Source organism: Neopelma chrysocephalum, unplaced genomic scaffold, assembly GCF_003984885.1.
Source record: "Neopelma chrysocephalum unplaced genomic scaffold, ASM398488v2 Primary Assembly neopelma1_99, whole genome shotgun sequence".
Taxonomy (NCBI): domain Eukaryota; kingdom Metazoa; phylum Chordata; class Aves; order Passeriformes; family Pipridae; genus Neopelma; species Neopelma chrysocephalum.
Window position 1 is genome coordinate 1,025,847 of NW_020897762.1, and position 71,915 is coordinate 1,097,761.

A 71,915-nucleotide genomic window follows, 5' to 3' on the forward strand; every position below is an offset into this window, starting at 1 on the left:
ACCCTGTGTTTGAAGTTAAAAAAAAAAAAGGTATATACAACAGGAAACAACAGGCCACAGATGGGTGACTCCAGATGTTTCTTTTAGCATCTGTTAATAGGAAAGAAACTACCACCCTAAGAAAATGAAAACCAGCAAAAGCTTTCAGTGCTGAAGGCAGAGGGTTATGCATAACTAACACAATAAAGAAGCCTCTTGCAATTTTGCTTTCACAGGGGTTCACCTGTCTTGTCAGGCTTGGAAAGAAATATGAATAAAAAGCCCTGGAAGAAGTCAAGGCACATAGAGAGCACCTGCACAACATCACTCTTCAGCATTGCACAGGCAGTGCAAGCAACTTCTACACACAGGAGTAAGAAACAATGCACTCTATCAAATAGCGATGCTAATAATGTGGGAAGGGCTCTATAAACATGTGACCTTTATTTATTTTTAATTACTTTCCATACTGCTGAGAGCAGAGTTTCTTATTAGCCAGATCCAAAGTAATTATTGGTTACGGGAACTTTAAGTGGCTTGCAAGCAGGTCTTGCATTGCCAGAAACAGATGGCAATAAGAAAACACTGTGTGCCTCCCTTTCCACTAAAAGTAAAACCAGATAAAGCAGAACTGTATTGCAAGAGAGTAGATTTATCACTTTTCTTAGACTGAAGAGGGTAAATTTTTTTGTCACTGTCCTTTTTGGATTTTTCAGCACTGGCATATATAGGAAGACACAGAGCAGTGCCTTCTTGGAACTGAAGAAACACAGTAGCAGCTCTTGGCTGGTGGTTTTATTTACAAACAGAACTGGAAGTGCTAAATGTTTCAGTATTCAACCTTCATTCCTTGGTGGACTCCAACTCTTGAATGTAGAGGAAAAAATGCTGGTACTCCACAGATGTTGAGGAGGTTACAGCAGCAAACAAATCTGACCTGAGCTGCTTTGCCTTGCCAGTTTTGTGCAGAGCTTACCATTTTAGCATAGAATCATAGAATATGCTGAGCTGGAGGGAGCCATTAGGATCATCAGGACACCCCAAGAATCACACCATGTGCCCTGAGAGCATTGTCCAAATGGTTCTTGAACTCAGACAGGCTTGGTGCTGTGACCATTTCCCTGGGGAGCCTGTTCCAATGATCAACCACCCTCTGGGTGAAGAACCTTTTCCTAGTATCCAACCTAAATCTCACCTGATTCAGTTTCATGCTATTGCCTCAAGTCCTGTCATTGGTCATGAGAGTGAAGAGCTCAGTGCCTGCCCCTCTGCTTCCCCTCATGAGGATGTTGAAGACCACAATGAGGTCTCCCCTCAGCCTCCTCTTCTCCAGGCTGAACAGACCAAGTGCTCTCAGCTGCTCCTCATAAAGCTTCTCCTCCAGACCCTTCCCCATCCTCATGGCCTCCTTTGGATGCTCTCTAATAGTTTAGTGTCTTTTTTATATTGTGGTGCCCAAGGTGAGGCTGCGCCAGTGCAGAGTAGAGCAGGACAATCCAAAAGGGCCAAATGCCAGGGATGGGTGAATGACCACTAGCTACATAAAGTCTGATTTGGCCTGTTTTGGAGTGCTTTACCAAAATGTATACGTACCAGGTATTAAGTGATGCCCTGTGGGGGAATGGGACAGAAACCATTGGTTGAGCTCAGTCTCAGATCATGTACGTGAGCCTGCTCACCCTCCCACAAGGCCAGAGCCTTTACAAAGGATGGGGAATGGGCAGAGCGCCCGAAAACGGAAAGGGAACAGTCCTGTGGCTCTGCACAGAGACAACACTCCTCCAGCTGTTTACTTAGCTGCAGTCAGAATGCATCCTATTTTGTGAATCTGCCAGCACACAGGAAAAAACCATTGGATTGAAACCCCTTGCTCAGCAGATGCAGGACACAGGCTTTTCACTTTCTAAGACAATATTATTTTTATATGCAGTCTTAGCTAAACTCAGGAGTCCTGATGTGTTCTAACTCACTTCAAATTCCTTGTCTACTTTGTCCAGCTAAAGACTGATCAAAGATTTGGGGCTACAGGCTCTAATGGACTGCAGCAACCGAGGGACAATGATATGTTCATTTTGTTAAACCTGAAGACTTCAGGAATACAACGCTTTGCATTCACAGGCATTTTTTATTGCCAGTGGCATTTAGGATTCTGAGGTCTTTGGAGCATAGAGAAAAAGTGCCTGAATATTTTGGGGTTTTTCTACTTATGCCTATTTTACAGTCTCCATATCAGGATAATCCATTTTAATACAATCCAAGGAAACAAGGAGAAAACCCTCAGATTCCTAACTAGGTTAGGGCTATACTAAACTTTTCATGGGCAAACATCAAGGCCAGGGTGATCCTACTCTGCCAGAGTGACAGCACTAAGGATGTAATTTAAAGATAATGGAAGTCAAAGAATGAGATTACAAAGAAGGACTGGGACACAGTTTTCTTGGTTCTAATTGCAGCTGGCTCCTCTGCGGTATCCTCTGGAAGAATCTTACATGGGAGCAGCCCATTAGCTGTAAAAGACCATGCATAAAAGCCTCAGAGAAAACAATCTTCATGCAGACAAGCAATATTAATCATCAAAAAAACAGGCATCTCTTTTTCTTTTTGTCCTTTACAAGAAAAGTGTAAATACATACAGGCAGTCACACATAGATTTATTCCCAATCTTCAGAATTATTTTAATGCCAGTGAGTCCAAAGCCTACATATGTGTGTTAGGTAGATATCACTAGAGCTTGTTGCATTCTACCAACAGAGCAACTTATCACCTACCATCCCTAGGGAGACCCCTCTCTTCTAGCAACCATTGCCTTGGTAAAAACAGTGATTTTGGTCTTTCATAGCTGAGCAATACCAGTGCAATGGGAAGCACAAACAGCACCTTTGTGCACCATGGAAGGTCCTGTGGTGGTCATTTTTCTTTTCTGGGAGCTGAAATGGTTGAATTCAACATCAAGGTGTTAGATCAAAAGGAACTCACAGGAATAAAACTGGTACTCGAAAGTTCACACAAATGCTACATATTTCCCACACACTAGCTGCCACAACTGCAGAGATTGTTTCCTGTTCTTCATGGAATTCACTCATTCAATATCATAATATTTAACTTCCAAGGGGAACCTGGAGACCACTGCAAGGCTTACCTAGGGCCAGCATTAGACTGGGGTCCAACACAGCTCTAATCTATTCCTATCTGCTGCTCAATCTTATCAGTTCCAGTGCAGGGAAAGAAATGGCAAGATGCAGCTCAGGGTGTAACCGTCCAGCCTATCCCACAGAAAACCTGACACTTTTCACACATGAAGGTTTCCCACAGGCAAGAATGAGCCTTGAAAAGCTATACAGATAAGTTTATAATGCAGTGATGACTCCTTCTATACAATCAAGACAGCAAAACACACCACAGACACTTAACTGCAGCAGGCCCTGGGGCATGCTTGTAGCTGTGAGATGCAACCAGAACACATGTTAAAAAACAGAGCAATAACAAAGTAATAATTGTGAAGGGGGAAGAAACCTATCTGATCCACTCTTAAACTGAATTAAAGGCACCACAACAGTGTGCATATAACAGAATCTGACTCAGAGGAAACTGGTAAAAGCGCTGTAAAAGCAAACCAGCTCCAAGGCAAACCCGAGCACGCGGTGACTCTCTGTCATGCTTTGTAGCAGGTTATCGCCCTGGGTTTCTTCTGTGTAGCACAGTGTTGGAGCTCTGTCTGCCTGCATCTCTGTCAGATTGAGAAAGGTGGACTCTCCAGAGAAGTGGCCTAGCTAGTAAGGGTGTACAAATCGTCAGTCAAAAGCAGGGATGTGTAAGTAACAAAGGCCTCTCTGAAGGCACAGCCTGTAGGATAATTTAAGCATGTCTTGATAATGTAGAACTGCAGAGTGGAAAAATCTTCTCAGTGTAACCTGCTGTCAAACTGCATCTGAAGACATTTATACAGAAAGATCAGAAGACTCATGGATCAGCAGCCACGAAGTAGATACACCATCCATCCGTTACTGGCTGGCTACAAGCAAGAGAAGAATAGGTCAGTTTGTGACAACTACCCCAGCAGGTTCAGTCTACATCTTCCTCACTCCTGAAGCAACCCTGTGAAGGGCCATCTGACAGCAATATAGTTCCATCAGCACAGTTCAGATAAAATGATCCCAGAAGGTACAAGAGGACATGCTTGGGGGGGGCAGTCATGTGCTAAAATGCCTATGTTATTTTTGAACAAAAGCTGGTTCACATCCCACCACCTCTTTGAATAAGAAGAACAAGCATTTGACTGGTTGGAGATCTTTGCAGTGCTCCTGGAACTCCCTCCTGCTCCACATGATGATACGCACAGAAGTCTTGGCTCCTCAAAAAACCCAGGCTATTGCCAACAGGTTTTGTATCAAGAATTAGTTGCTGCTCAGAGAACAGTGAAAGATCTCATAAACTGCAACATTTGAGACAGGCTGCCAAGGAGACAGAGGTCTGATTTTGGAAGACAGCTGCATCACTAGCAGGGGTCATGCATCTTGGCCTTTCCACAGAGGAGAACTTGTTGGAGACTCCACCCACTATGATACAGTGGTATATACCCAGTACAAGAACAGTGAGTTACTAAGGATATGCTCTCTGCCCAGGGGATTTCTTGCCAAAGGAGACAAGACCATTTTCAGCAAAATATGGATAAATATGGATAAAATATGGATTGTGGCCAAATTTGGAAATAATTATGTCTGTTCTGCTCTTATAACATTCCACAACTGGGCAATTGGCCTAATGCCATTTCCATGCAAACCAATTGGAGGTTGGCCATCAGTCTTTCATTTAAATCCACTGAACTGCTGACCTACATCCGACTGAGCAGACAGAAAAGACCCTGTGGCCTACATTATAAACAATTCGATAAAGGCAGAGAAATCAAGACAAAAGATTCTCCTTTGAAACATCTGACAATCAGCTTGTGCTGGGAATCAAGGTTCCTTGCAACAAGCCCTAGATGCTATAAAATGAAACATTTATTGTGCTTATTCAACTTTTTTTTAATCTCAGGGGTTAAAAACTGAAAGCTGTGAGACAAATTCATCACTAATGCAGACCCCTCGAGTTCAATAAGCTTAGAGATGGGGCGGCTGCAGCTCACTGCTCCCTGGAAATGCCACAGGCTGCACTTAGACTGTATGGTTGGTGCAGAGATGCAGAGAATGGTGAGGGGAGGCACACCCTGGCAAGGGCTTCTGCAGAGTACATCTGTGACACCATGTAAGTCTGATGGGATCATATTTGCTTTCTAGAACCAAGAAGGTGACTGAGAGACAGCATCCGTTTCCCAGCACTAAAACCCAGTTAGCCATGATGTAGAAAAGAGGGTTTCTTCTCAGGGCCTAATGAATTTAAACAGATTGCTCAGGTACCTGGATTTACCTAATCTCATCTTTCCTAGCTCTCCTCATGGAAACAGAGCTGGTTCAGCTGCTCTCCAGAGATCTCTGACTGATTCTGGATATTGAAGGGGTGGAGGTTGGACTTTTCATCTCCTCATCTGCCCCACTGTCTCTGTGCTTGCCTTTGTCATCCTGCCGTTTCCCTCCCTGACCTGTTCTCCACAGTCCCCTCTGCCTGCTCCTTCCCCCACTCTGCCTGTTCCTGGTACAAAATGTCAGGCGTTCACTCTTACCTCTTTTCTTTCTGCTGGTGAGACAACAGCAGGGGATGACACAGAGATTAACAGATCCCTCCACCTGAGGGGCTCACCCTGACTGCTGGTGCAGCCAAGGGTGGACGCATGCAGGACTCCTGCGGCTGACAGTACTTCTGCCAGCACTCAAACACATTGTAGCTATCTGGAGCACAGTATTTTCTCTCTAGATTCTGTCTTGTTGCTTATGACAACAGCCTTGTCAGGTAGTTTAGGATCAGGTATGGCAAATCTCACATATTTCTTGCATAAGAGCTTTCAAGAAAGCAATGCTGTTTTTCTGAGATCTAGCCTTGTTCTGTGCCTACATCCCAGATGCTTTGCATCTCAATGAACGTAGATCAACAAAGCAAACCTATTGCAGAAAAACATTACAGAGGATAAATTTGGCATATGCGGTACTGAAACAAAGCATCAGATACGAGTCTGAAAGACAATGAGAAGGATTTTGACAAATATCTGTGAAAGGAACCACTTTCCTTGCATATCAGTTGCATTTGAGACAGAAGTTGTCATTAGCTCAGAAAAACCTCACCCATTTACATTTTAAAACCTGGAACTGAATCCTACTTTAATTTATGCTTAATGGACATTTTGTCATTCACTGTAAAGAGAAAAGGACATGATCTTTGTAAAAAAATTCTCAAATTATTTTTATTAATAAGCATCATTGCCAGTCACACAACATTGGTTTGTGAGGAAAACTTGATCGAAACATCTGAATCTGGCACTTGAATTTCACTGACTGTGTTGACATACAGAAGTGAAATGAACTTGTGTGATTACAACAGGATATTGCAAGTCCTCCGAAATATATACAAAAAACCAGCTGTAGAGGTAAGTTTCAGTGTTCCTAAACCTCAAAAAAACCAAACAAACAACATATCCCCAAACTCTAAAATGCCTTAGAAATGAAAATGTCTTAAAATAGATGATAATAGAGATTACAGAACATATATGCTACTACCCTGCACAGCTCAGTGTGCAAGAGACTGCTGTAATAGTGCCTATCACATACACAGAGTAAGTACTTTGGACCTTGGAGTTTCCTATCAGCTGATGGATGTTTGGAGGCTCTTGACTCCCGTCGTCACAGAGAGGAGCTGACGCACAAGGAAGGAGGATGATTATGGAAATCAACTCACCTTTGTCCAATAAATAAATTAGTTCATTAAAACAGAAAAATAGTCTTAACCATTTTGAGGACTTTTCATCTCAAATGTAAAAAGCTCACAAGCCATACCTCTCAAAGGCAAAATGAATAATTTTGATTTCTTTTCTTAATGGCTTTCTACATTTAGAGCCTTTATAAAAAAAAATATTTAGTTGCACTGGAAAGCTTTGCTGAGGGCACTAGAAATCCTGCTTTCCTGCTGACAGCTGAGGTACTCACACAATACCATCTTCTAGGAGAAGCAAGTGTTGTCAGACCTTGGTTTGGCTATTGACTCTGCTGACAAGCCTTACCACCATCAATATGTACACACACTAAAATACACTTTGCACAGGCTGATGATGAGCTATGTATAAAAATAGGTTGAGGCCAAGTATACACATAGTATTGCCACACTGAAGTCATTAAATTCTACCACTTGGAGGATGTGGTCTAGACCATGGCAGGTAAGGTGGGGCTGTTTTGACATTCATGATCTGGTTGATCCACTGGGCAGCCCTCATATGGCAGGAATGTGAGCCTTCATGTTCATGAGACGCTCCAGAGCAGCTGCAAACATGGTCAAGACTCAGAAAGCAGTTCCTTAAAAGAAAAAAACAAGCAAACAAACAAAACCAAGCAAAAAAACCCCAATCAAAACAAACAAAAAAACCCCCTCCCAACAAACACTGTTGAATGGCAACAACCCTATCCTTGCTCAAATAAGCCAAAGCCAAAACACAAAGAACCTATATTCAGATGTAGGAAACTTCTAAAATAACTGCCATTTCATCTGTTTTCTGTAACTACACAGGGTTCTTTGTAGTTAACACATTCAGGCTTGTTTAAGGACAGTTCTGGAATTTTTAATGGCCTGTGAATCACAAGAGAACGGGGCTGCTGATGTAGCAATGCCTTCTCACTTTTGTACTATGACTACATAGTACATAGTACAGGTAGCCAAGGAGATTTGTAAAAGGTAATAACAAACCTGCACTACAAACAGAAGACCTCTTTGTTCCATCTAAAACACACATTACGTTTTATATTTATGCTATTGCAGCTAGTACAGATGGAGACAGCCCTTTCCTTGAGGAGCTGGGAAAAGCTAAAACACCTTTGTTGGATACCCAAAACAAGAGAAACCAGTGCCTGGTCATTCTGCATGCCCAGAGGTCAATGCTAAAGGAGTAGCAATGATGCAGAAGACATGGGATTTGGGATTTTTACTAGAGTATCCCAGGGCCTCTGAAAAGCTTTGAGAGGGACCAGTCCTGCAGGGAAACAGAGACCACCACTTAGGGTGCAGATTTGGGGTGGAGTTCAAGGCACCAACCACTCCTCAAAGAAACAAGCATCCACTGCCCATAGATCTGTTTTAGCATCTTTCAATGCCAAAGGACAGTGTAGTTTAGTAACAGGCTGCTTTAGTAAGTTCACTCTTTGCTCAGCTGCACCTTTGTTTAACTCAGCTAACAGTAACTGCAGGATTTTTCTTTTACTAACTGATGTCCATTTAGAAGCCAGCAGAAAGCACATATTATTCATTCAGCTAGCTTTGACAATGCCCACGTTATGAAACGACGGCCACAAAAAATTTTCATGTAAAGCTTTCGAGGTTCATTGGTGAATTCAGTCAGAAAAGCTCTTTCTGCTTGATAATGCAGTAGTAGGATTATTTCAGCTATACAGGTCTCAGATAAATGCAATTTTACTGAATTAAAAGCATTTCAGAGAAACGTGCCAATTCATTTTCATGTCAGGATGGGAAAAAGTCTAAAAGCTCTGTGAGGATGAATTGCAATGGTTTCATAGAATCACAGAATCACAGACTATGCTGAGACGGAAGGGACCCAACAGGATCATCAAGTCCAGCTCCTGGCCCTGCACAGAGCACCCCAAGCATCACACCATGTGCCTGAGATGTAGTGTTGTCCAAGCACTTCTTGAACTCAGACAGGCTTGGTGATGTGACAACTTCCCTGGGGAGCCTCTTCCAGTGCCCAGCCACCCTCTGGGTGAAAAATCTTTTCCTAATATCCAACCTAAACCTCCCCTGACTCAGCTTCATGCCATTTCCTCGAGTCCTGTCTCTGGTCCACTTCCTCTTGTGAGGATGTTGAAAACCACAATGAGGTCTCCCCTCCGTCTCCTCTTCTCCAGGCTGAACAGACCAAGTGTCCTCAGCCGCTCCTCATACGGTTTCTCCTCCAGAGCCTTCACCATATTTACTGCCCTCCTTTGGATGCTCTCTAACAGCTTAATGTCTTTTTTTATATTGTAGTGCCCAAAACTGCCACAATATTCAAGGTGAGGCCACCCCAGTGCAGAGCAGAGCAGGGCAATCCCCTTCCTCACCCAGCTGGTGATGCTTTGCCTGATGCCTCCCAGGACACGGTTGGCCCTCCTGACTGCCAGGGCACTGCTGACTCATGTTCAATTTGCCTCTGACCAGGACCCCCAGGTCCCTTTCCACGGCGCTGCTTTCCAGCATCTCATTTCTCATTCCCCAGTCTGCCTGTACATCCAGGGCTGCCCCATCCCGGGTGCAGAATCCGACACTTGCCCTTGTTAAACTTCATATGGTTGGTGATTGCCCAGTCCTCTAATTTGTCAACGTCTCCAAAGACGATTTTAAATTCGTTTTATGGATCATTTCAATTCTTTAAATGCCTGATTCGATTGTAAATTAAAAAAAAAAAAGAAAAAGAAAAATCAAGCAGGATAATTTCTTGACTATCTAGTTTCTGCTCAGCAGCATTGCCAGCTACAGCATCGAAGGAAGCAAACTGCTTGAAGTTTGGAGATTTATCTAGTCTTTGATTAGAGCAAATTTCTTCCCCACTGAGTGGGGAAGCCAGAAAAATCTTGCACTGCCAGAAGCCATGTTGTACTGTATGTATTTTTGAAATAAAAAAGAAAAAGAGCTGCACTATCCACTACTAACAGCCCAACATATTTCAGAAGATATTCTGCACCACGCTACACAATATATGGGACAGCTTATAGTATAACTAAAATTTACATTCAGGAACCATGTTGTAAACTTCAAAATGAAAAATTAAAAGCTAAATTGTTTCCCTGTAAATATTACATACTCAATTTTCTTGAGAATTATGAATTATTAAGTTTTACGGAGGACATGGATGTAGACCATAACAAGTTGCCCCTGCCATCCTAAATTCCCAACCCAGGAGGAGTGTCTGAGCCTCCAGACCACGCAGGTTTTTGGGAGAGCCTTTCTGAATCATCTTGACGCACCACAAGACCTTTTTCCATTTGAGACTTCTGGGAAGGCTGCGCCCTCTCCTGACAGTTCAGGACTCAGTAGCAGCGACTGATAAAGCTGCTTTGCTGCAGCCAGCAAGTCAAGGCTTAACCTCGGAGTTATTAAGACCAGTCCCGCTCGATTTAAAACCTCTATTGCACTATGCAGAAGGGCTTCCTTGAGATGAGTTATAGTAAAATTGAGATGGGTCTACTGAAATTACAACTTTTTTTCACCATGCTGTAAGGAAATAAATGGCTTGGAAGTACACGCTTTAAAACACCTCACCCTATGTTTGAAAATGGATAAAATACCACGCTAGAATCATCTCCAAATAAGATACAGTGTTTACAATCTATGCAATTCTGTAAAGGAAAGTTTCATATGTCAAAAATATAACCTTGAAATTAGTGTTGTAACCCATGAATTCCATTTCACAGAACTAATACATAATACAGCTAATGCTATTATAAAGAGTCAGTCTGCCTTCTCAAGCAAATGTAATCTCCCTGAACCAGCAAAGCTTATGCAGGAATGACTAAAGAAATCCCACACATCTTTTCAATCATTCACACTATGTCTAAGTGAATATCACTTTCTTTTTTTTTTATATGAAATGTTTACCTCTCATCTGATCCTGCATTCAAGTTAAACGAATTTTATGTATTCATAACTGCATATTGATTAAAGCTTCAGGTCCCAGAAAATTCTAAATACCACTAAGAAAGAAAGACAAGAAAATTTTCCTCTAGTTAGACTGGCAGGGACCATTTGGAGGGATTTTCTGCCTTTCTTTGTAGCTTAGGATATGAGCCACTTCTCCAAATCATGTGGGAATTTTACTTTAAAAATTTCCTTCTACTCTAGAACCTAATTACTGACACTGTTGATCTTTCTGGCCCTCTTCCTGAGGCATATGATTGTGCTTGTGGTTTTGGACTTTTGCACAAGGGCTTTACTAATTTTTTTTTAGGTGCTAGTGTTGTAAAACGTGGAATATGTGGAATTTTCTTAAGAAAGGATGTTCTTTGATGTTTGATCTTTGTATACTTTCAAGCCTAATCAACAAGAAGGGAGACTTAATCCATTAAACAGATCACAGCTAACAAGTAAGCTCTAAGTGATGTCCAGGTGTTAGAAAAACTAATTACTTGTTGGTAGAATTGCCTTGTTAAGGCTTAGGTTTGGATATGCTTCAACAATCTCAGACCTAGAGGGAGGTTAACAAAGCTTGGGAAGGAGGATGTACCACTGAGAGTAGACACAAAGAACTCAAGATTTGGGGGGCACAAGGACATTTGGCAGAAGTCCCAAGATAAGGAAGAAAATAATAAAGCCAACTCAGCAACTGTGCTGAATCAGCTCTGACTGGGTAAAAGGTAATTCTGGCAGGGGCAGATCATGACCACAACTTGGGAGACCACTGATGCAAGAAACACACCAACCCCAAAAAAGAGAAAGACTGAGCATGTGGACTAACTAGCCTGAGAAGGTAAAGAGTCATTAACCAATAGAAGATAGAGTATTAATTAATAAGAGAACATATATCCAATGAACACTAATTCCTTTTTTTGGTAAAATGTATAAATAGTAAAAAGTTTTGATAGTTGGCGTGCTTGATTTGTGGAACACCAGCAAGCACCCAGGCTTGCACAACTCCAAAATAAATAATCAATGTCTCTGTCTAGTGTGTAATTATTGGCTTTTTGCACACCAGGTAATGAATCTGATTTTTCTGGAAATATGAGGGCTCATGTTGCTGTCTGTGGAGTCTACAGGCAGCGTGTTATTCCGTATGATCATTCAAATGGTTGATACAGCAGCTGTAAAAGAGAAGGTAATTATTATTTTACCTCCTCTAATTATATTGTTTACAATAGGGTGATTAACACCAATTAAACACAGCTGGAATGGAAAATGATTCTTCGTGGGCTAGTGCCACACACTGAGGTATACTTTGGGCCCCTGGAACTTCATGGCTACTGCCAGATATTGGAAAAAAAGATCTAGTTTGTCTGTTGCTTTACAACAAAGTATTTAACTGCTTTTACAGGATCTGCTCTGTACCTTTACAGTTTGTAAAACACATTGTTGTACACTGGTTGAAGGTCAAAGACTGCTAAAGTACCCTCTTTCCTATTCCCGCATGCTTTTCCTTCTGTCCTGCCAGGTCAGCACAAGCTTTACTCTGTGTTTCTGATACTAAGATGGAAAAAAACGGGAACAGCCACCAGGCGGCGAAATAATAGAGAATTAATCACACAGCCTCATTAATAGTCACTCATGAGTATGTTCAGCTATTGTAATAGGATTCCTAACGTCACAGAAACACTGCATTAACGATATAATTCCCCCATGCTTCACAAAAGCCTTCTGCTGCTTATTAAATTATTGCATTAATTATAATTACTCTTAAAGGCATTTTTATTCCACAAACCTATCTCAAACGTGAAAAGTTCTGCAAATGGCCTTGTTTTAAGCCTTCCCTCAGCCAAACTACTGAGTACTTAAATACCTGGGGTGTGTGTGTGTATATAAGGCCTCTGGAGGAAGCAAGGAGGAGGCTCGGGGGTGACCTTATTGTTCTCCACAACGACCTGACAGGAGGTTGTAGCCAGGTGGGGATCGGCCTCTTCTCCCAGGCAACCAGTGACAGGACAAGAGGACACAGTCTTCAGCTGTGCCAAGGGAGGTTTAGGTTGGACATCAAGAAGAATTTCTTCACAGAAAAGGGTGATTAGACATTGGAATAGGCTGCCCAGGGAGGTGGTGGAGTCACCGCCCCTGGAGGTGTTTGAGGAAAGGCTGGACATGTCCCTCAGTGCCATGGTCTAGTTGGCACAGAGGTGTTCTGTCATAGGTTGGACTCGGTGATCTCAGAGGCCTTTTCCCACCTAATCAATTCCGTGATTCTTCAACAAACCTCTGATATTACGCTCCACTCGCTGCTTTATTATCGCGATCCGCCAGCGCGTTGCAACCGCCGCGCGGAGCTCAGTTAACCACTGCCGAGGGATAAATGGCAGCCTTTGCACGTCGGGGTTTTAAATTTTAACACGCGCTTTTGCTCGCGGTCGGAACCAGGCGGCCTTCAAGGTCTGTTTCCACCCAATCCGCTCTGGGGCTCCGCGTCACGCCAAGACAGAGCACACAACAAACACACACGCAACACGCTCGCTCATTTCATTCCTTTATTTGCGGCACCGCCTGCCCGCGGTGTCCCCGCTCGCCGGCCCGGCCGGACGTGACGCGGCGCGGGGGCGGCGGCGCGGGGAGCGCCGGGAGGCCGGGGGGCGGTGGCGGGGCAGGAGGCGGCGGCCGGAGGGGGCCGGGCCGCAGCGACGCGGTTCCTGTCGCCCACAGCGGCTCCCCCTCCATGGCGGTTGCCGCGGGAGGCCGCAGATAACCGGCCGCGGCCCCCTCTCCTCTCCCCTTCCTTCCCTATCCCCCTCCCTTCCCTGTCCCCCTTCCCGCCCGCAGCCATGCCCGCCCGGGCCCCGCCGCCCCCCGCGCAGCCCGCAGGTAAGAGACGGTGACGGGGCGGCTCGTCCGCTCCGGGCCTGGCCGGGAAAGGGCAGCGGGGACCCCTCGGCGGGGCTGCGGCGGCCGGGGCCTGGCGGGGCAGCTCCGTCCTTTTCCCCTTCGCCCTCGGGGGAGGGCGGCGGGGCCGGGCCGGGCCCGGCGGGGCAGGGCAGGGCAGAGCAGGGGGCAGCCCCGCGGGTCCCCCTCGCTGAGGCGCCGCTCCCTCGGCTCGTCCCGGCTTTGTCCTTCGGCGGGGCCCCAGCGCGGGGTGCCCCGCGGTGTCCTGGGGTTCAGCTGAGAGAGGGAGAGAGGAATCAGGGATACGTGGTACAGTAAGTTAACCTGTCCTGTGTGCTCGGCTTTTCCTGACGAGCTTTCTCTTTTAAAGCGTGTCAGTCGCTAAATGCGTCTGGAGGTAACTCTGCTTCAACGTGTCATCATAATTTAATTATGGTTGGTTTTTTTTTTAAGGAGCAATATCATTCTAAAATGGGGTAGTTACTCAAATGCCTATTAGGTCCTGACGCTTCAGTTTACCATTATAAGTGTCTACCTGATGAACCAAAATATGTTTTTTTTTTTAGAGAAGACAATACCTTAAAAAAAAGGGTTAAACCCTGGGATTCCTTCGAGGTGTCAGTAAATTGGCCTCTTGATGGTGACAGCCCCTTCCTCCCAGCTTCAGCACAGAAACTGAAACCTTCAGGAGTTTAATGCTCCTTAAGCAAACATCTGTTCATAAACAGAGTGAGTAGAGGAGCGTTGTTGACAGGAGCTGCACTGCGTCGGTCGTGTGAGTTTAGTTTCCATGCGTGGTTTACAGCCCAACGTGCTTCATTAGGAATAATTTTTCAGCTGTTGAGTCCATGGCAAAGTGAGTTTGATGGATGCTGCTTTTTAACTGGACTCGTCCTTGGAGACTGAACAAAATTAAAAGTATTTCCTCCTTGTGTTATTCTCTGGACATATGAACTAGACTTGGAAAGCTAATTAGCCTACTTTAAGCGTGAAAATGCTCAGTTGTGTTGTCAGCACAGAAGTTGGCAGCTAATGTATGGCTAGTGGTTCCTCCTCCTGAAGTTGGAGCTGTACCTGGAGAAATATAACATTAATTGTGAGAGCCTGGGGAAGAGGTGAAGTAGCTGTGACTATTGAGGGGTTGTGGATTTTTTGAAACAGTCATATCAGTGAGAAGAAGTAGCCTAAATGTGAAAATATGAGACTTTAAGCTTAAAAATATGAAGTAATGCAGAAAAACTAATGTGCCTGTGGTGTTTTCATCCCACATGATATTTGCATGAAGTACACACTTATGACCTTCTAAGGCAGTGTGAAAGTATGACCTCTTCCTTTTACTTCCTTAATTTGTTTATAAGTAAGCAATTGAAGGAGCTCAGCATCAGTTTGTTTTTATTCTTTTATGTATTTTAGTTCTGTCCAGATCACGGTTTTGTTTAGCAAAGGATTTAATAGGCTGTAAAATTTTGAGTTATACACAGTTAAATAATTCTGTTAATGAAAGCAATGTGATCTTACATTTCTACTTGAAAAAATTCCTCTAATAACTTATTGAGCATTTTAACATCTTAATTACATCAAGTAATATTCTGAAACTTTCAGTACTTTGCAAAGACTTGTCTTTCACGGTGGAAATAATACAACAGCTTAGATGGACCTCAGTCAACTCTTTGCCCTTTCCTCTTGAAATATTCATCGAGCTCTCCTTGCAGATCTGTGGTGGTATCAGTTGGAAACCCAGTGGTGAAGAAACTGATGCTTGGTCTGGTTGTTTTCACTGTACTCAGAGACATAATCTTCCTTCAGATCCTCATTATCTTTTTCGACAGAACGTTCATTCCTGTCTGTGCTATTTTGCTGTTTGACAACTTAAACTACTTCTTTGTGAGTGTTTCAGCACAGTGACACACTAACCCTTTCACAAGGATTCAAAATACTTAGAACTTTTCTTGTAGTCCTCTTAAGAGTAGTGGCTTAGATCCTACTCATTCCCAGGTGTCAGAAATTTTGTCTGTGAGGTTTTTTTCGTTTGTGCAAAAAAACACACTGTGTGAGCTGCTGCTGTTGCACACACAAAAAAGTCTTGAAATGTGCCTTGTTTGAAAACTGACAGTCTCATTTTCAGTAGACTTTCTTTAATGCTGATGTCTTTAGCAATTAAAGTTTTCAATTGATTTCAGTTCAAGGAGTGTTTCTGTATTGGTGCCATTTGCAAGGTGATCTAATGAGTCTGCTTCTTTAAGGCAAATAATTCAGATTTTGCAAATCCAAGAGCCTTGTTTTGGGAGAACCACAAGGAAGGGCAAATCCTGTCGTCACCTTAGTATGTTTGAAAGTTGGTGCCAGGGTGAAGGAAATGTGAAACCTTGAGTTCATGTGTCTTTTGAAAAGTGATGAAAAATAGATTTTTTTCTTTGGAGTATTCGGTGTCTCGCCTGTATTGTGTTTTTAATGTGATGTAATGTCTGTAGGTGGGATAAATGATGAATAATGTAAGGCTGTTCACTGAAAAACAAGCAGAAGTTTTCAGTAATGGAAAGAAGACCTATGTGGTTGTTCTCCCTATGCAGCTGTATTTCCTCTGCCACGCTGTAGGAGAACCTTTCACATAAGAGTGCACCTCTGGGCAGTTGTAATTTACTCTTTACCATAGTCTGTGCGATGTTTGAAAGGCTTATATGTGATGGAGAACACACTGCTCTGTAAATAAGTCTCTGGGAACAGTTGACCTTAGGTAATCTAGTTCTAATTCTTTTTAATCTAGCATCTTTTTATCTTAATTTAGAACAGGTTCCCAGCTAGCATGTTTGAGGGTAACATCCAGAAATAGATTTTCTCAGTGAGTTGAACACCTGTTTTAAAAGGAGTTTAAGAAATCATAGGAATGAAAACATCTCAGCTATGTGTTACTTACGACATCTGTCTTTACACGTTGTGGGGCTGTGTACTCTACACTGGACACAAATATTGCATTCCTGCAGAGCCAGATTTTAAACCTGATTGACTTTCCCAGCCAGTTGTGTTTGCCTATAGAATTTTAAAATATGCTTGTTCTTACGACATTTCCTCCACTGTCTGGTTACAGATTTAACTAAAGGCAGCGTCTTCATCTGCAGCTGATAAAGCACATCAGTAGATTTTGAGATGAGACATTTTTTTGCTTGTATTAACTTTACAGAGATAACCTGGTCTTTTAGGTTTGGGAAGTAATGCTATTCTTGGTTAAAAAAGAGTCTAATGAACCAGCACAACATCTAGATTCATATTTGCCTAATGTTCCTCTGATTCCACAGCTAAGCTAAAATGAAATAGGGAGAAGTGAAGCAGCACAACTGCTGAAAGTACATGTTTGATTGCTTCTTTGTATAGTCTAAAAAGAAGGTCTTCCTTTAAAAGGAAGATAGCTATATCCAAGATCTGTTTAAATGCCACATTTTTGCCACCTAACACTGTGCTGTCAGTGATGAGAGGAAGAGAAGCGCTATCAAAGAGGTTTGGATAGTGTATAGGCTGGGTTGTCTGGGGGTGCCAGCCTCTGGAGGGCAGAAGGACAGGAAGAATAAGTGCCTGATTCCTGGTGTCAGCCTCCCAGGTTTTGTTACTTTAATGTTTGTTGTACATACAACACTTTGTGATGAAGGTGTCTCGCATATTCAGTGTTTGTTGAAACCACAGTGATGTGCAGTGGTATTGATTTAATTCCAAATGTTGGGTAATGAGACATAGGGCTTGGAGACGTTTGCCTTACTGAAACTGGAGAACATTGTTTTCTTCAACCCTGTATATGTCCAAGGAAAAAGAAGAGTGCTCTGAAACTCCTGCTTTGGGTAATGGACCTCCTGGCTGTAACAGCATCAGGTTCAAAATCGAAAACATTGATTTCTTGGAGGCTTTATGAAGTAAACATTTTCTTGCTGTATTTTGTTTGCTGGTAACTAATTCCAAAAATAAAAGTAGGCTTATTAAACCAATGTAAGAACATATTGACTTCAGCCTGGACAAAGACTCTCCCTCTAGAGTGGATTTGGGTTGTAGAAATGCTGTTTTAATACAGACTCTCCTCATTTACAACCACCATTCTAGAAATAGGTTCTCAGGTGCAGAAAGACTGTGTGAATATGTTTTCCTTTGTTCATAAGCCAAAGAAAAGGCAGAGTGATAACAGAAGAGGACAGCTTTTCCTACTGGAAGCCAACATTGTGCTGTAATAAGTTTAAATCTGGTTCTTGCTGTGGTATTTTTGGCATCTGCTTGAGGAACTCCCTTGCAGTAAGAGTTAAATGTTCTTGGAAAGATCAGATGCTGGCAGCTGATGACTTGAATCCATCTCTTGCCATTGCAAGGCTTTTACTGTGGGGTATTTACATGCCTCATGTATTTCTTAGAGACACTCTTTGTGGCCTCTTGATTTTTTAGGTCTTATGTAAGAGCCAAACTTGCTGTTTCAAGTTTTGCCCTAGAAGATACGCAGCGAAGGAACTATTTATACCTGCTTTTGTGTAGTGTAATTACATTGTTCCCTTTGCTGCCATGTCTTTGTTAGACTGTTACTATTACTCTATAAAAAGATAGTGAACAAGGATGTGATCTGTGTATGAGGAAAGCAGATATTGTTCCCTATTTACTGCAAACAAATAATAAGATACTCTGGCTTCATTGTAAATGTTGTGGAAACCTAGTTAGTGACCATAAAAGAAGAGTATGCATTTCCTCTTTCCAATTCCTTGCCCTATCAAAACTTAAGTCAACTACTTCTCATTTCTGGCATTACTGATTTCTCTTTTCTCTCTTCTTTTGAGTATTTTAAATTAACCTGAGTTACATTCTTAAATGCTTGTGACTTGAGAAAAAAGATTTGAACCAGAGGCTGCAGTATGAAAATTGAATCTTAATAAATTAATCAGCAATTTTTTTTTCTTTTGAGTAAAATGTCAATATATACTGATGAGTATATTGGTGGATAGCACTTATAGTGACTTTTAGCAGTATTTATTTAGTATTCCAATTTGTTTGAGAAATTCCTTCATAATGAACATTAGAGTGTGAATGCAAAGAAACACATGGACACAAGAAGTTAACTAGTTTTAAAAAAACCCAACAAACAAATAGGTAAAAGGACAGAAAGACAGAAAATGGCACCTGAAAGAGAATAAATTCTTTAATATTTTTTTTTTAAACTGCTGGGACAACTGCATGTCATGAACAATTGATGGAAATCCATCTTCAGTCTAATAGTAAACTCTTGAGATCTGCAAGTGTTGCTGACCCTTGTCAACATAAATCTGTAGTGGTGACTAAAGTAATCCACTCTAAACATGAACACTTTAACTGTGCCAGATTCTTCACCTCAGGGTGTTAAGGTTTGATGCCAGAAACCTGAGATGTTCCATATTAGAAATCACAGAAGTTATGTATCTTGTGCTCTGTTATGTAAGTAAAAACTGTTGTAATTTCCTTCAAATAGGAGTCTGTATTATATAGCATGCTGAAAAATTGGTGGTTTCCGGTTGTTTAAAAAGTACATGTTTCAAGAACGTTTAAATGAACAGATAAGTGCAATAAGTGTGTGTGAACTTCATAGCTGACTTTTAAATTTGGGAGCCAGTTCCCTGAAAACTGTGGGGACGATAAATAATCCACATTATTGGTCATAGGTTTGTTCAAATTCTACTTTGGGTTAAACCATGTTTTGTGTTCATCACTTGAAATATCAGGTTTAAAAAATTATATAGCCTAATATCTTGACCAAGAATGTCTGAGCTGGGTATAAAGTACTACAAAAGATGAAGCCACGGTTCCAGCTCTGTTTGAGATTCCAGACAAAGCAGGGATTAACTAAATGAATTAAGGAACAAAGTCGTTGTTCTGTCAGACCTGTGGGTTTTCACTGTGTTATTGTTTCAAATAACAAATTTGAATTCAAGTTTGATAACAAATTTCGTTTATAGTTGGCAGATAGAACACTTTTGGTAGTCGAGAAAGGGGACTATAATTAAATTCTTTCTGAAGAAAACTACATTAAGGCTATAAAATTCCCATGCTGTTTTATATTGTGAGGAGATTTAGGATTATGCACAGTTTATAAATTTATCACTAATTAGTCAAGAGGAGGGGGAATACTAGTATGACTTTTTTTTCCTTCTCTTACAGTTTGAGTATATTTGAGTTCTGTAAACAACAATTAAATTGTGTTAACATAACAACCTTGCACTCATTTCTAATACAGTTCATACATTTTTGAGCTCTTCATGTTTGGCTTTTAAAATGCAGCTGTAACATAAGTGGAAATAGTTGAGATTTAAAGAAAAATATGCACAAGTCCAAACAATTGGTTATAAGTTGATTCTTGTGGTTAAACTGATTAAACACTTAGCAGACTTTCAAACCTATGATCAGATTTTTAAATGCACAATTAATGTTCCTTGCAGATCCTGTTTTGGCAACTGTTACTGAAACATATCTGGAGCATTGTGCTGCTGGGCTGCTGCTGTGTAAATGATCCCTGTGATCTCTTAGAAATGCTTTGAAATGAAAAATTGAAGGAAGTTTCTTCTGCTGTATGGCAGAAGTTGCAGGAGAGAAAATTTTTAAATGGTCAGAGATCTTCCTACATGTTCAATTGGGCTTTGTCAGGCTGCTTCAGCCCCCATGCAGTCTCTATCAGTTATCTTTGTCCTGTGCTTGTCCTTATTATTCTTGTTCCTTGTCTCCCCTTTCTTATGATAACTGGAAAGAAAAGGAGTCTTACAGGTAAAGTCCCTTTGATTGTGGTGCTTGCTGCTCTCACATTATTCGATTTGTTTTCTGAAACTGCACATTGAGGTTATTTTAGATCATCCTTGCCTCTAAGGATTTTCTCAACTCTCTTATAGTTTATTTTTGGCTGAGGTTAAAATACACAGTAAATGGCCAACAAAACAGTGGGTAGGGTTGTTATGATGGATAGTGTATGGATGTATGGGCAGTGTAGGGTAAGAATTTTTTTTTTATTATTATTTCTTGCATGAGATCCTCTGATGTCACGTGGTAGAGTAGTTACTAATCCAGACCTAAATGTGATATTTCAAATAACTGGAGTGAAAACCAACTTAGACAAGCCTATAAGTCTGCAAAGACTTGAAACACACATGCTTTTTGGTGAACCATACAGTCAAATTTTTCTTTCAATGGGAAAGTTCAGAGGTTTTTTCCAAGGCTTGTGATTCACAGTGTTGGGATATGTCTTTGGGATACAAGAAAAAAACTTAGGCTTGGTTGCTTAGTCTGTCATGATGACTGCCATTTTTTAATTTAGTTTAAGTAATGCTGGGCTATTGATGCATAAATTAAGAGGCTCATCAGCATCCTCCTGCACCTAATTCCTATCCAAAAAGCTGTGCTGTTGTATGGAGACCACTGAGCTGGTGTTGTCTTTTAGCCAAACAAAAGCATTGCAGCTGATCGAAGTACTTTCCAAGAATTATAGAAAAACTTTATGTTGTAGGAATACAATGTGGATTTGTTTTATTACTGAACCAGCAAAACTATGCTTTGATGTCATTGTCTATGTACAGGGCTATAAGTTTATATATTTGCCAGTTAGAAACAAATTTAAGGTTGCTTCTGTTTTCTGCTTTTCTTTCCCTTCTAGTGAGTCATCATCAATAAAAGTAAAGTTCCTGGGAAAGGGGAGGCTAGTCTACTTAGATTTTAATTTCCTATTTACTTAAATATAATTGTTTGCATGAGTTAATTATTCTAAAACTTTCAAAAGAAGAAAAGTCTGATATGTCTCTGTATTTTTTTATATATATAATACTTCGGTGCTGAACTTATCTCTTTATTTCTTACACTGCACTAAAAGCTTCAAGAATGGGTGTCATGGACTTCAGAAATCTTGGTTACAAAACCAAATGTGTTAACTTCCTAGCTTTAAATTGGGCCGTCCTTGAAGAAATGTTGAGTATTTCATAGAATCATAGAATCATAGAATAGGTAGGGTTGGAAGAGACCTCCAAGATCATCAAGTCCAACCCCTGATCCAACTCCAATTACTATATCATGGCACTAAGGGCCACGTCCAATCTCTTTTTAAAAACCTCCAGGGATGGTGAATCCACCACCTCCCTGGGTAGGCCGTTCCAATGCCTGATAACCCTCTCTGTAAAGAATTTCTTCCTAACATCTAACCTAAACCTCCCCTGGCAGAGTTTGAGCCCATGTCCCCTTGTCCTATTGTTGGTTGCCCGGGAGAAGAGACCAGCCCCCGCCTGGCTATAACCTCCCTTCAGGTAGTTGAAGAGAGTGATGAGGTCGCCTCTAAGCCTTCTCTTCTCCAGACTAAACAACCCCAGCTCCCTCAGCCTCTCCTCATAGGACTTGTGCTCAAGTCCCTTCACCAGCCTCGTTGCTCTTCTCTGGACCCGCTCCAGCACCTCAATGTCCTTCCTGAACTGAGGGGCCCAGAGCTGAACACAATACTCAAGGTGTGGCCTCACCAATGCAGAGTACAGGGGAAGGATCACTTCCCTGCTCCTGCTGGCCACACTGTTCCTGATGCAGGCCAGGATGCCATTTGCCTTCTTGGCCACCTGAGCACACTGCTGGCTCATGTTCAGCCTCCTGTCGATCAGCACCCCCAAGTCCCTTTCTGCCTGGCTGCTCTCCAGCCACTCTGTCCCCAGCCTGTAGCGCTGCAGGGGGTTGTTGTGGCCAAAGTGCAGGACCCGGCACTTGGCCTTGTTGAACTTCATTCCATTGGAGTTTGCCCATCTCTCCAGTCTATCCAGATCCCTCTGCAGAGCCCTCCTGCCTTCCGGCAGGTCGACACTCCCTCCCAACTTGGTGTCATCTGCAAATTTGCTGATGATGGACTCAATCCCCTCATCTAAATCATCGATAAAGATGTTAAAAAGGACTGGGCCCAGCACTGACCCCTGGGGAACACCACTGGTGACCGGCCGCCAACTGGATGCAGCTCCGTTCACCACCACTCTCTGGGCCCGGCCCTCGAGCCAGTTCCTGACCCAGCAGAGAGTGCCCCTGTCCAAGCCGTGGGCTGCCAGCTTTTCCAGGAGTATGCTATGGGAGACAGTGTCAAAGGCTTTGCTGAAGTCCAGATAGACCACATCCACAGCCTTTCCCTCGTCCACCAGGAGGGTCACCTGATCGTAAAAGGAGATCAGGTTGGTCAAACAAGATCTGCCCCTCCTAAACCCATGTTGGCTGGGTCTGATCCCTTGTCCATCCTGTAGCTGCTGTGTGATTTCACACAGGATAATCTGCTCCATAACTCTGCCAGGCACTGAGGTCAGGCTGACAGGCCTGTAGTTACCCGGGTCAGCCTTGCAGCCTTTTTTATGGATTGGGGTGATATTTGCCAACTTCCAGTCATATGGGACCTCCCCAGTGAGCCAGGATTGTTGGAAGATGATGGAGAGCGGCTTGGCAAGCTCTTCTGCCAGCTCCCTCATTACCATAGGATGGATCCCGTCTGGTCCCATAGACTTGTGAGGATCCAGATGACTCAGTAAGTCAGTAACTATTTCTTCCTGGAATACAAGGGGACTATTTGGTTTCCTATCTCTGTCTACCAGCTCCAGAGGCCAGTTGCCTTGAGGGCCACCTGTCCTACTGGTAAAAACTGAGGCAAAGTAGGTGTTAAGTACCTCAGCCTTCTCCTCATCTTTATTAACTATGTTTCCCTCCAAGTCCCTCAAAGAATGGAGGTTTTCTTTGCCTCTCCTTTTGTTATTAATGTATTTATAGAAGGACTTTTTATTATCCCTAACAGAAGTGGCTAATTTAACTTCAAATTGTGCTTTTGTATCTGATTTTCTTTCTACATGATCTAGCTGTCTTCCTGAATTCTTCGTAGGTAGCCTGCCCTTTCTTCCATAGTCGGTAAACTCTCTTTTTATCCCTGATTTCCTTCAGAATCTCCCTGTTTAACCAAGCTGGTTGTCTTCCCCGCCGGCTTGCCTTTCGGCACACCGGTACGGCCTGTTCCTGTGCACTCAAAACTTCCTGCTTAAAGCACATCCATCCCTCCTGGACCCCCTTGTTTTCAAGGGTTGTTTCCCAGGGTATGCTCTGGACTAGACTTCTGAATAGGTCAAAATCTGCCTTCTGGAAGTCCAGCGTAGAGGTTTTATTGTTGTTTCTCCTTGAATCTCTGAGTATTGAAAATTTTGTTTGTTTCAAGAACTAGTTTCTTGCCTTTACCATCTCTTCAGTTTTTGTCACATGGGATATGATAAATATTCTGTCAACTGAATTTTCAGATAGATGTAACAGCTCTTACTAAATTTCAGAAAGTTTAACAATAAATTTATGCTGTTGTCTCCTGAGATTCAACTGGAGATTCAAATTTAAATACAAGGGATGATTTGTTATAGCCAAATAAGCCCATCCTTTCCTTTTCCAGGAACTGAAGGTGGGGAGAGTGAGTCCCATTGATGCAATTTTCCGTTCTTTCTCCTGAATGTGTCTTGTTACTAAAAAGCTGTTGATTGATGATCCCAGTAGCCATGAATTCCAGACACAATGCCACTCACTGGTCAACCAGCTCCCCTATAACTTTAAGTAGTGCTATCCCTGAGATAAGGGGCCTTAAGATGGGCACAGAAAATACAAACCAATATCTACCTGAATGGTCTCTTTTTTGCAAAAGAGCCAATAGAGCACTTCCACCTCCCAGGGCGTATCTTTGTGCACAGCCTGTGGATCCGCTTCTGCAGTGAAACATTCAGAAAGCAACTGTAGTCTGGATATACTGGGTGTTTAATCCCGGTGTTGGTGGTTGACCTCAGTAAATTTGGATATGAAGAAGGAATTACTGCTGTGATAGTGACAAAGATGAAATGCTGTTATGGTATTTAGTGAAGTGAAATCCCAGAAGCTCGGAAACTAAACAGATTGGAGTAATCTGTCTGTGAACATAAAGTCACACTTCTACAAACATCTTGGGAAGGATCTTAATCTCCATGTAGGACATTAAACAGCAATTGCTAGACCATGATGTAGAAGGGAGAGTGCTCTTGGGAGATGAGGCCTCTCAGATAAGCGAGTGAAGCTCTTCTCTCAAATACCTTGTTAAGCAGCTGGTGCTGAGTAAGCCTATGTGGGAGCTTGTTGACAACTTAGGCTTTATTCTAAACAAAATTCCTTTGCAGTTCTCTTCAGTTTGCATGTTATGTTACAAATTACTTCAGAGTTTCATCTGGTAAGCATGATGTTCTTTTAGAACTGCAAAATACCCTTTTAAAAGGAAATTGTAGGTATGTTAGTCACCTTAAGGACGCCAGAGTTTCCTGGCAAATATCCAGAGTTGTTTGGCTCAAGTGCTTGGTATTTTGTGCTCCAGAAGAACTGCAGAGCTTCATTTGTTGTTCTTTTACCCTTTGTGTGCTGCTCTTAAGGTGTGTTCACGAAGTCATTTGCTAAAGACGCTGGACTTAAGGATCATGTTTTACCCATGTTTCAGATGTGGTATTATAAAGTCTGCACTTATTCTGATGGTTAGAAATTAAAATATTTGCTAATATGTATAGGCTGTTTCCACTCTTTTTCTGTAGATAAGGCTTAATGTGTTGTTACAGTTCATTCATGACAAGTTTTTTTGAAATGGAAAGAGCTTGGTCGTAGCTCTCCCTTTAAGGGTTTTAAGGTATGAACTAGTTCAGTGATATGTACAGTTGTGGGTCTACACCTACTAGTAGTTACTGTTTCATTAATTGTACACAACACTAAAGAAGTCAGGATCATTCTTTAGGAAAGAAAATTTTCCATAAACATCTTGCTTGTTCCTGTAATGGTTTGCAATATTAAGAGAGTCCTTAATCTGTTTCTATCTAGGCCATGGGAATACTTTCCTCTTTTTCTCTTTTCCCCCTGTGATTTGGTGATTTGTGTTTAAATATTTTATGTATAATTGTGCTCAGTTCTCCTTTTGAGAATAAGCTTTGATGAAGTGTTTGGCTCTAGGCTTTACTGGTGTTCATAATGGCATCTCTCCACTGGTTCCTAAGACAGAAGCAGGCTGGTGGCAGCAGCTGTGGAGACAGCACAGAGTTCCGAAGAACAGGGAAACCAAACAGAAACCAATGAATTGGTAGAAAGAAACTTAAACAATAGGGCAGCAGAACCGATGAATTAAAACTGAGTTTAGTTGTGTCAGTGTGTTGCACAACAGATCAAGACAATGATTTCAGCCCTACCAGCTGAGAATTGGATCATGTAGTAGTTTACAAGAGCCTTGAACAGTCCCTGTGCCTTCTAAAACAAGTGGATTTGGGGAATGTTTCTTTCAGTTATCCAATACAGGCACTGACCTATATTCACACATTTAAAATAAGGCACGAAACTGTAAAAATGAAGTGTATAAGAATACCAAAGCTGTCCAAATTCTGATATACTTCTGTTTTTCCCTGTTACAGAAATACAGTAAGGTGGAAGCAGAACTAAACAATGGAACCAGACATTATTCGAATGTACTCCTCATCCCCTCCACCGCTGGACAACGGAGCCGATGATGACGATGAAGATGAATTTGGAGGGTTTTCTGGTGTGAGCACTGCAGGTGTGGCTTTTGCTGATTTTGATGCACCTGACTACAGTCATCCAAAGGAAGAGTTTATACCCACGAACCACTTCATCCCGCTTCATGATTATTCCGACAATGTAGCTGGCATTGCAACTTTCACATCTGTTAAAAATGTTAAAGACTGCACTGCAGAGCTTCCTGCTCGTACTAAGGAACTTTCTGATATGTCAGCTACTAGTACTGTCAAAGAAAAATCTAAGCTTAGAACTTCAGGTACTGCTTTAGAAGATGTAAACAGAAGGGGGGAACAAAGAGACAACACTGGAAAATCGGAGGGTTTTTCTTCTCGTCCAGTTAGAACTGGTGTAACAGTTGAGAGCCAGGATGAGCAAATAGATGCTTGTAATGGTGAGAAACTTCCATGTCTAGAGATTCTAACAAACGGATTTGCAGCATCAGACCCTGTAAATCCTCAGGGAACAGAAGATCTAGACAATACTGGTGACTCAAAGGGACTGAAAACTGTTAGCACCCATAGTACTGAGCAAAATTTGAACTCAATGCCTAGCTCAGGTGAAGACTTTGCAGATTTTGCTACATTCTCAAACAAAAACCCAATCCATTTAGAGGGAACGGGGCCTACAATATGCAGTGTTCTTAGTGAAAGAGACTCACTGAGCATTCAGGAGAACAACAGAATAAACAGAGTAACTTGTACTGAAGAAGAGGTTTGGATTTCAGAAGTGAGTTGTGAGCAGGGTCCCTCAGCACTGGAAGATAATGAATTTGCTGTTTCTAGTACGTCTCAAACAACTGGAAGTTCAATATGCACTACTGAAAATGGAGAGCACAGTGGGAGGAGAAGACAACATCGCATAGAGAATGGCAAAGATTTTCATAGGCCTGATGGTTCTTCAGAAGCAGCAGACATCAAGGTTGATAAGATCCAAAGCCTAAGCCGTGATCCTGCCGGAGAAAAATCGGGTGATTCTGAAGATCTTAAGAATGGTGGAAGTAGTACTGAAGTTGAAGCTTGCAGTGACACACATGAAGATGTTTTTGGTGACTTTGGTTCAGTCAGCAGTGTGTCTCCCACCTTCAGGAATGCTCAAGAATCAATACATGATCTAGATTTGGAAAGAACTGCTGAACAGCCTGCACATATTAGCAAACCTAATGTTGAATTTGGTGAATTCAGGGACACAAGTACTGTTTCTCAGCAGCCAGCAAGTTTGGACCAAGCTGAACTAAAGCAGGCTGCTGAAACTTTAGAATGTGATACTACCAGTAAAACTTCTGGCTTAGACTTCCAGCATACTACTGAGGTAGAAAATGGTGATGATAGTGAATTTGGAGACTTTGATTCAGTGCCAAAACCTCAAGATGAGAGTGTTGCTTTCCAGGACTCTGACGACTTTGCGGACTTCAGTTCAGCAGGTTGTAACCAGGCTACGGACTGGAATGCTTTCGAAGATGAACAAAGAGACAGCTGTTCTTGGGCTGCCTTTGGAGAGGAACAAGCTGGTGAATCTCATCACAGAAAAGAGACATGGCAATCACATAGGACAGAAGCACCTACCAGGAGTGATGGCCCAGTATTATACAAGACTGACAGTTTTGCTTTAGCATCTTCCCAAGGAACTATCAGTAAGCAATCTCAAGAGCTAACACCTTCAGTTCAGGTAAGGGTGTCCTTGATTTTGCTCGGCCTTGTTCTGTTCTTGTGCATACAGCCCTTCCTGGTTCCTACTTCTGCATACAACAAATATTTGAGTAGTCCTTGTTTGTCTTTCAGGAGAGATTTAATGTGGTGTGTGAGACAGGCTGATATGAAATAGTATGCTGTGTTTAGATCTTGCAGCTCTTGTACTGTTATTTCCTGCAGAAAAACGAGCAGGGTGTGCTGGAACTTGTATGCATTTGTTTTGAGGATTGCATGTGATCCTTTACGTAAATTGATCGAAGGAATAAGCCGGCATGAACATTTCAGAGCTGTGATAGTATTTCCTTTCCTCCATTGTTAGTTACTTTTGGGGAGGCACTCTGTTGCCTTTTCATAAAGTAGTGGCGTGACTGGAAGCTGGGATTACTGGTTCCCAAAATTTTTCATCACCATTCTCTGTTGTGTTTTCAAAATCCAATTAAAAATGATTACTTGATTTGTAAATAGCTGCACTCATTCGCTTAGAGCAGACAGCATGATAAAAAACAACTTGTGGAGTTCTGTCCCTGTTATTTCAGCTCCTGGGAAGTTAACCATTAAAAAGTTCTTTAAAAAGAAGTCTGTTACACATTAATTGTGGGAAGCTTCACATTATAGCAACATCACAAATACAGGACTGGTGATTTGTTAAAGCTGCTGCTACTTCTAATTAGGAGTTCCAGGGAGGGTGAAGTAAATAGATTTATTTCTTACCACACCCCCTGTGTTTTCTGCCTCAGTTGGTAGGCATTTATTAATTCCTAATTAGTTACTTCCTAAGTCTTTTTACAGGTAATTTTTGACAGCTATGCCTGTTTATACGTAGACTTTTTTTTTACTAAGTATTTAATATTACTTTTACAGAATTCAGAACAACAGTTTGAATTTAGAATTCTCTTCGGTTCCTCTTTTTATTCACATCATCCCATATGAGTAGTTTAGAGTATGCTCTGTGTTTTGTGAAGTGTGCAGCAGCACCAGCAGTAAAGGCTGTTAGTGGTGATATGTGTCTGAAAGGTTTGGGTCTTCTCTGGCAGTAAAAGGAAATGAGGTAAGTCCTTTCTTCCAGGACCTTGGTTGGTGACAGCCCTTCCTCTTCCCATTTCCGCCCAGTGACAGGTGAAATGGCTTTTCAGAAGAAGGTTGTGCCAGCTGGAGCTTTGCCAGCACGAGCAAATGGAATGGAGCTTTTGGGCCTTAGCACTGGTTTCTTGTCACATTAAAATCTGTGACCCTCAGGTCCTTACCCTTCCTGCTTGCTGTTCCTTGCAGTGACTAACACAGCACATCTCAAAGGGATTTCACAAGCCAAAAAAAGGCTCCCAAGTGAACCTGCAGAGAGATTTTTGTGCCTATGCAAAACCCTGCTTATCATCACCTGAATGTGTTGGTCCACTTCTTAATTTGAAAGCACAAATCTATTGTTACCTATTCTGTTAGTCATTCACTCATAAAAATTGGAGAGTACTAAGGTCATTAGTGCAATTAATCTCAATTGTATCTCTTGCCGCTTGAAGACTGTCCAGAATCTGACAAAGAAATGGGGTGGGGAGATGATTTTAGTAAATCATCCCTTTTATTTTCTAGTTAATTACACTATTAAGGAATAGTCTAAAGGTTTCAAACATTTATTTTCTTTTAAAATTGTCTGTAATTTTATGATGGAGTTTGAGTAGAAAGGATTTCTGAATGTAGATGTTTATAGAAACAGAACCTTCAGAGGTTCTGTAGTTAATTTTCCCCCCTCCCCAAGTCTGCCTTAACAAAAGATAAAAGTAAAGTTAAAATGGAAGTTCTTTGCTCAAGATCCAGATGAAATCATACAGTAGTTTGATTAGATTGTAAAGCAAATTTTAAGACTTAAATGGCTTTTTTCATTCCCTCTCTTTATGCTGCAGTCAATTGTGACTGTTTGGATCCCCTGACAGTGAGGAAGTACAACTGTGACCATGTTTTACACAAAGAAGCTGGAGAGGAAGTTGAGCTGGACATGTTTTCTCTGTTGCAATAGTTTCCTTAGCCTTGCAATATGAGTTAGGTGCTACATTTTTTTTTTTTCAGTCAACTCTTAAACCAGTAGCTTCACATTTTCAAAATGTACTTTGTCTTCTGTAAGTGCCTTAAAGTTTTGGAAGGATCTATTAAAACCTTTTTATCTTAAAAAAATTCTTGTTTTAAGATTAAATAGTAATTCTGTTTTTAATCCATTGAGCTGCAGTTCACTAAATTGCAGTTAGAAACACTGAGATTAACTAACGAGTCAACATGAGCCAGCAGACACTCCCAGAGTGCAGAACCTTAGTAAAATTAAACTCAGATTCTGATCAGCTTCCTTGCTTTCATTTAAGATGGTGTCGCTGAGATCAAAACACAGAATACAGCATTTTAAAGTATTTACCAGTCTTCTGTTTGCCATGCATTAAAGCTGAGTTCTGCAGCTGTTTGGATGCAAGAGCGGGAACACTTGCATGCAAAATAAATCTCATGAGAGGTAAATGAACAAAGTTTTCTACTACCCTGCCTAAAGAAGGTTAGGGAGGAGGAGATCAGTCTATTGCTGGCAGATCTAAGAAGCAATTGCCGTAGCAACCCAAAGGGACCAGGCTGTGTCCAAGGGAGAAATACTGCCTGTGTTAGACACTTGAGATAGATGTGAAAATTGAGATCTCAGCTTAGGCTAAGGGTGGACTGGGATCATTTACAAGATACTGTATACACTTGACCTGTGATGGTGAGGCTGGGAGAGTCACTGTAATGTGGTAGTGAAATAATTTTGAATGGTGTATAAGAGAATGATCCTAATGGAATTCTTTACAAAGGCAGAAAATTGAAAAGTATACTTAGCATTGCTGTTTGAACGTGGAAATGGTGTATACAGCAATTTTCATCCGTCCAGAATGCAGCATGAAAGCAAAGTTATTTATCAGTAGCTTGAGTCTCCTTTCCAAAGGCCTCTGTGTATTTTTCTGTCTGTTTTCCTAATTTTTATATTCTGGATGTGGAGGTGGCAGCAAAATTTTGTGCTTTCTGAATGTGGTCTTGATTGTACAGTGTGTGTTGGGCAAACTGTTTTAAAGATTGTGGATTTGGTATACTCTTTAATTAAAAAATAGACTTTGCTTCAATTCAAATATTTAATCCATTTTTTTATCAGAAAATATCAAATATAAAACACAACACTGAGGCGAGGTCACAGAAATGCCCTTAAATAGTGACACATAGTGGCAAAAAGATCACTATGCCTTTTTTTCATTGCCTTGGTCAGGCTCTGAATCCTGCACGCAGTCTGCAGTGCAGGATTTGTAACATGCTGACCTTTTCTATTCAGTAGTGCTGTGTAGAGGGGAGGAGAGAAAAGGCTTGGTGTTTTCAGTTAAACCTACTGAAAGAATTTGTGACCCCTTAGAAAAGGTTCCAGTGTCAAAGGCTAATGGACACAGATACCCAGGCTATTAATTGAGCCCATATTAATGCTGCTGTATAACTTAATCCATTTCATGTCTGCAGCTGAAAACGTGTAGTACTTGGTTTTGGTTGAGCTGCAGTTTGCTTTAGACAGAGATGTGCCTTTGTGTTCACTAACACGAAGATTTAGGATGTACCTGTGGGTGAACTGGCTGACTTAACAAGTCCCTGCACTGTACTATATGCATTAGTCTCTTTTAAGTGATCACATTGCACACTACTAAGTTATGTTTATAAGGGATGGAAGGCTTGTAGCACTGCTTTGTCCATGAGATAGTGCTGAACATTAGTCAGCTGAGGGGGTTACTCTGCTGCATTAAGAATATATATATAGGACTTGAGCAGTGAAGCACAAGAGCAGTTATAATCCATGGTAATCGTGTGGGTGGGGAATACTGCTGTGCCTGGCTGTGTTCAAGGAGCACAGGCATCTCTGGAGGAAGAAGAGCCAAACAATGACTTGGTTGGGAGGCCAAAAGTCTTTACCTGATTGAGCTGAGAGTTAAGGAATCCTGGAAAGGGATAAAGGAAAATGTGAACAGTCCTCCAAGTGGGCTTTAAGATTCTCCACTGATTAGAGAGCCTGTGCTCACAGAGCTCTTCAGATTAATCAGTGTGGGCGATGCACAGTTACTAAGCCACGCATATGCATCAAGACAAAGAAAACCCTGGATCACTGTCACTTGGAGTGTACTTTGTCTTGGGCAGTGATCATCCTTTTGGGAAAAAGTAATTATGACCATAAAGACTTCAACCCTCCCAGTTCACTAAGGTAAGTTAAAGTAGTGTTGGCTAAATTATGTTCAGGCAGTTGGCTAGCAATTTACAGTGTAAATATATCTTTCTGGAAAGGTTTGGGTTTCCTAAGTTTCTTAAGTATGTGCAGCTGAACAGCAATAAAAATCAGACTATTAAAAGTAGCCCATAATTGCTGTTTTTCAGAACAGGCTGGCTAAGGGGAATCTTACAAAAGAAAATAGTTTGAGAGGGGTTTGTTTTAGCATTACTATTGTTTGTATATCACAGGACAAAATTATTCCCCATTTTGTAAATTTAAGTGTCGTCTGCTGTACTTCCTCTCAGAGCCTGACTGAGAAGTTAGTACAACACCAGTAGATAATAACAACATGGCAAACTGAAATGGTCAGTAAGTTTTATGTAGTCACAATAAATAACTGTTAAACTTCACTTTGCTGGCATGGCAGGTGCAGGATTTGCTGCATTCTTCAACTGAAGGAGAATAAATGGTCAATGCTTCCAGCAAAAAGGAGGGAGACAGCTTCATACTTCTACCCTGAACTTCCCTGTGCTTTACAACTCTCTTGTATCAATCAGTAAAGAGAGGAGAGAACTCATGTTCTTTTTTTCTCAAGCTACTAAATTTTCAGATTTGCTTTGCAGCTGATCTCAAAACTTTTATAGTTACTCTTTAAAAAGGGATTTGGGATATTTAGGACTGAGATTGCCTTCTTTAATTCTTTAAATTATTTTTAAAAAACCCTGAATCTTCATTTCACATTGGTGAGGGGTTTTAGTTCTTGTGGCATCCTTTTCCTGGGTTGCAAATCTCAGTTTAGGACAAGTATTTTCAATATAAATTTCCTCTGCTGGGAAAAATACCACAGTTCAATTTTTTACATCTAAGAAATTTGTAGCACCACCTTATATTTACCTGCTTTTCAAGTGAGGATGGAGAAAAGCCATCACATTTAAGTCATGAGAAGTTAAATAGTGTTCTTTGTAAGCTTTGCTTGTCTTTTTTACTCAGGAGTTTTTCTACCTGCAGCTGTTCCCCCATTGCTTTTGAGGAGGTGTTCCCTTTGCTAGGCAGAGCCTGCACATCAGACAAAGAAATAAATTGTTGCTATGTGAAAAGGAAATGGATTCATAGTTTAAGTAGTCCATAAACCCTTTCAAAGAAAAAACTGCCCCCATGTAATTAAGAACTTAGTGATTTGTTTGTTTGCTTATTGCGTTTAGTTATCTGTTTAGCTTTGTTTAATGCTGAGTCCAGAAAATTTTGAGACCCACTGAAGCTAATTGGTGTGTCCCCCATGATGAGTTGCACCAGTTTTTCAGCTCCCTTGAGATATGTGTGGTCATGTGGTCTAACTTTTTTTAAAAAATCCCCAAACCCTCTCAAAAAAAACCCTCAAAAAACCCCAATAAAAAACAAACAACCAACCCCAAGACACCCAACTCCCCCACACACGTATGGTGAAGGTACAGGAAGGAGTATGTGGCAAGTTAGTTCCTCACAGGCAAATGTGCTGCTGGAAAATAGGGTTTGGCTGTTAAAAAACCCAACAAAGGGAGTTTCTTGTTTCACCACTACTTTATTTTGTTAAAATGGTCATAAATACCTGTGCTAGACATTGCAGAGCAGTGGGTTCACAATTTAAAATAAATAAAATCTTTCTGGTTATTCAGTTTCTTTTCTTGGCCTCTGGCCCATGAGCTTTGTTCTATCACTTTTTGAGAGTCTTCACTCAGCTTCTGAGTTCTAACTAGAAGCCAATGATGTCCATATGAACTTTATTCCTTTCCTAAATTATGCATTTAGCATCTTGGATCCTTTATATGCTCATTACTGTCTCTTTTATGTTTTTCTTTTATTACATTTCATATAAGCTTGAATATCTGAATATGTTCAGTAATTTAACTGTTACACTGATTTCATTTCTTGGGTCTTCCAGTTTTGTGTTTGATAGATGGAAACAGCCCAGAGCTGATGTTGCTTCCTCTATGGCCTGATTTCCTGGCAGGAGGATAAGGAGGGCTGAAAGCATGCTCTGCTTTTGGCTCTTCCCTTCTTAAAGCACCTCTGAAGGCTGCCAGAGCAGAGATGCTGTGGGCTGTAAGGGATTTCCTAAGGGAAAAGAAAAAACATTGTGTTGTGTTGTCTTCTGTTCACATTGGGCTGTGCCCTCCAGTGAAAAGAGGGGAGGGAGGAAGGACAAAGTGCCACTCCACTCTTCATCTTCCATCGGGAAGAGGAGTTCACTGGATGAGCTCTCATGTCTGCTCTGCAGTTCATATGTGATGGGAACCATAGACAGAAGCAAGACTGGGTTTTTTCCTGTTCTCGTTCACAGAGTTCCCTGAAACTTCACCCAGAGAAGCTTTACAGCAGTCAGGTGGTGAAAACTGAAATCAGCTGTTTCTGTAGAGGGGCTCAAGTATGTTGTCTTTATGGCAAGTTCTAATATTTGCTCTTTTCATAGCTCTGAAGAAAGGCAATGACCTGTCATTGTTGAGTTCATGTGGAGGAGGGTGGAGGGTTTGGTGTGCTGGGTGGTCAGTGCAGATTTGCTGTGTTGGAGGAATTCATTGATTCTACAGTCTTGTGGTGGAGAAGAAGAGAAAAACAAATTCTGTAAAGCAAGACCTATAGGTTTTGAGCTCTGAGGGCTGGGTCTTGCCCCCTATGTAATTGCCAAGGACATAAATTCTAATCCTGTGGTTGTTCTTATTTTAAAGTCTGTTACATCTGTGATATCTTGATTGGTTCTGGTGGTGATTACCACATATTTAAAGAGCCTACCAAAAAACTTCTATGCAGTCACAGAAACTGTGGGGCTTTGAATTTATCACTGTTGGGAGAATCACAGCTAATGTTTAATGGCAGCTCGAGCCTTTGTTCACTTCTTCAGCAAGTCCTTTTAAGAATTATTCTTCTGAAGTGGTTGTGCAGAACACTTGGGTATCAAATGCTTTTAGTGACATGAAAAGTGGATAAAAGTTCTCTTTTTCTGCTTTTTTTTTTTTCCCGAAGACAGACACGACATTACTTCTGTCATACAAAGTAGTATTTTCTTAGTCTGATTTATGCAAACAGTAGATTGAGGTTTGTAGGAGATGGACATTTACACTAACTTTAAAACCTTGGTAATGCCCTTTATACCTGGAAGCTGTGGCCACAGGATTTCATTACCAATCAGGAGAACAAGTTCAGCTGCTTCCATGAATGACATTGGCACTGCCCAGAGATGTGTGTTTGTGCACTCATCCCTGTGTGCATTTGCACACACAGAATTAATTACTCTGGTTTGCTATGGAAACAGTTCTTTGTCGTATAGAAACAAGGGCTAAGCATTTCTGGAAATTTAGAAAAGATGACAGCAAGTGTAAAGAATGCTATAGTTAAACTGTTCCTGAAATTTTAGCACCATTCTTAAGCTCAAATTTGAAACAGGGTGCTGACTGAGATGCTGCTTGGTTCTTAGAGACTTTCTGTTCATTCTTTCATTATCTAAGTGAGCATATTTTTGGTCACTGCCATGTTCACAAATGTTAATCCTTTTCAAGAAATGTGATGCCGTGCTGTTTCCATGATCCAGTGCCTTTCAGCTGCCTTTTTCTTTTCCCTGGGGGTATGTACTCTTGCTGTATTACAGAAACAAAGTAAGCATCACCTCTTGATTTAAGATAATGCCAAGTGATATATTGTAGGCAAAGTTCAGTTTTAAAACTGAAGTAGAGTATACTTTTGTGTGCTGAAGCATTGTCCTAGAGTCTAGAATACTATTTAGTTTTACTTCCAAAAAATTTAAGTTAGTGTCTTAGTTCTGGTCAACAAACAAAAAACAACCTACAAGTATTGTAACTTACTGTATTGCCAGGATGATTGGCATTAAGAGGCAATTAAAAGGAAAATTATATACTATAGAACATGGATCATTATGGTCAGAATATCCCAGTGAGGTAATGAAGAAGAAATGAAAAAAAAAAGGGGGTGAGTCAGGTAAGCTCTGAATTCAGATCCTTTGTGCATTTTGACAGGACGCTTTCCAAATGACTGTACCTGGTGGCTGTCCCTGTTAGGAATTTCTTTCACAGGTAGTAAAGCTGAAGAGTTGATGTTCTAAGCCAATTCATTTTCCTGCTTTTTGCAGTTAGTGGCTGAATAGAGAGAATAGTCTGGACAGACTCAGTTCCCAGCTCCCAACTCATCATCCAGACTCCTATACAGAATCCAGATATTCTGATAACGTGGTGTTTTCCTCTGTTATGTTTGCTGATGTACATGGTCAGTGAGTTGCTTAATTGAGACGAGAGACAAGGCAAATTTTCAGCTTAAAATTCAAATGAGAAATGTTGTTTAACTATTGGAATTGTGCTGTGGGTATTTTGGTGCATAAAGGTTTGTCTCAACTGTGCTGATTGGTCTGACTTCCTCCTACAGCCTTCTCTGAACTTCAAATCATTTCAATTGTAACAAAACCCCCTCTGTTTGGAGGTTTGTGTGTGTGTAAATTCAGCATTGTTGCTGGAATATGCTGTATCTCCACAGGAGGGCTCTGCTGGCATAGCTATAACAGCACTCACCGTGGGATGCCCCTGGGATTTCCGCCTACTCCGTTTCTTTTCCATTTCCCCAGTGGAAAAGCAGGTGTTGGAGCTGCTGGACGCTGCCCTGTGTGTGTGTTGCAGCAGAGCGCTGGGGGAGTGTTTGTTGAGGAGCTCTAAACAGGAAAGATAGAAATGTTGCTCTTATTGCCAGGCTTGTGCCTCCTTTTTTTAAGCAAGAAAAGAGATTCAAGTGTTTGTGGTAAAAAATTAGTACATTAAAAAAGGCTTTAATTCCATTTTTATGAGCATACCTTGCAACTGGTGTTTTATTAAATATTAAGAGCTTGATGGTTACCTATTTTTAATGGGTTGAACTGGGGAAAAGAAATATTCCCTATCAGTGGTACATCTGATGTCTGAGACAGTTCCTAGAGCTCTAAGAAGTTGAAATTCTGTCTATATGGAAATACAACAGAGAGAAGAGAGAAAAATGTAAAGGAGGAACTTAAGAAAGCATAATATGCTTGTCAAAAAAAAAAAAGGTGTTTTTTTTTTGTTGTTGTTTTTTCGGGGGGGGGGGGTTAGGAGTTTGTTTGATTCCTTTTTATTTTGTGTACTAATTCCATCTACCAGGGCCCAGTGCGTGCTGTGGAATTAAAATGCCTGGAAACCATTAGTACCAATATGTGCTGTTTATATTGCTGAGACCTTGTCTTTACATAGTGTAATTTTTGTTGCACACATTTTCTACTAATTTATAACAGAGTGACTCTGGTAAGACCAGATCTGGACTCTTCTGTAAGAACTCACTTTCCAGAGGGTACATTCCTCACTGTTTCTTTGTAGCTGAAAGCCTGCATTTGGTGCTTTAAAAGTCTTGTGGTCCTCTGACAGTTAATATTTTGTGGTAAGTGAAACCTCGTATTAGCTACGTATTGTTTTCTGCCTTATTGTTATAATTTTGGACTTCTTATCTTTAAAGCAGTTAACATAACTTGACAAATATTTTCTCTTTGATATAGACAACATTGCTAAGTCGCCTGGAACGAATATTTGAAGTCTCTTTTCCTTCCATGCCTGTTCTTGAAATTGAAGAAGAAATAAGTTCCTTGAATCATTTGTTGGAAGCGGGTCAAAAGCAGATGACAACTGCGGAGACCTTAGCAAATACTGGGTGAGAACCTACAATGCAATGAACTTAAAATGAACTTAAAACACGTAATTCAAACTCAGTTGTTTGCTTCAAGCATTTGAGAAGCTATTGAGCAAAAATTAGCTATCTGTCAGAATGCTTGTTTTTAGTGACTACATATGCCAGGAGTATTTCACTTAGCAACTTAGCAGCATATCATCTTTTCAGTGATGCCTCTGAATGAATCAGAATACATCTTATTGGTTACACTTGCTATAAATTACTGTATTTATTTATGTGATGATGTAGTCTTAAGTAGGTTTTGTCCTGTCTGCTGTGGACACCCTTTTCCAGTAAGAAGTCTAAACTATAATAGAGTGAGAACACTGTGCAGTTACCCTGGGTGTCGGGCTTGGGCATAAGTTTAATTGGAATATATAATAAGTCACTTACATTAAAACCTAGAATAAATATTCAGGGCTCCCAGGCTGTTTTTCCGGTTGATAACTTGACTTATGATGGGTTGTACAGGGAACTGATGGACGTGTGGACGGAGCTCCAGGATATCCATGATGCATATGGACTGAGATACCAGTGGGGTGGCTCCCACAGCAACAAAAAGCTTTTGTGCTCCTTGGGAATCGACACAAGAAATATTGTGAGTCTGTCAGTAAAACTGGCTTTCTAAATAACAAAGCTGCTTTAAATGTAGGATCAGGTGGAAGTTGTTTTGTATGAATGCTTGTCACCTAATTGCATGGCTGCACTCAACATGGCTTTTCATGACAGACCATCTGACAACTTTTTATAAGCCCTATTAATATTAAAAGTTATTAGTTTTTAACCATTATGTTATAATTAACATCGTATTTATTCTCTAATTCTGATCTTACGCAAGTTATGTAACATTGAAAAACATTTTCATCCCTGACACAGAAGCTCTTAAGTAAATTTTTTTGTTGTTGTTTTATCAGCTTTTTACAGGCAACAAGAAACAGCCTGTTATAGTACCCATGTATGCAGCAGGACTGGTAAGCTTTTTTTAGTGTTATTAGTCTTATTTTAGTGTTATTATGTTATAGTTCCAACGACATTACATAATGAAATATATTAAATTACATTAACCACCAAGTGTGCTGAAAAATAGTTTTGTAAGTACAGTTATGGCTTAGGCATCAGTAGAAATGCTAAAAACAATCATCAAATATATGATTTTCATTATGCATGCAAGCAGATACTTGATTTTAAGTGAAAGAAGTACATAGTAAAAACAGTGAGAACATAAGATTTTTGATTTGTGCCAGGCTGAGTAGAATAAATGTTTTTTTTCTTGAAACGTGTGTATACATGCATGCACACAAACAAACACACCTAAGCTTTTATATGATCATTCAGAAATGGAATGTGAAAAAAGTTAGTTTTCTTTGGTATATATTAAGCTGATTTGATTTTGTAGAGTGACTTCCACAGTCAGTTTCTAGAGTTGTTTTCTGATGCATCAAGGTCAGCTCATGTACTTCTTTGGAGGTAAACATGGTATTCTAATACAGATAGTTACGACATCTCATAGCAATTGCTGTTTTCTTCCTGTTTGTGAGCAAAACTATGTTTGCAACACATGCAGTTATTTTTTTGAATGAATTGTTGTTGCTGATTAATTATTTCCTAAATTTTTAGTGTACTTTTGCACACGATAAGCTGGATAGCAGTGATGATAGGAGTAAAATGGTTTGCTGCTTTCTGTTGCCACACTGCTTCATGTATTTCTCCCCTTTCCAAAAGAATTGATTTAACTGATGGGTAAACTCAAAGCTTCCTTTAACGTGGTGTAGAAACATTTGTGGGACAGCTGATCTTGGCAGCTGACTTGCAGAAATTGTTTTAAAATGTGCTATTTGCAAATCCCATGGTTTTTTATTTGGGGGTTTCTCATTGTTCTGGGGCGGTTTGCCTGTTTCAGTGCAAAAAAAAAAAAGTGAGTTTAATTATTTTCTTAATGCTTCTCAATGCATTTATTTTCATGTCAGTAATTATTGTTCTTGGTATCTTTCTGCAAACTAATAATTTGACTTGTTTCTTCTGAATTACTTCATTGTTGAAATGGAACAAATGCACTTGTACGTTTGTGATGGGCCATTTGATATTTCTGGAATAGCTTACACACAATTGGGAGGAAAAGACATCACCTTATCAAGTAACTGTTTTCTCCAGCTTAAATTACATTACTGAATGTTGAAAGCAAGCTCCAGCTGAACACTTGGAGTTTTGTTACTGGCTCTAAGATGTTTCTTAGCCCTATGGACCCAGGATGACTATTCCCCCTGCTCCATCTACTCACGCCTTTCTCAGTGAAAGGGTCCCAAAGATATATGGTTACCCCCAAGCCTTTAGTTGAGGGTAGTACTACCTAGTTGTGTGTTCTAGTTTTTTGCATCTGCAAGTCTTGAAATATATGTAAACATGTGTGTCTGCGTGTGCATGTGAATTTTTTTAATTTAGATATTTATTTATTTATTTAGGGTATGTTAGAACCTACCAAGGAACCTTTGAAACCAATATCTGCAGCAGAAAAAATAGCTTCAATAGGACAGACACCTCCTGTATCACCAGAGATGAACACATGTGCATCTGATCAGTTCCAGGTAAAAAACAGAGAGGGGTGAGGAGAGGAAAAGAAAGAATGAGGGAAACAATGCGATGCCTTGTCCTTGCTTTATATTTAAAACATTTAGATAATGTGTTCAAAGACACCTGTATGTAAGAGGCAGGTGTTGCTTGTGTCAGATTGAAGTCCTGCTCTTGGATCTGCTTTTCATGTGTGACTGGAAGGGAGTCCTTATGATAAGACTGTAGCAGCTGGTGGCCAGCATGTCAGAGTCCTGATGATACTGCTGTACAGCAGTTTGCTTTAAAAGGCAGTTACTTACACAGATTTTATATGCAACATTAGACTCATCTGACCTCTGGCTAAGGTTCTTCATCTTTGCTTTTTATTGTTGGAGGTCCTCTTACCTGTTGGTTAGCACTTGTTCTTGTGAATGACCCTATTTACATGTGTACTGTTCATGTTTGTTTCCTTTTACCTTTTCTTACTTCTTCAGAGTAACACGAAAAGCAGCCCAGCTGCCTGGAAAGAGATGCTGGGTGTGATCATTACTAGCATACATGCCTGACTTTTTGATTTATGAATTCTGTTGGCCCTTTGTGCCAGATTTTGAATTTTTACCTCTTGAACAGAGTTGCTTTGCCGGCTTCTCGTCTTAAAAGTCTGATACAAAATTAATCCAGAGGAGTTTAGGAGTGAGCTTTTGAATTTCATGAATTCTGTGTGGTCACTGTTGTTCCGATGTAATGGTATTAGAAGACCACTTCAGTGCCATGCATGTTGCAATGCATGGCTGTGAACAAGCTAATAGGATATGCAGAAATATTTCACTTTGGGAGTCACTACTGTGATTCTTGGCACATATTCAGAGCCTCAGCTGTGTCCCTCCTTAGTGCAGGTCTTGTTTAGTGTGCCCGGCATCTTTAGTTACTTGCTATGCCCGTGGTTTCTGATTGAAGGCATTCCAGAAGGAACTATTCTCATAGGTACTTCTGATAGCGATTTTCTTGCAGTCCTTGCTCTGCCATAGTGCAGAGCTCTAAGTGTGACATGCTTGTACCAGAGGAGAAGTTTATTCATTGTTGAATTGCAGTTTGTCAGTAGGCTCAGAGCTGATGTTGTTTTATACAGCAATATACATTTGATGCTGTGTTATGTGCTGCCTCTCACATATGGTGGAACTGGTCAGCTGAACTGGGTATAAGAAAAGGTAATAATAATGATCACTGCAACCAGTCTGAGCTGAAGAAATCAGTTGTGTGATTTCTACATATGAACAAAGCAGGAAAATGTCACTTTTGCAGCATTCAAAGTACTCTTCTTTTACAGAGGGAAAAACATAAATTAAGCCACACACTAAACAGTGAAAGAGCTGTAAGAGCCTGAAGTAGCAGCATCTCTGACAACTGCCATTTTCTCAGTTGCTTGGCAGTCATAATGCTGAAAATAAGAACCTCTACTTATCAAAAGCTCTGTTCTTGTCTAATTATGAATTCCTGCTGCAGAATTTTCCATTACTTATCACAGTTTGATTATCTTGTCTCATAGCTTGTTCTGACAAGGCTATCTCTGTTCAATAGCTGTGGTCCAGGAATACATCTGAGAAGCTTCTGTGCTGTTTGCACTGTTGGCCTTAGGTTATTTTTTCCAAAAAGACAAATACTAAAATAAGCTTTTGGGGAAGAGGTGGATTAGAGCTGTAACCATTAAGAAGGCTAAGGGGCCACAGTTAAGTGATATTCAGAAAGTTTCAGGGCAGGAACGATCAATTGTCCACCTCGTTTCTTTCTTGCTCTTATCTTCTGTCAATGTTTGGTGGCTTCTCTTTGCTTTGGGAAGAATCCAGCTTCACAACACGTTGTGCAGGCTGCATTTTAGGAATATTCCAGGTTGTAGTGGTAATAAGATGATGTGCCCAAACTTTGGTAAACATTTCATTAGGAACTGTGCTAAAACCATTGTTAAATATTCAGTAGAGATATAGGCAGTTCTAGTGGACCCAGAAACTTCTTATTCTAATTTAGGTGCAGCAACTTAGGTATCTTATAAGTATACTTGGTTAATATGTAACTATTTAGTTAAAACTTCGAAATTCCTCCCTTTTCAGAGAGTGATGATTGCATTCTTATATTCAGAAACTTCCGAATCTTGGCTTTCTTTTTGGAAGGAGAGGTTCTAGTTAATAGATTCCTGTTCTTTCCTTAAGGAAGAGTTCTTCTTCATTCAAAGCTTGGCATTTATGGGACTTGTATACAGATCAGTGTCTGTGCATGTATGTGTTTGACTTTCTGCTGAGAGAATAAGACTTTGGAAGAAAGACTGTGATGATGCAAAGGTAGGAATAGAAAGAACATTGATAGAAACAAAGAAATGCTTTCTAAATTTTTTTGTTGCGGGCAAACAGAGGAAAGCATACAGAGGTTTAAAATGGAGAACATTAGAAATAAAAAGAATGAGGCAAAAAGCAGCAAGTGAGCTGCAATACTTTTTCCTAGTTATGGTATAAACTCTCTATGTTTTGCCCTCATTCCCTGCAGAGGGTCTCACTGAATTGATTAGGCTGTGCAAATACAGTGGACAAACTTCTATCTGAGCCATTTAAGCTGTAAGGACAAGGTTTTTGAAATCAGACTTCTCTCAAGCGAGTTACTGACTGTTTGTCATCACATTAGTTTGTTGCATAAAGATGATTTTTTGTAGACTCATTCTGGTTTATATTTGAAGGTAGCATCTAAATTCTTCTTTGATCTGTTGTTTATCTTGACAATTGAGGGATTTATTTCTCTGTTCCTCTGTGCTCATAACTGTAAGGCAGTAAACAGAATATGAAATCATCCCCTGATTACTGTTGCCTTGATCTAAGCGTATCTCAAAGACTTTGCAGGGCTCAAGTAAAAGGCTCTGTCAAGGCACATCAGGTGTAGGAAGGAGTGGCTGCTGGAATAGGCACCCTGTGATTGTGAGACCTGAGACTGGTGTCCTTCACTTATTTTTTAATACAGCTCCAGTGGGCTTCTGCACCACAGCCAAGTCCTCAGGCAGTGCAATTAAAATATATTCCAGTGTTTGTTAAAGAGGTTGCTGTCTGGACTTAATGGTGACTGCTTTCTCTTGATTTGATACTCTCTTCTGGTTAACATTGTTTTAGAGTTTACTTACCTGCTTCTCTTTGGATTTCTTGAAAAAAGCTGTCCAGATATTTCTGCTCTTTTGCTATTGCTTCAAGGCATCTTCTTCTCTCTGTTTTGGACTGTTTCCTTGGTAGAGTTACCTGCCTAGTTTTGCATAATAAGTTTTATGTTGGAATGGAAATCTGCAGTGACCCAGACCCTTCTAGAAGAAAATGGCCAGTGATTCTTTTCTGCAGGTGTCCATTACAGCACATCCACTTGCATCTGAGGCACTGAATTAGGGATCAAGTTATAACAGAAATATGTATCTTACACTTGCTGGCTATTAGGGACTGAACCTTAATTAAACCCCGTGGGGTGACAGTCTTTAAAAACACTTTTAATTACATAAGAGACCATCAGGACTTCTAACAATGACAGATGCAAACTACCATATTATTGGCCACCAGCCAAAGGCTCCATCAGGAACTGCTCTCCAGTTATACATGTGAGAAAGATCCAAGAGTACGTGTAGCTTTGACAGAGTAAGAGAGAAAGATTTGCAGGTAAGAGATATTACAGAACTTGCTATTCTATCAGATGTGACAGTTGCTTAAAGGGGTTGTCTGAAAAGAGCAGTTTTCAGAACTGATGTACTTTTGCCAATGAATACACACAATGAAATGTATGAATTACTTCCATGTAAACCTTTTTTTGGAATGTTTATGACGCTCATTTGTGGGATCCATCTAAATATTGACATTATATTTGTATTACAAGCCCTTTTATTTCTTTCCACCAGCTTTAAGACAGCAAAATGCTCTTTTTTTTTTTCCTTTGTTTAATTTTCCTTGGGTAATTATTGGCACAGACACAAACATTTACATTTTACTCGTTTGGATTATAAAAGCTCTTACATAATGCATTCTAAAATTACTGTGTGAAAACATCTCTCACTTTTATCAAAGTGAACTATGGTGCAGTAAAACCAGCAGGCATTTTAATTTTCTCTTTCTTACTTCCTTGACATTCAGAGTAGTATTCTGACAGCTGAGTGTGCTTTTTCATTTCTATGCCATGTCCTGTAATCTAAGATGGAGGCCTTGAGGAGTAAAAGTAGTTTGCCCCATTTCTCAGTATTCTCCTAGATTGGGCACTTTTCCTTAAAGCATGTTATTAAAATAATAGTTGTAAATGCAGTAGTCTAGCAACCTCACAATCTCTGAAAGGCAAAACATTATATTCCCATTTGCAGGGTATGTTCCCACTGTCTGAGATTTCAATGCTGTGTTCAGGTGTCCCAGTGTAGTTAGTTTTCTTAGGGCTGAGGTCACTAGAAACAGAAAACTTTCTGTTTAATTTGCTTTTTCCTCTGCCTTCTCCTTTCACTTTGTTTGCTATTGTATAGACCAGGGCTTGCCAGCATCCTGTATAGGTGGGGTCTGCTTTACTTACCCCCTCTTTTGCAAAGTGGTTGAAGTCAGCAGAATGGTCTCATCCCACAGAGCAACTAATATACTTAGTATACTCTCACTGATTTAGTCAGATTCTTTTTTTCCCATTTTAGGAAGAATTCGTCACATCCTTTGTCCTTTCCTTGACAAATCTGAGAATCGAGTCATCATTAAAGGCAAAAGCTTAGCCAGTCATTGGTACCACTTTTTCTGTGCAATTCTGTCACACTCATCAGTCCTGACTCAGGCTTTTGTCACAAAATGCAGTGGGTGTTTTCCTCAGTAAGTGGGAGTTGGTAGGAAGCCACTTTGTTTCAATTTGTCTTCATTTTGCTTAGGGCAGAAAGCTACTAAATTGTCATACTATCTTTTTTTTTCCCCTACAAACTCCTTTTAACATTAATATATTTTAGATGTGACAAAGTTTAAACTAGCTACTGATGATAGTGATTATTACTTCATCAGGTGTAGCTTCCACACTGCTAACATTGTATCTACATGCAAATTATTTCAATGCCAGTAATTTCATTACCAAAGCAAAGTAAAAAGTGTAGGATCAGCTCCTTAAGCTCAGTGCAGTGAATACTGTTCAAGCTGTGCTCAGTACTGGAAATATTTTCAAGACATTAGGTAGGAAAGATTTTTCCAGGCAAGACATTTAGTACAAGTACATACAGAAATCTCCAGCTCCCTTTGTTTTTATTTCTGTAAACATCTATCACTGAAGAAAAGCCTTTTACGGTGAGCTTAATTGTACATTAATGAATCTGCATTTTTCTTCAGTGTCAGATGGTTTGAAGTTTTAAAAGTAGAAAAAGAGAAAAAAAATACAAAAAATCAAGTCTGACTTTCTACAAAAGCAAAGAGAAGGTGTGGCTCAGCCACTGGAAGCTGGACAAGTACCTGATGCATTTTGAGTAATATTGCTGAGAACTTCTATTGCTTTCCTTCCATACTGTCATTGTTTTGTTAGAAGTTGAGGGAACATCCTTTCCCAGTGTTTCCTGACAGTTGACTTCACTGTCAGGGGACAGAGCAGAGGCGTAATACACAGAGGTAGAAAAGATGAACTTATTTCAGACATTTCTGATACTGTCCCATCAGTTTGTCCTGAGAATACAGGAGGACAGCACTCGCAAGTTACACTGCACCTGAACACACCTTCCCAGTAGAGCATGTTCCCTGCTGCTTCTTGTGTCCAAAAGACTTAACAAGGAAAGGAAAAGGCAAAGATGGGCTCCCGGGAGTAGTTAGTGTTTCCATGCTCCTCTTGTTCAAGCATTGATACTAATGGTTTGTACATAGACCAGGATGAGTTAATAGTAAAAGGATAATAAGTCACAGGACTTTTATTTTTGAAGGGGGTGGAGTGGAGAGGGTGTTGAGTTTGTCCCTCCCATGTAGGAATTATGTCTCTTAAAAGCAAAACAAACCAAAGCAAAAAGAACCATGGGCTTATTGATGGTAAATAATATATATAGTCAGAACAAAGCATGGATGTACAGACAGCTTTTACTATTCTACATTTGCCCTGTAATTGTGTATACATACCTATTTATGCTAAGTGCCTCGTCTTCCATGAAAGTAATAGTAGTTTAACTTTCAACTGTGCCTTAAGGTTTGTTATTCAATTCATGTGTTTTAGTTAATTTGCAAATCCTGTTTGAGTTAGAAGTTACCTAATCTGTACTGTTCGGAATTTAATGAGACTTCCTGTGGTAGAACAATTCTACTTTGAATCTTTAGTGCATATAATGAAAATACATGCCTCCCAAAAGCTGGGGCTTGATCATCTAGTTGTCTTTTTTTTTTTTTTAGTGTTTAGACGCTAAAGAATCTGTTGTTTGAACTGCTTTGCATTGTTGTAACCTGAACTGACTATAAAATCTGATTTCTGACTTTTCAACTCTAGGAATCTCTACCACCTGTCCAGTTTGACTGGAGTAGCAGTGGCCTTACTAACCCTTTAGATGGTACGTCTCTCCGTAGAGCCTCTAGCACCAGAGCTAGAGATAAGAAAGCTACAAAGTTCAGACAAACATCTATCTGCTGATTATTTTTTTTAAATATATACACACACATATATATATATATATATAAAAATATATATAATATTTATTTCTTACTCCTAACTTTGGAAATTCAGGCTTTCTTTCTGATTAACAGTGCCCCTATGTGAAGTATTACATAGTCTGAGAAACACTAAGTTAAGTATTATTTTAGATTCCTTCCATATGCTAGTGACACAGTGGCAATATTAACACTTCATTATGTATAACTGGAGATTATAATGAAACTCTGAACAAATGAGCATTTTAGATTCAGGAGTTTTACTTCTTGAAGGTATTTTTCACCAGTCAGCTAACTCTTTAGACATCCTTTGAATGACAAACTTGTGTATAGTGGCTACTTCAAAGCACAATATTTTAACCACGAACTGTTTGCAAAATATACACTTCTTGAGCTGAAAGTTTTCAGATTTAAAGATAATTTTATATTTCAAAAATATGACTTCATCCATTATCACTTTCGCTTACTTAAGAGCTACTTATAGCTGATATATTAAAGAGGTAGCTACAAACTTATTTGTATCTGTAAATGTATATAGTTATCACATAAAAGACCCTTCACATGTGTCTATTTTAATAGCAAAGTGAGTTGTGCCACTGCCTCCAGTGTCAGAAACGTAAGTGCACGCAAAGGAAATAAAACAAGTTTTAGAAACTTGTTTGTCTGACAGACTCGGAACCTATAAAGAAACTGATACCTTTACGAGGAGCCTGCTGACAGCAACTAATTCATGACACACAGGTCGTTCAAAGGCAGGCTCAGATAAACAGCATCTCTTACTGCACTGGTGTTGCCACAGAACATGTGGGATGTAAGAGTTTGGATAGCAATATCACGGTGCTGAAGGAAAGCCTGGATGGACCCTTTTGCTGTTGTCTGGTGTCTTATTACTTCAGTCAATCATCATGCTTTCTTTTTAACAAACAACTTTAAAATGTATCTTGGTTTGATTTCTGTTTTAGTACTAAAGGGGAACAGTATAATTTACCAGTGAGGAACTGGACATAAGAGTGCCATTTGTTACCCAGTGGTCACACTGCTTTAAGATAATGATAATTAATAGCTTAAAGCTGCTAAATAAGATTTTAAAGTGGTTTTTTTTCTTTTTGTTTTTTGCTATTTAAAGATCTCCTAAGTCTTCCTGATGAAAGAATGGCTTTCAATTTCAGTGAGGGGAGAAAAACCCCACTATATTTTAACTATCAATTGACCTATATATTGTTTCCCTTTAACTGATCACATCTTTCTCTCTGGGTCATGCTGGTTCTCTTTCATTTTTAGATCGAAATAAATATTTCTATTTTAAAGTTACTAGTGTTGATTTCCTTGCTGCAATGTACATGAGGAAACGTGCACTGAATTAAGTTGTTAACATTCTAGAAGGTACAAACTAATACTGTAAGCATTGTTTTCATGTCGATTTTTTTAAATTGCGTACTGAGTACTAATTATAACTTGCATGTTCAAGTGTGTGTCTTACCCCTTTTTACACATAAACCCCTCCCTTGGCTTACCTTCTATATGGCTGCCTACCAACACGGTCACTGAATTTCAAGCTAGTGGAGGTTCCACTCTTCTGAACCTTGATTTCTTTGGGCCCGTGGATGACAGTAGCTCTAGCAGCACCACCACAATCCCAGGTCAGCAGAGTGTCAAAACCACAACTGTAAGAATATAACGACTTACTAAAAGCATGAGCACATCACTTGACTTTCCTACAAACAAGGAGAAATTTCATGGCGTTTCTCTAAAATGTCTTTCTACTGCATTTTTTTCCTTTAATCTGTGTTCTGTTTTCTGGTGTTTTGTATCGAGTATGAAGTATTTAAAAGGTACTGTCAGCTCTGTATTTGTCACCTGCTGAAGGAATGAATGGCTTTTATGCTCTTGCAAATAACATGTTAAAACACTTGGTTCAAATGAGAAATCCTGGAAGTTAGCTCTTCTAAGCACTTAAGAAAATTTGAAAAATGGGGTAGATGTGAAATTCCTAAAATATGAGCCTTGCTCTCTCCTCTAAATAAGTACCTCCAAATTATAGGATTATTGTGTTGTTTGGAAGCTATGTGTGAATATAAATTTACAGAGCTTGATATATCACAGCCCTGCTGGGGTTTGCTGCTATAAATTTTTTCTTTGTGTAAACTACTCATATTAATGATAAAGTGAAAAAAGTGTTTTAACAGCATTTGTAATAGAAAAAAGATATAGTTGCATGTTTGTGGGACATCAGAAGTTCATGAATGTTAATTGTAAAACCAAAGCACTTTATCAGGAACTTACTCCCTTTAAAAAGGAGATGAAAAATACCACTCTCTCATAGAGTAATGCTTGAAAATAATTGAGTTCATTTATCACATGGTTTTGACATGCTCTGAGTATTTTGCACGAGCTTGTGAAAAACCTACACTTTGAATAAATTTCTGCAGGAGTTTAAGGGAACGCTTTGGGGATTTATTCCAGTGCATAGGTTAAGTTGATAAGGCAGGTGCTCTTTCAATACAATGCCTGAAGTCATAATATCAGTTTCTTCATAGGAAGGATGTTTTTCCTCCCAGTGATTTTAATTTTTAAAAATCAGTTTTTGGTTTTAGAAACACAATTTTTTAATTTTGAAATCCGATTGCTGAAGACAATTTTGTGGCATGGCAATCTAAATGTCTTTTTATTCCACCCTTGAGAAATGTCATTATGAGATGAAAAATGGCAGGTTTGTCACAGATGTGGTAGGTAGTAAAGTCAAGGAGTATAGTCTTACAGATTCTTTGTGTGTGCAAGTCCACTGGCACAAGTCACCAGTGCCCAGTACATATAGTTGGTTACATGTATTATTGCTTGTGCAGGTGTTGTGCACACTGGAAGGGATTACTGGAGGAATACTGTTAGCCTTTTATAGCATTTTATTTTTTATGTTGTTTCACCAAGTTACAGGTATTATCACCTTCCCTGGTATGCCCTATAGTGCCTATTTTTTTTTTCTTTGTGTTTGGTTGATTTTTTGTTTTGGTTTTTCTTTCCTCTTGACTTGTTTCTGGGAAAGTCATTTGTTTCATGGCTTGCAGCTCGTGTGTTTGTGTGTGTGTTTAGGAGCTTTGTGTGGGATTTGGTTGGCTAACTTTCCTTCAATATCTCATTAAGGTTTTGCAGTGCTTTCCTTAAATATTCTCTCATCATTTGAATAAAATGGAGAATATGCAACTCTTAAAAAAAAATAATTGAAAGACAAATTGCTAGGTCTTCTGGCTTAAAGAAGAAACTTTTATCAGTAGTAGAAGTTTATTCTTTCTTTGGAGACCTTAGTTTTACTTGCTATAGATCAACAATGGATTCTTCTCAGTCTGATTTCATCAGTAGCCAAAATAACTTTTTAATAAAAATTTACATTCTGCATCATGAACAGGGAGTTACTCATTTCTACTATGTTCCCACAATTCAGTGTATTGTTTTATTTTTCATGTTTAATAGTTTAACATAAATGTAGCTGAGTAAGAGGTGCCTAAAGAACAGTAAATTGAGCAGTGACATCTCCATACAGCAAAAATGAATTCATTTTCATATGTAATGACTGTAAATGGGAATATCTAAATGATGTAACTTATAAGGTTGCATTTAATGTTTGTTGCAGAGTTGCATGTCAAAGGGCTCCTCGTTTCAATTAGCTTTCCAATTTGTACCTTAATGGGATTTCGCAGGCTTCTGCAAGTCAAAGTGTATTTCTTCAAGGCTTCCTCTCCCTGATTGAAAGTGGATATTTTATGGAATATTTGGGCTTTTTCCTATTTCCAAGTTCTGTAAACATCTGACAGTACTAAAAGTCTTGGTATACTGGTCTCAGGACAGTACATATTTTAATATTTTGTATGGAACTGGATGAAATTAACTTTGAAAATCCAGACTTTAAAAAAATGTATGTTGAAAGGACAGCTGATTAATTTCTAATCAATTCATATTATATGGAACAAATCTTCTCCCCACCTCCTGCAGCTTAACCAGACGATTTTCTTAATTTTACATTTTGGTCAGCTTAATTTCCTTACAATAAAAGAGGAATTAACTTGTGTCCAAAGGACAAAGGGTCAAGACACTGCTTGGGGAGAGCTCATGCAAAGTAGGCTTGAGGATGATTAACCTCATCTGTTAGCATTTACTGGTGGTAAAGGCAGGATAATAAGCATAGGCATTTATTTATTTAGTAATCTTTTGATATGTCGGGAATTCTTGTAAAAGCATCCTGATCCTGAGAAGTAATCTGGATACAGTCATCAGCACACGTTAGTAAATGCTGGTTTTATCTTAGGGAGCTACAGGGGACCATCAAGTCCCAATGTTTGCAATGTTTGTTCCACAGTAGGATGAAATACTTTTGTGTTGTCCAAACCAACTGGTACAAGTGTGACACTTGTTTAGGACACAAGTGTCTCTAAAAATCACACTGCTTATGTACAAAAATTCTATGCAGTTTTTGACAAATACTTACAATTGTGAATGGCACATATGCACGCTTCTTTGAAACCCATGAAACATAAAATATCTGAAATTCTAACTAGGGGAATATCACCAATTTAAGATGCTTCTGAGCAACAAAATTTTTTGTAAGTCTTTCCTCTTGATTTATTTTGATAATTCTAATTTCTAGAGGTGGGGGGTTTTTTTAAGAAATAATACATAATATCTGGAAATTCTAGATCTACTTCCTACTGAGATGTGATGCTTGATACTAAACAGGTAGAATTTAACTCATACATACATATTTTTTTTGATACAGGTTTCCATTGTTTGCAGTGTTTTCAGAATAACCTCTGTGATAAAATTTGAAATCCATTCCCAACATATGTGATGTGAAAATTCAACATCTGACTTAAGATACCTAAAACTAGGAATTCAAGGCTGAAACATCCAGATACTTAATGCTTTAGGAATACTTGAAAGATGAAAAGGGACCACAGACTAAAAGTCTTGGTAGTACTATACATATCAGTGTATTTTAATGCCATTCCACTTCTGTGTTTCATAAAAGCTGGCTTTTCCTCACTTCAAATTTCAACACAACCCCTGCTGAAAAGCAAGATACTAAATGCACTCTAATACATGCCTGTGTTACTTGTAATCTCTTGGTGAAGAGTTGGTCCCTGTTAACATACAGTGTTCTTTTAATAGAGGCAGTTGAGTTGAAGTAATTGAAACAATCCATTTTGACACAGCTGACACTTTTAACAGAGGTTTCACGCTCAAAAGTAAATCAAATTGGTTTTGTTTACTCACAGACTGAGACCTTGTATGCCAGACTTGATCCAGGGTGTGTCTGTTTTGTAGTACAACTAAAAAAGCTGCTGAAAAAGGATGGGGAGAAAGGATGATGCTTCAGAAACACAAACATGTTCTGTCATGTTCTTTTCATGTATCTTGAAATTATAAATGATTCAGATGTTTACAGAAAACAGTCTCTAGCAAGTTGGTCTGTGACTAATTATGACTGTACTTGCCTCCAACCGTCACTGATTATTATTTTATACTATAAGGTGTGGATCCTGAGTTGTATGAATTGACAACCTCAAAACTGGAAACTTCCAATGCAAGCAACAGAGTGACTGATGCATTTGCAAGACTCATGTCCACAGTGGAGAAAGCAAGCACGTCCACAAGGTAAGTACTCTTCCCTGCACATTTTTCTTCTGTTTCTAAGGGTGGTGTGAAATGTGAGGTGTGAACGTGTGTGCTGGTTTAGGGCAGAAGTTCCTGAATGATCAAAAGCCTTAAATTTAATTATTAAATTTTAAATCTTAAATTCACTGTACTGTAGTTCATATTTCAAATTATTGTAGAACTCTAAAGTGTGGAAATAGTTCATGAGCTGAAAGAAAAAGATCACCTGGACATAAGTTAAAAAGCTGGAGCCAAAGGCTGAACTGGAGGAAGTGACTTTGTGAACACCAGAGCTGGTTTCTAAGAATGGCAGGGTAAACTGAACCACACAGTTCAGAGCCTGAGGACTGTGACAGAAGACTCTCCTTGGACCTGTGTGTAACTTATAAATACAGAATATTCCACGAGTAAAATGATAAAACGGACTAATAGTTATAACTATATTTGTCCCTTCGCAAATATTTCCAGCACCTGTCAAAACTTCAGTGACCAAACATGAGTTTCATTTTGATGTTGCAGGTTGAGGAATGAGCGTGTAGTTGATTTAGGATGTCCTTTCTGCTTCCATGAACACATGTGAAGTACTTTTGTGCTTTTTCTAGGTAGAATCTATAGAAGGTCTTCAGGTGTCAAATGTCTTTCATGGGGTCTGGCCAGTTGAATGGGTACAGAATAGTCTTTCCACTTATAAGCTTGTATTCTTGAGGTTTGGTTTTTTAATGTATATCTTAGCACATCCTGAACTGTCTTAACATATAATTAGTGTCTGTGCCCATTAAAAGAATCACTGAGGGATTCTCACCAAAGTAAAATATTGATGTTTTGGAAGTGTGTGCCTCAACGTGCAACAAATAGATGGTAACATACCCTGACTTGTAAGTGAGCTTTAGGGTTTATTCAGCACTCTAAAACTAGATGTGTTCTCATGCAGCAGAGCACTTAGGAGGAGGCACAGGAATGGTGGGACAGAGCTGACTTGCTTAAAATTATTAAAACTCCAATTTTTAAGTGCTCTTCTAAAACACATTCCTTCACTGAGAAAACTATCTTGCTAGTTTTCCTGCAGTGATGATTCTGAAAGTGAACATGGAATAAAGAAGATCAACAAGCCATGAAATTTCCAGGGAGAGCCAGTAGAGGGAACTCCCCACTTCAGTGCTGGTTTTTGGGTCTCAGCTTTTGGATTGCCTCTTTTTCTATTCATGGAGCACATATACTCTTTCTGAGATTAACTAATGGAAAAGTTTGACTTTCATGAAATTAGAAAACATAGTTACATTGAAATACTTTTGTATTATATTCTAAGCCTGATTTTAAAGTAACTGCAGTAGGAATGCAAACTCCAAATGTATCCTTCTTTTATTTCAACTCATAGTTTTGTACCTGCCTGCTTACCTGAAGATGTCTTACTTAGCTTACTTTTTCCTTACAAAGCAACAGGGAAGTCTGCTTTGCTTAAATGAATGTTGACCCTCATTTTTCTGTATTGTTGTTTTTTTGATATGAGGGGTTGGGTATTTGTTTGGGGTTTTTTCCAGTGCTTCCACAATACATTTGAAAGCTCTTACTTGTGCACTTAAAGCTCTCTATCCAGATGTCAGAGTTCTTCCCCTGTTCTGGAGAGCATTGCTTACCAGTAGGAAGAGGTACTGGATCTATGGTATAGCAATATGTCAGGCAGTAGAGAGAGGCAGGGGACCTCAGGCTTGGAGATTAAGTTCAGACACACACAAGGATTAGCTGTTTTAAGGAAGCTGTTTTCAGTGTGTGATACGTTTTGTATATTTTTGTCAACTCTGAATTTTAAAAAACGTCAAGTGCTCTTTTCTTGATTTCGTACTCTCCAAAAGAAAAGCAGTCTGTTTTTTCAAGCCTTCAGAGAAATAAGGTCTTATCTCAGCAGTATGCCAAATATGTTGCAGAATGTTAGCTTTTTGTAAAAAAAATTTGGTTTTCTTTTCGATTTTTTTTTTTTAATTCTTGTGTAATGAACTGAAGACTTTAAAATAGGAGTGGCTGAGTACAGCCAGCTCAATGAGGCTGATATTAATGCATCAGCCTGGAAATATGGACTATTAGGCATTCAATATAACTGTTGGGGAAGATGGAACCAGTGCCTTTGATTCCAACTTCAGCTTTGCTGAGGCTTTCCCATGTGTGTAACTTGTCTGAGCTCAGGATCTTTAGGGTGAAGTTTAGAGTGAAAATACCATTGTTCAGCTGCAGGATGCCATGTGAAGAGTCATCTTTGTCTAAAGTAGCCCCATCTTTTGCTTGCAAAGCCACCTCTTGAACCACAAAGGCAGTTTCTCAGAAGGAAGGTATTGGGAGAGGAGGGGAAGCTTCCCCCTCAGCTTGAGCCTGGAACCTTGACGGCAGCAGCAAGTGCTGAAGGTCAGGGATCCAGCACAGCATTCCAGAGAGACTCTGCAGCCTAGCCTGCTTCCATACAATTGGCAGAGATCAAAAGTTTATCTGCTGTCTTTTTGAAGGAAAGCAGAGCACTGATACTTTTCCAAGAAATAGCCGAAACCTGCATGTAAACTGCAAATACTCCTTGGGGACAGTGTTGGATGGAGCAGCCAAACTCCTAATTACAGAATGTTTTTAAAGTGCGTTTCTCTAATCGGCTCAGTGTTGCTGATAAAGCTTGGCCTTGCTGGTGCTATCCACAAAACCCTTTGCAAACATGGGAGGTGACTGAAGCCCCAAAAGACTCGAATGCTGCAGAAGGGTGGAATGCAGAACAGAACAGTGAGGTGTGAGTGACGCATCGACAAAGAATTCCCTGTTTCTTGCTAAATTTTCTTCCAGCAACTTTCCTGCCCATCAGTCTGACTCATTTCTTGTGGCTTAGTGTTAACGTGCCTTTGAAAAGGAAACTTAGTGCCCACAGGTAGATGGACTGGCACAGTTGCTTGGGTAGAGGCATCCCTTCTGTCCTCTGTCTTGGGAGACAATGTAACCTCGTGTAAGAGAAGAGGTGGATGGGGACAAAGTTTTAAAACCTGAATGAGCCAGAACTGGGGCATTCCATGGTTTAGTAATCAAAGGTTCTGTTTTCAAAGCAGACAGAAGTAGTGCAGCTGCCATTGACAGTCTGCTCACTTGGGTGTCTGTTCTTTAAGCCATGGTATCTAGAGATTAGGAGTGCACAAGCAGGAGAAGCTCTGCAATGCCCCCCTCCACTGACCAGGGTTCAGCTAAAGAAGCTCTTGATGATGGGAACATCTTCAGCACAAGTAGTGACTGAAATGAATGCAGTTATTTCTCTTGCCTCTATCAAAGGGCATCACAGTTATTAGGCAGTTTGGTAAGTTTTATGGGTAAGATCTGTCTGCAGTGACAATGCTACTTTGTCTTTTAAATTTAGAGAGTTAGTGAGTAATTCTTTAGGGTTGCCCTGGTGATATTTGCTACCAAAAGTGTTGATTGTTACCCACAAAGGGTACTTGCAGTGTCCAGTTTTACTGTATTGCAGAGGAACTTGCCCCTCTCCATTGAGGAATGGAGAAGTTGGGACATCTCCACTCCTTCTACACTGAGATGATTTCAAAAAAGGGTTTGAGCCTCATTAACAAGTGATTGTATCTATAGCTCTATCTTGGTCATAGTTAAATAACATTTGCTGTGTTACTGTGTTAGCTTCTTCTTTATAGATACTTTTTACATTGCTGGTTAAGTAGATAAATTATTGCAAAGGGCCTCCAACCAGGAGGGGAACCTTCAGTAACTGGGTGAGATTCACCCGACTGGGCTCACTGGTGTGCCTGTTCTGCAGTGATGTTGCAGAGAACAGCTGGTACAGCAAGAGCGATAACATTGTCCTGTGATAAAGGTTCTGCATGTGGCCACCAAATAAAATGAAGTGCTGCCTCTGGGACCCAGCAGTACCATTTCTTAGCATGCCATAGATGAGCAGGGAAGAGGCTTATAAATAGCAAGGAGTGTGTGAGCTCCATCTCGCTGATTAACAATTACAGGAACATCTCCAAGTCAGCCTCTTCCTTTGGCTTCCCCTGTCAAACACTCCTTTGTTAGCTCTAAGTCCTTGATCACCAGGAGTTTGTACCTTTAAGAGGCTTGTGGTAAGTGGTTATTAATAGTGGCACCAGATACTGATAACACAGTGGTGGGTGAGAACCACATTTCAACAGCTCAGAGATAGTCCTTTGAGTGCAAACAGAGCTGACTGTGAAGTTGTTAGAGGAGGCACATATTGGCTCTCTGCTTCTTCCTTCAGCAAATCCAGCACACAGCTTTGTTCATCCTCCAGAATTTGGTAATCTGCCTAGTCAGTAGCTCATGAAATTCCACTGCAGCAGAGAAAGAAAAATATTGCTATTCTGTTGAAGGTAAGTCAGATTTAGTATTTAGTATTTAGGCTGCCTCATCTCGAGAACTTCCATCAAGTGGAGATTTCAAGTAGAAAACAAATATGATAGCTCAATGTCAACGCAACGTTCAGTGATGTCAAGGATGAGTTTGAGTCTAGCTCTTTTTTTCTTCTCCTAGCTTAGGAATTCTAAGACTGCTGTAGCCCCTTGCTTTCCCCTGGTCTCTGATCAGCTGAGGAAGCAATCCTCATGGGTGCTGACAAAAGAAAATATGAGTACATGCTACTTCGTGATTGGAGTGGTCATTGCCCTCTTGTGGGCTTGGTTTAAAGTTTATAAATAAGATACAGAAAGGAAATTTCTGAAGTGTTCTAGGGAAAGCAGTTTATTTGGTTCAAGCCTTTTTTCCTCAGCTTTTTGTCCCAAAGGTGATGGAGCTTATTCAGCTAGAATTTCTTGCATTGTTGCAGGACTTTCCAGTTCCAAAAAGGCATCTGCTATAATGTTTGATGGAAAACTGAGTATTTCTAGTAGTAGGCAGTGTTCTTCAAAGATAAGCCAGATGTTTGTAAAGCATGGATGTTTGGGCAAGGGAGGGGGGGTCTGTAGCACTCTGAGCCAGGCTTCATTTTTACTTGGGAAGTGTGATTTTTTTTGCATAATAGTGAGAACCAAACGACATGGGATTTAGACCTCTTTATTCATTTGTGCTCAGTAATTCTTGTGAATAATGCAAAAGGCAAAGTAAACCCCAATGATTCCCAAACTGCTGTGTGTATCATCATGGCTCCCCATATTACTGCACTTCAAAGCAAGTAACTACACATCATGAGCCACCTTTTGCTGCTGATGAGTCCTGAGGGGAAAAAAGAGTTTGTGGATCACAGTGTAGAGTGGCATGACGTATAGTCTGAGAACAGTCGTGTTGGAAGCACAGCATAAGTAATTTTTTTATTTTAAAATTATTGAGCGTCCTTTTAAGATTTTTTCCACTTTATTTTTGAAGATTGTACACGATTTAGGTAGTTTAGAACTAATGCTCCTATTGTTTTGTCTGTAGAATATGGGCATGGTTATCTCTTCAAGTGAGTCTCTTCACTCTTGACGCTGCCAAAAAAAGAAAAAAATCATATATAAAAATTATCATTTGAATGGGACTTTTTTCCCTTATTGCAACAATATACACAGGAACGTTTATCTGACTTTCCATGTTAACATGTTATTGGTAGGCAGGTAAGTATTATAACATTAGACTACCATCAGGTAGCTTACAGAAGTGCCTGTCAGTGGGAGACAAGCTGACAGAACATTGCTTCAATCAGTGATTCTTTCAGTGATCCCAGGGATATCAGGTACAGGATTAATGCACTTTGTTCTTTTCTTCTCAACAGGAAGCCTAAAAAGGAAGAACATCTTAGTGAAGAGGCTGCCAAGGTGATTTCTAGCCTTCCTGACTTAACTTTCATGCATGCCAAGGTGTTGATGTTCCCAGCCACATTAACACCTTCAACAAGCTGCCAAGAAAAGGTAGACTAAAGTGATGTGAATTGGACGTTTTCTATTGATTTTTTTTTTCTTCCCTCTGTGGGTCGTAAAAAGCAATCTTGCTTTAATTTAAAAAAAAATCAAGTTCAGATGATTTGTTGGTAAGCAGCACTAGAAAGGTATACATAGTAATGTATATTTATTTACATACTGGAGTCCTAAATTTATATTAGAGAAAAATGTAAATAATTGGGGGTAAATCTTTTTGAAGATCTATTCTTTTTGTTGTGCTGGGCTGTATACATTTATGTCTTTGTGAAATACACTGGTGGTGTCCTTCTTACAAAACTTTAAAAAGTTCAAAAAAAAAAAGTCCTATAAACACATAATGAAAACTTCAATCTTCACAGCCTGTGAAGTTCCCCTGAAGACTTTCAGATTGCATTGAGCAACTTTTTCTTTCCTGCATATATTAAAATACTTCTTGCTGGAAAAAAATCAAAAGGTTATGTTGGCCCTTTGTGGCTTTTTCAGTTATTGTTTCTTTAAAACCCAGTAATTTCTTTTGTGTTTTAACAAGCTTAAGATGTGTTTTCCTTTTCTTTTCCCCATCCCCTCCCCCTGTTTGATTGGTTGGCTGATCAGTTTTTATGTTCTTGAACTTCAGTAGTATGGCTCTGTCATTATATAGCCTTTTGAAAGGTATGCTGTCAGTAACTTCTTGTTCCAGTTATGGATTACTGTCTGAACACTTGATTTTTTTTTTTTTTTTTTGTCATTAGAAGGTTGTCTGCTTTTAATCAGTTTGATTTGGAAAAGAAGGACCAAAACAATATGAATGTCTTACAATGAAATTTACCTGTTAAAAAATTTTATGTTCTGTTGTACCACTATTCCTGTTTGATTTTGCACAGTGTAAAATGACATAATCATAGATTGCTATGGTTTTAGGCTGTATATACAGTAAAAAACTATGGGTTGTAAATGTCTGGGGAAATTCCTATGGAAAAAAGAGAGCTATGTCGAAGAACCTCTAAAAAGGTCAATATGCATGCCCAAGGTCTTTTGAGATTTAAGTGTGTAAATTTCCTTTTAGCTTACACAAAATAAAATAATTTAAAAGATACATATGTAGTACAGCCTGCTCTCTTTTTATACAGAATGTATGCACTAGTCACCTCTCTGTGGATGGTAAAATCGATGTGCTACATTAACAGTAGGACCTTCCAATTTGTGCTGCTCAGTCCCACAAACCACACCTGGCAGGACCCTGCAGACTATCCTTTAATTGTCCTGTCTCTTTATCATGTTGTGACTTAGTCTCTTATTTCTGTCTCCAGCTTGCCTTCTGGCTTGTTAGGGCAGTGTGGCTCATGATATTTCGGGTTATAGACTTCTTCAAAGTAACTGGCAGTACTCAGCTGTAACAAACACCAGTTATGGTGAGGTGAGAAAGGACAACTGATTTTGCCTATTTCTCAGCTAGAAATAAAAATGTAAACATAGCTATCACTGAAGTCTCCTGACACATTAGCTTGCACTGCAGCTCTGGCAGCAACATCTCTTCAGAGGGTCTCAGTGGACTGTCTGCAGGTAAGGCGTGTTCTGGGTGCTGATATTTCTTGAGGGTGCATGGACATAGACTCTGCCATGTGTAATCTTTACTGCGTGCACAGCTCTTCAAGTGCTCAGTAGTCACCACCAGTTCAGCACTTAACATCTAGTTCTGAGAAATCTCTAGTGTGTTTTCTTACCTGTTCTTTGAATTCTTTGTTGTCTGACAGCACTTGGGTCAGGAAAGCTCGAGTTTGATGTCATTAGCTGGGTAAGCTGAAATGTTGTCCTTGCAAAAAGCAGCTTTTTACTTCTTGAAATGCCCTTGAGAGACGAGTGCTGGGGTTCCATCTCTGTGAGCACAGGAGTTTCAGTGAGTGGTGGCTGCTCAAATTGAGAGAGCAGCAGCTTCTATGCCTATGATAAAGTTAATTTGTAAAGGCTAAATTGTCTCCTTTGCCCTCTAATTAGTACTGCAGTGTACAGTGCTGAGGTATCAAACTGCACCCTGTTGTAGCAGAAAAGGTTTGTGCAAAAGCCATCTGCTTTTCCACGTAGCCCCAAACCCACTTCTGTTTGCTGTTTCTGCAGATTTTCATTACAGTACTGACTTCATGCCTGTTACATGTCAAAATTAGCTTTGCTAATCTCCAGGGTTTAGCATAGTATTCTTTAGTGCATGCTTATTATATCATTCAGTTCTGGTGTTGGACTGCTGTAGGTTAAAATTGGTCCCTTTGTTTCCATGACTGTGGCGTGTCCCTTGGAGCCTGAGCAGTGGGATAGCTGCAGCAGAGAGCTATAGCTATTGTTTCAAGGAGAATATGTTTAGGAGCTGACTCATGATCCTTGTCTGGCAGTGAGTGGACTGAAGTATTAAGGAGAGGTGGGGGTGGAAGTGCCAGCTGCAAGTTGATCTTTAGTCTCCTCACAATTGCCTCCAGAGGCAGCTGCCCATTTGTCTTCCAGTCTCCAAGTGCAGTTCTGGTGGCCTGCCGTGGATGGGGGAGGGGAAAAAAAGAGATTTCTATTGTGACTGATGTACCAATCTGAAACTTTGTGAAACCTGGTATTACCCAGAGTGTGTTTATGGGGTTTTTATGTTCTTTCCCCCCTAGGAAAAAAAAAAAACATCCCACAGACCTTCATACTGCTGAAAGACATAAAGCTTATGTCCAAATTCAGCCTTTTGAGGTGGATGCTGCCTGCCTTAGAATGCAGCACTGCTTTTTGTCTCCTAGCTTAAGCCTCCTTTTTTTCTTGTTGATGGTGGGATGGACAGACAGGATTCTCTGCCTCTGTCCTCCTGTCTTGTACAGGCAGCTTTGTTCTTGTGCAGAAAGTTCTGTCTAACAGATCCAGCTGCATCGGGATCGTGCTGTTCCCGCTGACACAGCATGCCTTATCTAGTTTAATCTTGCCAGTAGGTTTATGGGCAGGATGGTAATTGATACTTTCTGCACATATGTGTTGCTGTGCGTTGTCATCAGACATGTCAGTGGGCATCACTCTCACTCCAGAACTGGTGTCACTCAGTAGCGAGGTGCTCCTGTGCCCGTCCAGCATAAGCAGCGGAGGACACTTGGTTCAGATGCAATTGCCTGAGCTGGCACATGGCCATGAGGCAAAGTCCAAAGGCCCCGCTGTGAAGCAAGCTGCAGGCTCCTGAATGACTGCTAAGAAGAGCTGGACTCTGCTTGTGTTATCCAAAAGACTGCACTCCAATACTCAGCACTGCCTTACCCTGAGCATCACCACCTGCTGCAGGTGTGAGCAGGGAGGCGCTGCCCACGGCACTCGAGGCGTTCAGACCTTCTCAGAATATCGTCAGCTCGACAGATTCATTTTGAGATGCCAAAAGCAAAGCTTGCAGATAATGTTATCTAGACACCCTCAAATGCAATTAGTGTGCACTGAAGTTAACTCTATATCACGTTGAATTGTTGTACAGAATTTTACCTGGTAATGCAATCATCATGTGAGAAGTTCTGTTGTTGGACTGCTGCTCTTGGGATGAATATCTAGTAGTTTATATAGCATGTCAGAGAGACTTAGTTCAGTGTGTATAAGATGGATCACCCTTGGTCCAACCATTTACACCTGGGTGCAACCATTTTGTGCCAGCTTGGCATCTATGCATAATTACCTTTTAAATTTCAGAGCACTCTTTAAGTACAGGACAGTTGCAAAATACATTTCAATATAATTTATAAAAGCATATGGCATCTAATAATTACATAGCACCTGCTAGAAGTGTCTGCTACAAAAGCAGAGAAGTTTTTCATCATCTGGTCTCTGTGCCAAAGAGCACAACCACGAAAGGCAGCAAGCCTGCTCTGCTCCCTCAGGTGAACCTGGAATGTAAAAGGAGATGGGAAGAAACAAAACATTCAAATTTAGAGGGCTAAAAACAAGGGAAGAAGGAGCTGGAAATAAATACAAAGCAAGATCTCAGAAGAAGCTCTGAGTAGAGGGAAATAAGAAGGTGAAGCAGGACTCTGAGTATAAGCAGCTGGGATAGCTATAGGAAGAGCAGGTGGTGGAGAAAGTGGGATACAGGAGCATGAGGAGCAGGAGCATTTGGAGAGAAGGGAAAGCCTGGGATGGATTACAGGTGCCCAGTGGCTGCTTTTCTCTAAAATCTGGAACTGAGCCTCAGAGACCCAAGTGTCTTGAGTTACTGTACTGCAGAGAAAATGTGTCAAACCCATGGAGTGAGTGTGAGTTCTGTGCATTGCCACAGCCCAGCATTGCTATCAATTATTTTGGGTAGAGAGCTGGACTGCAGACATAAGGGGTTTAAATGCAGCTGCTGGTGCCTGTTTTAGCATTGGTACAAGTCCAGATGTTAGAATACCTTTTTCAAAAGTTATTTTTAGATAAGGAGGTACATTATAAATCCAGACTCTAGGTATAAAACCAAATCCTCCAGAGCAAAGCTCTGCCACTGTGATTTGGAACTGCAGCTTCAGTCCTGTCATGTGTCTGCAATGTGACAGTTGTTACTTACATATCCTCCTGTCTTCACCTGATCCTTGCCTCATGCCTTCCTTGTGCAGATTTATTCTCTGAATCAGCACAGTGCAGTGGAACTCTTCTCTGCAGGGCCCCTGCTTCATACAGCTGAAAAGAACGGATGGCCTTATGTGGAAATTGCAGAGAAGGCACAGTGGAGTGCAATGCCCTCCTGGCTGGAAGCAGCTGGCCATGCCAGCTTTTTTTGCGGGAGGTCACTTGTGCACTTCTGTCATTTGGTGCCCAGCATGAGTTGCCTGATTGGGATGTGCAGAAATGCTAATTTCCCTGTGATGCAGCTTAAGCAGTTAGGAACTTTGCTTGTTTGATATACAGTCATGGCTCTGTGGGGTCAGGAGCACATGTGAAGCACCCAAAACTGATAGAGCTCTTGTTTTCATCTTGTCAGCCTGTACTTAAAACTGTAATACATGCTGTTAACCCTGTGTTACAGCCAGGCTGAAGAGATTAACTCTGTTTGGAATGCCATGCTCTTCTTTGTCAGCAATATCTGAGAAGGACTCAGCTGATACAGGTCTCACACACATCTCAGAGGCGTGGGGGAATGCTCACTCTTACATATGGATTCACTGTATGGTCACCAAAGAGAAGTACGTTTCTAGTTTAGGGTTTCTGAATCTTCCTCTGCAGATCCACTGATTCTGTAAGGACCTGACTCACCTGCCATACATCTGCAAAGGTTCCTAGTGCTGTATTCCACATAGTAATTAGATTGTGAGTTTTAAATAAGGCCTGGGACTACTTCTAGAGTATGAAGTGGGAAAAAAATACTTCTCATTGAACTAAAAGTCACTGTTGTCCTGTGGAAAACAAAATAATTCAAAGGAGAGTCAAAATTAAGGTATTGTACATATTTTTAATGTCCGCCTAAGCAGACCTAATGATTCTTCTGGCATAGTTTTCCATATGCTTAATGATCTTTTTGGCATAGTTTTGTATGTTTAGAGTGCGTCCTCATTGTGTGCAATAAATTGATCTGAGGCATCAAAAGGAAGCTGCCCCTCTTGGGCTATATTCCCTGTGGAATTCTGCTGGACTGTCACATCTATCCTCACTGGTTGTGTGACCAAGGTGGCATTTGCTACACCTGCTGGCAGTTGAGCTGTTGTGACTGATCCTTGCTTGTTAGGGCTGTATCATGGGGTTTTATTAGTACTTGTGCAGGTACAGTTCCATTCAAGTGTTTGTATCGTTGGCACCAGGTCTAGCGAGCAAATCCTCTTGGAATACAAGTAGGTTTTCTGCTGGGATTGTTGCCATTGTGTGAACCTCACCTTCCATATTTAAAGCAATGAAGGTATTAAGTGGGGAGGGAGGGGAAGCAGAGGGGCACTTTCAGCTCAGCAGCCTTGTCTCTGCCTTTGTCTCCACTTTTGCAATGAAACGTATCTCAATTGTTTTTGACTCTTTAAGCGATAAAACACTTGGTGTTTGTTTCCCTCAGTACAGAACTGCAGTGAGTGCAGCTTACTGAGGCCAGGTGTAGTTTTCAAGACTGCCCTAATCTTACAAATGGCAGGAAGTGTTGTCTTGCCTGAGTTGGTCTTCAGAAGGCATTACATAAGGGGAGAAAAGCAAGTTCTTTGGATCAGGCCTTAGTCTGTTGCCTGGCCTCCAGCTGCTCGGGAGGATGCATCATAGGAAAAGGAGTTGTCCAGCAAACCTCAGAGAGCTGCATCTTGTGCCAGGATACAGTGAGCACCCCAAAACTTGCTGCAGTGCAAACCCCAGGGGCCACTGTGGTGTTCAGCTCCATCCTCATGAGCACAGTGTGTCACAGCTGGCCTGGCTCTGCCAAGGGGTAAACCTTCTGGACTTGTGTCTTGGGGAGGAAAGCCCATCCCACCCCAACCACTTCTGGTGTCATGGTTACAGCGCCTTGTGCCACTTCGGGGAATTTGTTACAGAGTCCCAACTCTAGTAGTGAAAGAAACAGACAAATTGGCTTCTCCAGTGCTAGTCCCAGTAATATTTCCAAGTGTGAACTGCAGCCTGTTGGTATAAATGGCCAAAAGAACAACTAATAGGGGTCTGCCCTATTGCTTGAGACAACGAGTCTTGGCCACAGTGACACGGGAAAGGAGGGCAGTCCTGCTGCTTCTGTCACACAACTTTATCCCAGTATGCTTTGCCAAAACCAGTGAACAGCTGTATGGTCAGAGGAGCAGACTGAGGTGCAGGGGGATGTGCAGAAGACATGTGTGTGGCCACGGCAGAATCTCTGTCTAATTTCTATTCTGGTGTCCCCTTGGGCTGTCACTCAGGTCTGCAGAGCTGTGGTACTGTCTGATTTGTAATTTTTGCTGTGGTTGGAGCTGGTTTTTCAGGTCTTTTTCAGTTGGGGAAAAGAAGTGTGTGAGGAGACTGGAAAGAACAAGTGAACATTGGCAGCTGTGTGCAGACACTCCATGAGTAGCTGGACTGCTGATTTTTTTTTATTATTCCTTTATGCTCACCAGTCCAAAGAGTTTACAGAAGATGAGGCAACAAGATTTGCTGAATCTCTTCCTAAAGCCCTTCAGTTACAGCAGCCTTGGAGAAGGATGTGGGAGCAGCTTCCACAAGAGTTCAGAGCAGAGCAGAAAGTATCTGACAGGATCTTTCAAAAATGCGAAGGCTGACTCAGGGCCCATAAGGCCTTTTTGGATCACATTTTGGCTTTTAAACTCTTAAAGGAAGCCTTAGCACAAATAGAAAACATGGGTATTTTGGAAACAAATCAAAAGCACTCATGAAGTGTCCCCCACACACCTTCAAATCCTCCCTTTCCTCTCTCTTCCTGGCCCCAAATCTCATCAGATGTTTTTTCCCTGATCTCAGCAACTTGGACCTGAAACCTGTTTACACATGAATTCTACTACCAAAAAGGTTTGGGTTTTTTTCCAAGGCTGTGTTATTTTACTGGGTACAGGGGCTGTGTTTTCATTAGGATCACTAAAGTCTTTTGTCACTTAGTTAATGCTAAAATGAGTTAAGAAGCAATATGCAGCTGGCAATGGGTGTTTTGCAGCTGTTAGGGCTGTTGCAGGTTACTCCACTTTCTCTTGGACTGAGCTGCCTCCCTCTGACAATGGCAAAAGGCACAGTTCTGTGGCTGCTTTGTGTTCTTAAGGGTACAATTTCCCCCCCTTTTCCATTTCGAAGGGGTGTCCTCTCCCTTTCTCTCTATCCTTGGCCACCTAGATAAAGTCTGTTCTGGCAATTTTCCCCCTCCTTTGGCTGGGGAGGAGGAAGCAGAGTGAAAAGGGAGGAACAAACAGCTGTCCTTTAGGTTTCAAATCAATGCAGCTCCTTAGCAGGCTGGCAGTGTGAGCTCAGTCCTTAGGAAAACTCCTCTTTCATTCAAGAGGCAGCCTAAGCCAATTCTCCCCTGATCCAGGACCAAAGAGGTAGGGAGTTTGGTCCTTTCCAGCTTGTAGGACCATTGCAGCTGGCACAGGCTCCTATTCCCTGTGTTTGATTTGTGCAGTGCACTGGAGGACCATGTTGGCACCGTGGAGGTCAGCCTGTCTCGGGACACGACTGAAATGTTGCAGTGGCCATGCTTAAATTCCCATCTCTTCGTGAAAAGCTACCTTCTCCTGAGACTGGGAGTGGGTGTTGGAAGATAACCAGTGAGGTGATCTGGCACTACCTAGGCCACACTGCAGCATCAGGGCAGAGAATTCAGGATTTGCTGGCAACCTGTTTCTGAGTGTTCCAATCTCTGAAGTGTGTTTTGAAGTCGGGAGGATCACAGCTGAAATCTCATTAGTAAATAATAGGCCTAGTGTGCAGAAATCTGCCTCACTGACATCTTGGTCTTACTCTGCCACTTCTGGTCAGCAGGGTTGAAAATGCATTCTTGTTTTGCAAGTGTGAACACAGTGTCGCTGCCCTGGTTTACAAGTGACAGTGGGAAGAGCTGTGATACACAATGAGAAGGGGGATTTTAGCATGTTTACAGGAGGAACTTACACAGTTCTTCTGCTGGTGTTGATAGAGAACTTCAGCTTTTGAGGCATACAGAAAGTGCTGTCTACAACTGGGATTTCAAAGGTAGATATGCCTGTTAATAAGGCATCAGGTTTCATTTAGCTGCAGAAAGGTTGATCAGTGGAAAAAGTGCTTTTCTTAGGTGTTGTTTTCCCCCACGAATTTGGGTGTCTTAATACCCTTTGTCCCTGTCATACTGCTAAGTGATCCTAAATCAGTAATGGTCCTCAAATCTGAGCTTGCAGGGTGAGGACGTCGCTCCTAGCAACAGATGAAAAATGAGTAATGCAATGGTATGCCATCCTGCCCCAAATTAAATATTTCCACCTTCAAAAGCAGAGCCCTACTCTCCAAATTTTAAAAAAACCATGCAAAGTGTTGTTGCCCTATAGGCAGGGACAGATTTGCGGGAAGGGAAGCTGTGCAGCCATGGGATTGCATCCTGTTAGATGTGGAATTTTCTGGCCTTGCAGGTCTCCTGGTCCTCTGTCCTTGGGTAAGGTACAGCGCTAGAAGACGGATATCAGGAGTGCCATTAGCTCCAGGTAGGCTTTCCTTGAGCTTACTGAGCAGAAAAGGACTCTGCAGACACTGAGATTACCAGAACAGTTCTGATTGCAAGGAAGGGGAAGACTCTGATTTATGCATTAATAGGATCTATCCAATCCTTGGTCTGCCTTGTTTTCTTACTTTCTGTCTGCGTTGCTTATTTTTGTCTCCCTGGGTGCTTCTCCCAAGACTTCTCAGCTCATTGGTGTTTAATCTTCTCGATTTGTCTCCGGCCCCGCTCTAATCTCCGCAGGTCACTGTGCAGTTTGCATGTTTGGTTCTCTTTGGCTGTTTGCTGCCATCAGCACATCTGATCGTGGTTGAGTTTACATCAAAGGAACACCTGACAAAGGAGCAGGCCTGATAATAGGCTCCAGTTTCTTCTCAGCAGCCCAAACAGGTGGAGGCGGGTGAGGGAACGCTGGCAGGACCACAAGGGAGTTCATGCTCCACTTTCAACATGCCTTGCTTTTCCCTCCTGCCTGACGGAGCACTGCAGAACCTGCTGCTGCTCCTCTAAGTTCCCTAAAAATAGAGCTGCCCCTGGAAAAGAGGAAAGCAAGACAGAGGTAGGCCTTGCTCTTCTCCTGCAAAACAAACTCACAGGTGGGAAACTAATTAACTAGCAAGGGGGGGAGGAAAAGGCTCTCCTGCAGTTGCTGTTGTAGCTGCAGAAGTGCAGCTCGTAAGTTATAGGTGTCTTTTCTCTGCAAAAAGAGCCGGCTCAAATGCCAGGGTCAGGAGCGATGCTACAGTCGCAGTGTGATTGTTTGCTGCCTCTTTGGAGCTGGCCAGAGAAGAGGCTGATGAACCCAAGGCTGGATTCTCTAGCAAAACACTTCAACTGAAGTGTTGAAGGATAAGGATTTGCATTTGCTTTTGTTCGTATAATTTATGCTGCCCAGACCATTTTCCCTGTATAGAGTTTGCTGTTAGGAGCCCATTTTATATAACTACAATACACAGTTACATGTGATTATACACACGTGATGATTGATACAGAGAGACATTTCCTGCAGTTGGGATTACCCTGAGAGGTGCTGGATGCTCTTTGGGTTGGTGCCAGGGTCCAGGACAGATGTGTCCCATGAGTGCAGTGCCTGGGGTTTTGCAGCACGTGGGAGCTGCTCATCTTTGGTGCTGCAGTGGTGGTTTGGTTGCCCTGGTATTCTCAGGGCCCAAGTTCTCTGAGAAATAAGTGAGTCTCTGGGCTGTGATCCATCCTGGCCACATTTACATGTGCTCACCCTGGACTTGAAGACCTCTGACAAGGGGAAAGCTCAGCTTCCAGAAGGCTGTGGAGGGAGATTTGGAGTAAGAAGATGTCATTGTTCCTCTGGTGCAGCACAGGAGATGTGAAACCTGGGGTAAGTACAAGGGGCAGGAATATGTGTGCTGGGAGCTTGTCTCCTCCAGGGATGTGGCCAAGGACTGCAGAGGTCCTGGGTGCAGAAACTCCCAACTCCCCACGCTCTTCTGCACAGAACTAAGCTTTCTTATTCTTTAATTTAGCTCAGGCTAGGAAGGCGCTGTAAAACCTGCTGTAACCTGAAGTGGGGAAGGGATGAGATCCTGTTGTCCTTGGCTGAAGGACAGAAGTGGTGACTGGAGCTATCTGGTGCTGGAGCTCCCTGAGCTTCCTCTCTGAGTGTGCTGAGCTAAAAGCAACATCCCCCTTGGAGGGATTTTCAGCTCCTTTCGTTCCAGGCGGGGTTGGGAATGACTGGTTTCTCCCTGGTGTGAGTGCTGTTTCCCGGGAGAGCTGAGGATGGACAATCAGGACAGCCCTTCCCACCTCACCTGCTGGATATACCATGGCCTGGGGGGCCAGAGGTGCTGTGCTGCCCAGCTGCTGACCTCTAGCCCTGCTGTGCTGGGAGCCAGCTCTTTGGGGATTAAAGGTGTTATTTAAACAAAATAATAATAATAACACTGCAGGCAGGTTTGATTTATTACGTAGGAACTGTAGTATTCAAATGAGCTCATGATACATGGAAGTATTGGCTTATTAAATGTTGCTTTGGACTTTGCCCTTGGGAAGGCTATGATTTCATAGTGTAGTGGTGATTCGAGATGGTCCAAGTTCTTCTTTGGGTGGTGGTGGTTTGTTTTTTTTACCTTCCAAGGATTTCTCTGGGTTTAAATCCACTTTCAGCTGTGGTCTGTTAAAACAATTTCCAGCAAACTGTCACTGCCTGTCCTTGTCTGTTTATGACATATGAAAACCACATCTATTTTGTTTTCTACTGTTTTAAACCCAGGCTTGGGTGTGACATTTGGAATATCTGCTCTTTGCTTTCTGCTGTTTTCACTGAGGAGTGTGGTGGGATGTCTGGAAGCTGTGAATTACGAAGGCGAGCTGTGCTACAGCCCAGCTTAATTTAAAAGTACAGCACTTAGAAAAACACAGTGCTTCGCTCCCACTTCTTCCCTGGCACATGAAGCCATTGTATTCTGAATGAAAGCATGGATAAATCTGGATAAATCCCATCTCTTTCTCTGGTCCCACGTGTAGGGCACTGTTCCTGTCCCAGCTGGCCAGGCTCTGTTCCCCAAGGCATCAGAGCCATCCTGCAGCCAGCGAACTCAAATATTAAACTTCCAGCAAAAGGCAAAACAGGAGAGGGGTGAGGCCATCGCACTTGTACTCTCTGGAAGTGCATGTGGATGGATGCCTTTCCTCCCTCTCTATCCCAAGAGTTTAATTCCTGGCTGCCCTGGATCTTATGTTTGCAGCCATAGAGTAGATGCACCTACAGAGCACAAGTAAGCAGAGGCTTCAAATGAGACAAATCAGGAAGTGAAATGAGAATCTCACCGTGGCATGGCATTAAATCCTGGATTTGCATGAGACTGAGTGGAAAGTCAGGAACCTGCATCCCAAGATTAAAAATAGCACCAAACAGCGCGAATGCCACTAATTGTGGGTTTGCAGGAGAAAGGCAGAAACACGCTGAAAAGTTGGCTCACAATGGCAGTTGCTGCATCCTAATCTCCTGGTTCCTTTCTTGCCTTGCTAATAAGAAGTAAGACTAATTTAATTTTCACAACATCCCAAATCTGGGGCTCTATGATTCAGAGACTTAATAAGATTCTCTTGACGAGCCAAGAAAAGCTTAGTGGTTTTGAGCTTACTTTCTGCTGGGTTTCACTTTCGGGACATTTGTGCAGTGGTTTGGTTTTTTTTAAAAAAAAAAAACAAAACAACCTTGTATTCCATCAGGATTACTGTTGTCTCTGTTTAAGTTATTATATGTGTAAATTGGTTGTGCTGGAGCTGGCTAAAATCTTGAATAAGAAAAGGCAAATTTTGGCAAAATGAAAACATTTTATGAGTTGTTTTGATTTGCCACACTTTTTTTTTTCTTTTTTTTTTTCATCTGGAGAGAAAAGAAACAAACCTATTTTGTTTCAGCCTTCTCCAAATAAAAGGCTTTGAGATTTTCCTCTTTGAAGCAACTTTTCATTTAGAATGATCTTCGACGCTAACTTTTGTTAAAGGGCTGAAGAGTCAAAGTGGAACATTTGTTTCAGTCGACCCCAAATGAATTTTTTTTTGAGAGAGAGTTTTTTCAGGATTGCCAGCGAACCGAAAAATCAGTTATTCACCCAGCTTTATATCCCATATACTGATAGAAACTTCAGAGCCCCGCCGTGACTGTTTATGTGGTGCAGCTGCCCCTAAGCCCTCCGTTTATATGTTGGGAAATTATTCTGCTTCTCAGGGTTGCCCGGGACAGTAAACCTTGAGTAAGCGCCTGGGTTTTCTCCCTTGGGTTAATAAGGAGGCAATGTTTTACAAAGTTATGTTTTTTAACTCTTCTTTTTCATGGCAGGTATTACCTTTGCTGGCTGAGGTACAGTTGCAGGACCTGTTTTATGCTAAAGGCAACACTTGGCTGTGTGAGGAGCAGGCATCGCGTTAGGAGATGGGTTTAGAGCAGCAGAGTTGAGCTCAGCTCTGGGGATAGCTGTACTTCGAAAAGATGAGTGCAATAATCAAGAAAAGTCCCTAATTTCAGGGTTAACCACAGTCAAACCCCACATTTAAAAAGTGCTCTTCTTATGGTTACTCTGGGTGATAAATTATGTATTACATGACGCCGTTGGATTGTTTTAACTCTTCATCAGGGTACCTTTCCCTGTATGGAGAGTTATCTGCAGATGGCACAGGGCATTCTGGAACAACAGAGACAAGTTTACCTGTTTTACTCAAACTGGTGGAAAAAAGTTTAGATGAATTGCTTTAGAACAGATACCATAGCCAGAAATTGTTGGTCATGGATTGCAAGTCTGCTGGAGAGAAAGGAGTTGGGCCAAATGGGTTTGTTCCTGCTGTTTATCTTAAATCTTAATTTAAGCT

General features: G+C 40.8%; 1 protein-coding gene across 4 annotated transcripts; it reads left to right on the top strand.

Moving 5' to 3' along the window:
- The first annotated feature begins 13,411 nt into the window (after nucleotides 1-13,411).
- Nucleotides 13,412-59,564, top strand: AFTPH (aftiphilin). 4 transcript variants are annotated; one of them, XM_027694977.1, is made up of 10 exons: nucleotides 13,413-13,602; nucleotides 26,037-27,825; nucleotides 37,625-37,776; nucleotides 38,266-38,392; nucleotides 38,709-38,765; nucleotides 40,254-40,376; nucleotides 46,816-46,876; nucleotides 48,530-48,613; nucleotides 52,493-52,616; nucleotides 58,345-59,564. In XM_027694977.1, exons 2-10 carry the CDS (start codon nucleotides 26,068-26,070, stop codon nucleotides 58,487-58,489), a joined length of 2,631 nt encoding a protein of 876 aa, XP_027550778.1. In that variant the 5' UTR covers nucleotides 13,413-13,602; nucleotides 26,037-26,067; the 3' UTR covers nucleotides 58,490-59,564. The 4 variants fall into 4 exon arrangements, with proteins under 4 accessions (XP_027550781.1, XP_027550778.1, XP_027550780.1 ...); XM_027694978.1 differs by lacking the exon at nucleotides 13,413-13,602 and adding an exon at nucleotides 14,330-14,349; XM_027694979.1 differs by lacking the exon at nucleotides 48,530-48,613 and having other exon boundaries at nucleotides 13,414-13,602.
- The last annotated feature ends 12,351 nt before the right edge of the window (nucleotides 59,565-71,915 follow it).

Excerpts from the sequence above, each read along its gene's own strand:
- AFTPH (XM_027694977.1), top strand. The coding sequence starts at position 26,068 with ATGGAACCAGACATTATTCGAATGTACTCCTCATCCCCTCCACCGCTG. Across the intron at positions 40,377-46,815 it reads GTGCATCTGATCAGTTCCAG|GAATCTCTACCACCTGTCCA; the intron begins GTAAAAAACAGA and ends TTTCAACTCTAG. Across the intron at positions 46,877-48,529 it reads CCTTACTAACCCTTTAGATG|CTAGTGGAGGTTCCACTCTT; the intron begins GTACGTCTCTCC and ends CTGAATTTCAAG.